General features: G+C 36.1%; 2 protein-coding genes across 2 annotated transcripts; both read left to right on the top strand.

Moving 5' to 3' along the window:
- The first annotated feature begins 27,826 nt into the window (after positions 1-27,826).
- Positions 27,827-37,432, top strand: LOC113078629 (phospholipase D3-like). Its single transcript, XM_026250949.1, has 12 exons — positions 27,827-27,969; positions 29,700-29,767; positions 29,943-29,993; positions 31,207-31,379; positions 31,547-31,727; positions 31,815-31,932; positions 32,007-32,134; positions 32,733-32,930; positions 33,120-33,259; positions 34,666-34,828; positions 35,142-35,241; positions 35,713-37,432. Exons 2-12 carry the CDS (start codon positions 29,741-29,743, stop codon positions 35,886-35,888), a joined length of 1,455 nt encoding a protein of 484 aa, XP_026106734.1. The 5' UTR covers positions 27,827-27,969; positions 29,700-29,740; the 3' UTR covers positions 35,889-37,432.
- A 9,401-nt stretch (positions 37,433-46,833) lies between these two features.
- LOC113078628 (neuroblast differentiation-associated protein AHNAK-like) lies at positions 46,834-70,136 on the top strand. Its single transcript, XM_026250948.1, is given in 15 exon segments — positions 46,834-46,885; positions 52,163-52,212; positions 52,315-52,422; positions 52,515-52,640; positions 55,076-55,241; positions 55,474-55,667; positions 55,800-61,604; positions 61,606-61,756; positions 62,125-62,490; positions 62,675-62,880; positions 62,882-63,433; positions 63,435-63,501; positions 64,020-65,937; positions 66,023-66,758; positions 66,760-70,136. Coding segments are annotated over 15 exon segments (12,924 nt in total). The 3' UTR covers positions 69,187-70,136.
- The last annotated feature ends 1,953 nt before the right edge of the window (positions 70,137-72,089 follow it).

Below are 72,089 nucleotides of genomic sequence, written 5' to 3'. Positions count from 1 at the left end.
AAATGACCTACAAAAAAATAGCTTATACATTTTTCATTATGCTCTTAAAAAATCTTTAACTCAAGTTTGGTGTTCCAGGTAAGAAAAATGACCAACCTTTTAAACATTGCTTGTACATGACTCCTTTTCCTATCACCAAATCTTAACTTGTTTTCTTTCAGATAGCACGTTTTGTATTTATTTTGATCGAGAGCTTCAGGGTTATGAGTGAACATTGCCAAAATGATTGACAAATAATGCCTTTTTTTCTTAAACCTGAAGTGTCATTAGCTCAGATCAATGAGGCCTATGATCATTCAGTTCAAAAAGAAATACAAATCCTGTGCAAACTGAAAGAAAACAATTTGGGAAAAAGCTGAATCCAAGATTTGGTAAAAACATAGCATATTTAGAGATTTACGAGCTATTTTAAATGTCAATTTTGACAGGGGACACAAATTAGGTAAAAGATTTGAAGAAATGCACATGGTGTATTGGTGAAGTGAGAAAACTTAACGGAGAGAAAGGCAATGAGGAAAACGTGGTCATCCCAAAAAGATGTGCTATGCAAATGAGGAGCGCAGCATCCTTAACTGGATCCTGTAGGAGGGGTGTGCTTTGTTGACTTTAGCGGGCGTTCTTTAAAGACGTGCTTTATGGGCCTCGTGGAGTAACAACCTGTTCAAGCCACAGGCGAATTGCTTAGGTGTCAGGTTTTTTTAAGGTGTGCCTTTCTTTTCCTTTTTTTTTTTCTTGAGTGCTGGCATTTGAGTCATTTATGATGATAAACAGGCAATTTGCATATTACTCAAGTATTTGCATATGTACTTTTTCTGAAATGAAAAGTAGAAAGTGACTTTATTAGAATAAATGTCTGGTAAATTATGTGGTTTTGAGTGAACTGCTGTCACATTTTTTTATCTAATCAAGAATGAAACCAAATAATCAAGGTTGGTGGTGTAAAACTTTTAGAGTCAGTCATTGAAAACCCCATTTTGATTACGCGTCTCAGTATTGCATGTGCTTTCAGTGTCTTTGCTCGTTTTGTCCTATTGCAGTTTTTCCAGGGTATTTTTACTTTCTAAACCATCCGTTAACTATTTTGAGCACAAGTTACTGTCACTTCCATTGGCTCTCTGTCTACAACAGGTTTCGGTGAAGAAACTGAGCCAGCAAAAGAGCACAAACAAGAGCGGGAAAGAGCGAGTGTGTGTCACAGGGAGCATTCATAGTGTGCAGGTTAGAGGCTGATAAAGGGCTGGACTTTGCTCTATGGCATGCTGTGGGTGAAGGTAAAATGGCTGTTGATTAGGCCAGACAGAGACAACGACAGCCCAACAGCATGATTAAATTTTCCTTTCAGAGGCAGATTGATCTTGGCTTGATCACTGTGTCAACACAACAGAGAGCTGCTGTTCTCGTCACTGTATAGGCCTCAGAGCCGCAGTCAAATGCAGTCTGTCAATGGAGTCAGTTACCTTCAGCGCACACATTAGAGCCAGTCCTAGCTACACTTAAACACTCAAAAATATTCTCTTCCTTTTTTTAGTTGAAATCAGAGGTGTAAAAGTACATAGACATTTACATAGGCAATAGGATTTGTCATTTTAAACAAAGTATCAAAACAAAAAAAACGTACTTTTTTTTTTCATGAAATCAATCAGATGCTAATAGGTCAGAGACTTTGATGTTGAGGTGAATGTAGAGAGGCTTCAATTTATGATTTTGTGGCTTAAAAAAAAAACGTTTATTTGAAATTAAACGTATTTGATTAAATTGTTAGCGCAGTTATATTTAAAGCTGCACTAAGGAATTGTCTCTCTATCGCCACCTGTGGTTGAAATTGACAACACAATGTATTTTGTAAAAATAATGAAGTGTCATCTTAAGCTTTAAGTGCTATCTGCTGTTGTGGAACTGACTCTGACGCTTTACCTACTTGTTAGGGATTCTTTTTAGAAATGTTAGTGTTAAATACTAGCTAGCTAACTAGTTTAAACAACACTATTTTTTGTAGCAACAAATTGCACCCTTATAGGCTATGCAATATATTATCCAGACCTTTGATCTGTGTTCACGTTCTGTGTAAACAAGCAAGAGCCAGTGACGTAGGCATGGGATTTCACACGGAATATGATCCGATGGCTCAGAATTTAAATTAATATAATAAGCCCATCCTAATATTTCAGGAAAAGCAAGAAAATAAATTCGAGTTTTTGTGTTGTTGTGAATTTTGTTAATTTTTGACTAAACAATCTAACGCTGCTATAATAGCATGCAAAGTGTACTTAGACGGTCTGAATTAAACTGTAAATGCATCTTTAAGAAGTATTCAAAAAATAAAATGATTCATGTTTATACAGTAAGTGAGTGCTTTTCACCCTTGCTTTTAATCAGGTCAGGCTAAGTGAGTACATTTCCTATGTGTGTGCTTGACTTTCTGCTTGTAAAACTGACCAAACTATGTTGAAACTACTCTTTTGTGTTGAAGAAAAAGGTTTATATGGGCTAAATGTCACAGGGGGAAGGCTGAGATACATGTGTGTGTGTGTGTGTGTGTGTGTGTGTGTGTATTAGCGCTTTGGTGATTTACGAATCCGTGAACGGTGCTTGTCAAGTCAGGCTGTGTTGTCTTTTGGTCTAGTCAAGACTGACACTTTCTTCTTGATATGTCCCCTTATGTCCACATGGACCCCAGATGTGCACAAACATTCCAGTTGAGTTCATTCCCATAGCGTCTTCAAATACACACACAAACCCTCAAACCTCACCTTTGACCTCTAAAGACACTTTCGGGATAAGATAACTTTACCGAATTGGTAAAAGACTTTGACTTATTCTACATGCTTAGGAATCTCCTTATTAGGATTGCTATTATTATTTTACATACAGCCGTATTTTATCTTCTTTCACGCCTCCATAAGTCACAAAACATTTCTCATCGTAGTGATAGTGTCTAGAGTACGCTGAGGTTAGTGGGTCTAAACAAAAAGCATTAGAGTGGAGTTTGACCAGAAGGCTACAGATGAGTGACTGTCGGCCATAACACAAATATAAAAAATGGCAGACTGATAACAAGCAGGTGCAGACATATTGTGTCCAATGATCTTCCTCTTCCCTGCTCACACGCCGTTCATCAAAGCAAACACTATTGGTCACAGTCCGCCATAGGCCCCGCCCCCTCATGTATGACCTCATCCAACATGAATACTCATCCTGGCATGTCAGAGATCTAATTAATTATTCATTGTGTAAATAGCTATACTTTACCTGTCCTCTGCATTCCTCAAGAAACATGTTTACTAAGCAGCAGCAATACCTTTACTTTTGTTCACTTAACAAACTACAAACTATTCTTATATATAGAATATTCTACCACTGATCCAAATTCTATTGTACAAATTGTCTAAAATAAATTTAAATGCACATGAAATATTTGTATTTTAATTTGAACATTTACCATTTATTTTACCTTAATAAAGAGGCCCCAGAGATATATATTCTCGATTAAACAATTTGCTGGATATTAGATGCAATATTTTGCTGCAGACAGTTTGCCTCAGAACAAGTCTTTCGTAATCTTCCTTGTCACAATATTACCAAGGCATTTTAAACAGAATAAGCAATGACAAGAAAAAGGAATGCATAATAGTAACAAATAAATAAACAATTAAAATATATATTTAAATAATATTATTTAAAAAAAATCTGTAAAATGTAAAAAAAAAAAATCATTTTAGTAATATTTAAGAAAATATTTTACAAGTATTACAATTAGCAAGTAAAGTATTAAAACAGTTTTAAATAAATAAATATATGTTTTATTTGCTTGCTCACTCTCTCTGTTTGCTCACTCTTTCTTTGTTAGAGCAAACGTCTTTGAAGCAGCTTCTGATTTGCATGCATCACCCGAGGGAAACATCTCAGTCTCTGTAGTGTCTCGGCCAATTGAGTGCTATGTTCAACTGAGAGGCTTTTTGCCTGTGGCCACAACTGTAACTCTTGACAATTATATTTGCAAGGCAGCGATGCCTCACACCTCACTGAAGACGGTCAGATAAACATCTCTGGTGAAAGTATCTCCCCCTCCTCCTGCCTCCCAGCCCTTGCCACTGTCCCGTTACTGGGGGGTGTTTTCGTGCCCTGCCAATCTCAGGTCCCCCTCGTTTGCACCAATTAGCTATGACAGGAATCCAGCTGTGCTAAATTAATGGTCCACCAGCACCCTCCTCTCCTTATAGCAGCGCAAGGGTCTAAAAACAACACCCGCGTGTGAGAAAGAGAGAATCACATCATTCACTAGCCGTGGCACTGGAATGTGTCGAAGACTTCCCTCGCTCTCACACACACACACACACATCCCTGCACGTGTGCATGACCAGTATATTTATCTAGCACAAACACACATTTTCTTTATGTTCAGCATGCAGAAACTGTAAAAGATCATTCTCTGAGATCAAATGTCTTAAAGCTTGACTGAGACATTCTGTCTCACACCGTTTCGACGCAATATTTAAAGAAGAGTAAAATCTGACTAAAAAGTAAAAGTAAAAAGTAGTCTTCCATCAAACATCCATCATTTGCTCTGTCATTCCAAACCTGTATGATTTCCTTGCTTCTTTCTGTCTTAAAAGAAGTTACTTTGAAGATTATTAGGGGCTAAACAACATTCAATATTTTATTTTGTGGGAAAAAAACTGAGATATTTCTCCAAATATCTTCTTTTATGTTTCACAGAACAAAGATTTTTGGAAAAACATCAGGAGGAGAAAATGGTCTTCGGTGAGCACTTTAACACTATAACACACTAAAAGGCTAGCCTTTAGAAAATGTCACAATAATAATATCACTGCTTTCAAATGTTTTTGTACATATTGTTCATAATATTCATATTATCCCAGTCTGTTGGCTGGGATAAAACAAACGTTAATGAAAATGGGATTCGTCTATTCATCCATCTATTCTCCAAACCGCTTATCCTCTGTAAGGTCACGGAAATGGCCAAAATATTACAATAAACAGCAGTGTACTCTGTTAACATTCTCACACATAAGCTCCTCAATTCATGATCAAGCTTTCTCCTGAATCTCTGAGTGAAGTCAACTGAATCTGAACTAGAATGTAAATAGCACAGTTATGCAACAGGTCGGTAAAATACCTGTTAATGTTTTAATGGGTGGAGGTTCCCCCCCAAACTGGAGCAGTTCATCCAGAACAGAACAGAGGTGTACCTTTTTTCCTCTCCTCCCTCGCTTTTTCCATCGATCTGTTTTTAGGCTGCTGGGGTCCATAAACAGCGGTGAGAGGGATGAATAGAGCTAATGTCCAGCAGCGCTCACGGCACACAAATGTCTTATTCCACAGTAAAACACTTCTGACGAGTTTTGTTTGAAAGTTTCTGAGCAAACTCTGAATAGTGTCTTACTTATCGTGATGCGAGGGCGTCTTGTTATGGTTCCTAAGGTGTTTTGGGTAAAGGCAAAATCATTATCTCCTGCGAGTGAGATTTTGATGGCATTGGCTAAATCAATCGCACGTCCCTATTTTGAGCTTTTAAGAAATCAACAATCTCACAACTATCTGTAACTAGTTTACAGTCTGGCAAATTGGTGGCTAATCCGTATGAATTCATTTACTTTAATTTGTATGTTTTTATACGATCTTAGGTTTAGGGGTGGACCTTCATGCTTACTTTTTTCTAAAAATCATAAATGTTTGCAAATTGAATTCATATGAAATCGGCAACCTTTTATAGTGTTACATTTTCCCGTCAAATCAGCTTTGATTCAAGTTCAGTTTTAATTTTAATTGTACTCTTCAAACAACTACAAAATCAGCACTATATGCACAAAAAAAATCCTTTTGACTTTCCTTCCATTTATGCTGGTTATTCACCACAAATCAGTTTTCTTGGTAGCTAATGTGTGTGTGTGTGTGTGTGTGTGTCATATCAGGACACAGCTCTGTATAATGACATGGGTATGACACAGGTATTACAAGGAGAGGGTGACTTATGAGGACATAACCCATGTCCCCATTTTTCAAAACACTTATAAATCATACAGAATGAGTTTTTTTGTGAAAGTAAAAATGCACAAAGTTTCCTGTGAGGGTTAGGTGTAGGGTTGGTGAAGGGCCATAGAATATACAGTTTGTACAGTATAAAAACCATTACACCTATGGGATGAACACCCACAAGTGTGTGTGTGTGTGTATGTGTAGGAAAAGGTATATCACAGCTTTATTGTTTTAGAAGTAGCTTTGGAGATGTTTGTATAATAAACAAACATTTGAGCAAATTACAGTTTATTGTTTGTAATTTGTCACACAATAAAAAAAAAATATATATATATATATATATATATATATATATATATATATATAGTTAATGATGTATAGTTCCAGAGTTGCTAACTAAACTAGCTACTTTTTCTCTTAAGGGTTGCTTTTGGCTTAGTTTAGATTAGAAATTTATGTGAAACCATTTTAATCAGAAAATGCTCTGAAGTTTCACAAATCATTATAAAGGACCTGCAAGTAACACACTGAGTTCAATGTAAGACTCGGTAGAAAGATTAAAATGATATCTTCATGTAATTTAGTTTCATTTTCAACTTGAAAAATCATTTACACCTAGTGCAGACTGGGACCAAGTTAGGTGCCAAAGTTTAATATTTAAAGTACAGGGGATTGAAAAATGAATCCTGACGTTTGTTATCATCTGCCAGGTACAAAATCAGTAGAAAAATAACAAAATGACTGGCCAGTGATTAATATGTACAGTTAGGGGTTGTTTACCTTCGCCAGCTGCACTTAAAATGATTTTCCCTAGTTATGTTTTTGAGTATTCATATCCTCACAGAAGCTGATTGTTCAAGTCGGTGCTGGTGTTATAATAGGAGGACACCTTATGAAATGACACTAGAGTGAGATTTCCGCAGCTCTCCAAACGTTTACCGTGTTCTCCTCGCCATCATCATCAATGGGGCCTTCTTCTCAATGAAGTCTGCTCCTAAAATACCTGTCCCGCTCTCGCCGGCCGCTGTCTAAACAAACAAGCCGAGAGTCTTTTTTGAACCTTCCCAACACGCTCATTTTAAGTCGGCCTGCTGCAGGCTTCACAGCTGATATTTATAAACATCTCAAAAGCTGCTTTTTTCTTGAAAGGTGGAAGGCATCTGACCGAACGAATCTGAGTCCGTCTGTCCCCCGCTCTTTCTCTCTTTTGCATTCATGCCAGATAGGACCAGACCACTGGGGTAACTTTCCTGGCTCCGCAGGGCCCCGGACAATCGCTTCTTTCATTGAGGGCAAAAAATTCGGCCCCTGGCTCCTTCCTAGCAGTTAGGCCACAGGGAGAATGTCTCTCGCTCTCGCTCTCTCTCCAGCGCCCGCCTTCACAAAGCTACCTTTTACAGGTTTATATTTAGCCTCCTTCTTCACCGCTGTCCATTTCGTAGGTGCGGGTAGTTGTGTAGAGTAAAATTAAAAACATTTCAAGGTTCGCAAAAACCATTTGGAAAGAGGTGGAGAGTTTGAGAGCGGAAAACAGGGGCCAGGAGTGATGGTTTTCCTCGGTAGTTCCCGTAAACGAGCTGTGTACTTTATTCAAATGAAGGAGAGGTGAAGGCCAGAAAAAGATGACAAACAGAGAAAGGGATGAGATTAAAAAATAGCCAGGTTAAAAAGGGAGTGGATACATCGTAGCTCTTTTAATCTTGAGCCGTCTTCAGGTGAATTAATGTGCGAGCGAGTGGAGGTTGAATAGAGCGGCGGGACAACAGTTTCTCTGTAGATTAACGCCAGAGCTGAATGTTAGCAGAAGCACAGCTGTGTTCTTCTCTGTTCTTTTTTCGGCTCTGTCTTGCATCCTGGTGTCACGCAGGACTTTTTTTTTTCCAAGAACTTGCGAGGATTTTCACTGAGCTAACAATGTGTGCTCATTCATGACTCATGGCTGCTTAAACTTCACCCAACCTTATAGTCTCCTCCTGTCTCCTTCTCTCCCTCATTTCTGTATCATTTGCTCTTTTTCTCTTATAATTATAAGCCGTCTCGTCATTTTATTTAGCCAAAGTCAGCCAGTAATTCAATTCAGTGCTTTTTCTTTGATTTTATGTAAATTTTTTTAAACATTTTTAAGTGAACAAACATTCCAGATGGATATTTTTTCAAATTTTTCCACTTTTCCAAACTATATATATGCACACACACACACATACCGGTATAAATAAATAAATATATATATATATATATATATATATATATATATATATATATATATATATATATATATATATATAAAATCGTCAATATAAAATCTTATTCTATAGTTGATTGAATTTATTATATGCACATATTTATATGAATATATGTGCATTTTTATAAAATGATTTACTTTTTTGTATATTGCTTTTATATTTTTACAAAAAAAAAAACAAATCAATAAATAATTTCGAAGGTTTTCAGTTTGAACTAATATATTGTTTAAAGTATACTCCAGAAATTAAATTAATTAATATTTAAATATTCAATTAATTTGCAGAAATTTTTATTTAAATATTTTAGTTATATTCTTTTAAATATATATATATATATATATATATATATATATATATGTGTGTGTGTGTGTGTGTGTGTGTGTGTGTGTGTCTGTGTGTGTGTGTGTACATGCATGCACACATACTTTTTTGATAATTTCATTTTATATATTTATTCTTCATTTAATAATTAGTGCTGTCAAACGATTAATCGTGATTAATCACATCCAAAATAAAAGTTTTTGTTTGCACAATATATGTGCGTATACTGTGTATATTTATTATGTACAGTATATATAGAAATACGCACACATTCATTATATATTTTGAAACTATTTACATGTATATACAGGTCTATATTTATATTCGTATCATTGATATTATAAATAAATGCATGTAATATATAAACAACCTATTTTTCTGAAATATATACATGCATGTGTGTGTCTTTATATATACACCTAATAAATATACACAGCACACACACACATATATTATGTAAACGAAAACTTTTATTTTAGATGCGATTAATCACGATTAATCATTTGACAGCACTGGAATAATTATACATGCATCATTCATTTTTCATTATCATTATTATTTATATTTATATGTATCAACTGTAGTTTAAGAATCATGTAATAATGAAATAATGGGGGAAAAGAGGGAACAAGTCACATGAATCAGTGTTTTTAAATCATAAAAGCACAAACAACAGTGTTTTGCTTCCATTGAATGGGTGCGGTGTGGTTGACACCTCTGCCCAAGTGTGAGTGTATGTGTGTGTGTGTGTGTGTGAGAGAGTGTGAGAGTGTGTGTGTGTGTGTGCGAGACAGAGAGCGAGTGTGTGACGGCGGCTGGATGCTGTACGTCCACTGTAGTCCGACACACACTGCTCTGGTCTGTTTGGCTCTCAGAGTGCTTTCATTCGTCCGCTGGCCGGGGGGAGACGGAATTAGTGATACGGCGGGTGATTTTTCACTGCTCCAAGCCAAATAAATAACACCGGCTCATTCACTGTTCTCTCCTTCTCTTGCTATCTGTCATACAGACATTCCAAGCTGAAAAAATCCTTCCCACTCAAAACATAAATAGGTGAACAAATAGGAAAGGATAAATAGCGTTTTAATGTGTGGGTCGGCTCAGTTTAACATCCATACTTCAGCTGTCCTGACGCTAACTTTCCAGCATCGCTCCTAGAGGAAGTATTCTTACCTGCCTCAAAAACACTAATGACCGGAAAAAGAACAGCCTCCTTTGCCAAGCTGCATTCTTGCCATTCGTTTTAACAGATGATGAATAGCACAGAAATATATTTTGGCCGTGCTGGTGTCAAGAAGTATTTGAATGTAACAATGTCTGATTGTCAACATCTGTGCTTTCTCTAAATGATTTTTATCATTATTTTGATCATCATATCTATTATTTTTATCATTTAAAACCTATAACAAACTGTATTTGAGGATTTATTCTGCTTGAAAAGTGTCTCTTTTTTTAATAAATGGCACTTGGGTTGATCTTTTTCTGACATTTGTGTAAAATAAGTACCATTTAGCTTATAAAAACTTTAAAAGAGTACTTATTATGGAAATAGTATACTTAAATGTGAACTGAATGCATAGTTTAACATTTACATCAACTAAAGGATACTTTAATGTAATTTAAAAAAAATCTAATCACATATTTGTGATGATAAAGTTGTAATTTAGTATATTTAGAATGTATTAACATTTAATATATTTAAATAAACACTGCAGTTCAATTATAATCAAGTTTTACAGTATGCTAGTCAATATGAGTGGAAATAAGGCTACTTCTTTAAGATGATTAAAAATGTCAAACTTTTAATTTGACACTATTATAAAGTGCACTTCTTAAAGTGTCTTGTAAGTGCACTTACAGTAGCTAGGTGCCTTTAATATTATACTATCAGCAAGTACAGTTTTTAAAAACATATACTTCTAATATTTGAAGTATTCTACAAAGGCATGTTCGATACAATTAAGCGCTCTTTTTTTCACAAGGCAATGCATTGATAAATGCATTTATATTCTTAGAATTAAGAGTCCCATAATTTTTGGGGCCATGCACACACACTTTTATTCACACCAACACCAGCGGGACAGGCATAGCAGCAAAGAGACGGAGGTTGGAAGGGCAGAGTCGGAGAGCGGGTCTACAGCGGCATCCTCAGACAGTTTCCTTCAAAACATCCGCTTCGTGAATTAGCCATCTTATAAACCTCTGCTCTCCAGATCCGCAGCTCGGCTTCTTTTGGAATAAAAAAACCTGGTGTGCTGCTGCGTCTCCCTCCCCCCAAACCTGCCGACTTCAACACACTGTCTTTTGTGCAGTGCACCTATGTAATGAAAGCAAATAAATAGACTGGAGCCTCATTTACATCAGTGAATGTTGGTTGGAATGAAGAGAAATGATGTTTGCAAATAGTTACTTAATTATAGTTCAAGACCAATCTTATTGTTCGGTTGTTGCTCTGTTATTTCTCTGGAAACTTTAATAAATCAGTTATGTATCATTTTGGATACACTTTACAATAAGCTTCTAAAAGTTAACATTAGTTTACCACACTAGATGACATTACCAACTAAATATTGACTAAATATTGACATTACTGGCTAGCTAGCAAAGACCAGTTGTTGTTGTTTTTTAAATCTAATATAACACTAATTGTTAATTTTAGTTAGAAGATAGCATCAAAATAATATGCAGTGTTATTTTACAGTTAATTTTAATTAATATTTTGAAATCAGTTGTAATTTTTCATTTTCTTTACTAATAAGTTTTTGAAGTTTTGAAGTTTATTTTTTTATTTGAAGTAAAAGCATGTTTATATGGTTTTAATTTTAGCTAACTAAAGTTATTGACACTGCTAAGGAGCCCATATTCACTGTACATTTCATTTAGTTAACTTTACCTGAAAAAATCCTGCAAATGTATTGCCCCATAAAAATGTTATTAAGGTTTCTTAGTATATTCCCCCCCAAAAAATTACTTCTGAGTAAACTTGAACATATTAAGCAAGCTTAATTATATTTTTCTGAGGCTACTTGATTTTTTAAGGTTAACAAAATTAAATTTACCAACGCTATCTCACGGCCAATTCATGCGTATTTTACGAGGTGGCTTATTCATACGAATTTGTACGACCTCACTCGTACGATTTTATACGATTTGTCTAAACCCCAGTGACGGTTAGGTTTAGGGGCGGGGTTAGGTGTAGGTCATTCATATAAATTCATACGAATTGTGCAACTCGTAAAATACGTACGATTTGGCAACAATTTGTACGCGTGTGGTCATACAAATTCGTACGAATAAGACACCTTGTGAAAAACGTATGAATTGCCGTGAGATCGGGTTGAATTTACACTATAGTTTCCATCAGCCCATTAAAATATAAACATGTTCAAAAAGGTCTTTAGAGAAATACAGTAAGACACAGTAAACATTTATAAAGGTATACAATAATAGTCTTGTTGATAGTTTTGGTCTTGGAAGATTTACACAGGAGTTTAATCTTAGATCTCAGCGTTTCGATTGGAGATTTAGATTTTATGGCAAATCTAAGCTGAGACACTACTGAGATTTTACAATGAGAGTCTTTTTTTTCAGGAGAAACAGATTTCAGTCTCTGGAAAAACCATTGAGAAATGAAATCTCATCTGTGATTTTTCCTGACTCTGAATGATTTGTAAAGACTGACGCGTTGCATCAGTGCTATTGTCTACTGTGTGTTTCTCTATATTTTTTTTCTCATCATCCAAAATGTATCTCTGTCTACTTCTCTAATAGGGAAATGTGTTTGTCCGCACCTCTCTCTCTGACTGTTGGCCGATACAGCACTTCTCTGTGTGGTTAATGGATAACTGCCGCAGTCGGGCGGCCATGATGAAACGTTGACATTTCCCTCCGATTATTCATCCGCCCCTTTGTTCCTGTGTTTGCTAATGGCCTGGGCTCTGGGCGGAGCGCGCTGGAGATGGAGAGACGAGAGACAGAGAGGGGTATCTGGGGCACACCCCGCTGTTTGTTCCTCGTGTTTGCTCAATATGGCGTGTGGGTGGAGGGTCTTTGGGACCAGAGTGACCTGCGCTGTGCCGTGACCCTGTATGTTATTATGTTATTATACATTTATGTCAGTCGAGAAACAATTTGGGTTTTACTGTAATTGGTTGACTCTCACAATAATGTGCAGCATCATATTTCATCCACAAAATCAAGTGGAAAACAAAATGAAAATGCTAATTTTTATAAATAAATAAAATGTTTGCATTTTGTTCCCATTATTGTAACACTGTGATACTCATTACATTCTCATTCTGTAAAAAATTATATTTTACTGCATTATAGAGTTTTTTTTTTTTTTTTGTCTTAGGCGCTTCTTCTAAATTGAAAAATGACATGCAAACTCTGAGAGATTATTGTCTTAAAACAGACTGTAAAAAGTTTTTAGGACAATTTTTGTGCATTTCATTTTTATGAAATTAAAACATCTGGACAATTGACTTTTGAGTTGTTTTTTTTTTTTTTTTTTTAGCAAATACTGATTCTCCTTGGGTTCTCACTACTTTAAAACAGTCACAGTGAAAGAAAATGCATTGTTTGTTAAATATATTTAATAATAGTAAACATAAAGGCAGTGTGTTCAATACTACTATGATGAATAAATACTTAATGGTAAATACAATGTAACATATACAAATTTTTTTACATTACAATAATAAGAGTGAGATTTTTTGCTTTGAAAAATGTGAGAATTTTTCAAGAGAACTAGGTAGGAAAGTGTTTAATTTATATCAGAAACATTAGTATTCAAGTATGTTTTGTTTTTCTGTATACAAATAGAAACATCTAATTTCTTATTTCCTTCTTTTGATCTTGTTCTTGACAAATCTTATGTTGCAACACCAAAGTAAGCAATCTTTCTTTGAACATTCAATACTTAAGATTGAGTAGCAGAAAAACAGTAAACAATGAAAGTATTTGTGCTACAAACCAGTGTGTTTTTAATTATAACAAAATAATGTGATAATAAACAGCAGTTTACATTATCAACGAGCTTAATGAGTTGTTTTGTTACAAATGGCCGCGCCACTCAAACATTAAAAATTAGTTGGCTAGAGAGTGAAAGATTGGGCTGTTATTGATTATATTTATTGACTTAATTGATTGCACTACTGCTTATTATCAATGATCAGGATTTCATGGAGGTTTTAGTGTCAGATTTCTTTTCTTCATATTGGTTTTAGAGCTCTAAAGTAAACAGTGAAGTGTTTATCAGCAGAAGGGTGGAGTCCTGCGAGGAATGAAGAAGGGATGTAGAGAGAGATCACTCGGGTAAATACAATGCCTGACCACTCCAAAGAAACAGAGGGGATTGAGAGAGCAGAGAAACGAGATTGGTGGGTCAGGCCACAGGTATTGTGCGGTTTATTTGCTCACCCAGCAGGCAGGCAGATGCACGGCTCTGTTCCCTGACACCTGAGTAGCTGATTACTGCTGCTGCCGGAGACTGTGATGCTGTGCTGCTCAATAAATGCTGTTAGATCCTAAAATGATTTGCTCTGGATAACTAATGAGTTCTCATTTATCACATGTCAGTTTCTCCTGACATTCAGAAAGGTTTTAGGCAGATTATGTGCTCTATTGGTTCATTATGATATTGGTAAGATTTTACAACAAGGTCTCGATAGTTAACATTGGTAAATGCATTAACTAAAAGTGTGCAAAATCTGATATAGAAAAACAATTTTCGCCCAAAAACAGCATCTTGCTGCATGCAATTATTTGTAAATACACTGACTTTATAAACCAGGTTGATACTAGAATCTTCAATAACTTGAATTGAGATTAAGAAAAAAACCATTTAAAATAATGGGGGAACATATCTTGCAGCGCCGCCGCTCCCACCACGCGCATCACGCACTGTGCGTAGAGCACCAGGTGCTGAGGGGGCACCAAAAATAGACTAATGAATTTTTTTTTTTAAATGCCAGTATTATATCATTAGCCTATAGAAATATGAACCACATTTTAGCCATGTATATGTAACAAAAAAGGGGGAACAAGAAAGATATTTAATAATTGCTCTAGTCTAGTCTAGAAAGTTCCGGTTGTTCGCGCTGGCGAATGTTTTTTTTTTTTTTCGGGGTCGGGGTGGGGGGCATTATAAAGGAATTATGCTTAGGGCTAGCAGCGGCACTAATATCTTGTCATGACTTATTGATCATAACACATTGAATTAAATGTAAAATTTTTAAGTAAAAATCTGAAATAATATATTGTAAAATGTAAACCAATAATCTGTTGGAAAAATACTTTAGTATTTCTTACTTTAATATTTGTTTTAAAAAAAATAAATTAAATTAAATACAGCTTTTCATTGTTAGTTTGTGTTTGCTTATTTCCATTCAATAAAACTAACAGGTACAACTTTGGATTTTATTAGTAAATGTTAGAATTAAATGTAATTTTATAAAAATCGTTAGTTTATGTAATGTAGTTATCTGATGGAATTTTATTGTGAAATGTTCCTGAGATGTTTTATGCAAAACATGCATGAGATTTCAAATGTGATTTGAAAGGAGAAAACTCTTAGAGGCATGAAACTTCTCCATTTGATCTCAGTGGAGTATAAAAAAATATACGTGCATTTTAAAGTTTTTCTTTCATATATGTAGTCTTTTCTAACTGTGGTGGGATTTTGATGAAGTCTCAGTGAATGTAAATGCACATGCATTCGTGTATCGGGCATCTTGTGTGTATAGTGTGTGCAGTATGTGAGTGCTTTAGAGATGTGAAGGGCCCGCACCTGGCCGGGGAGCCCGAGCGAGAGAGGAGGGCAGCTTTAAAGCTTTTACCACTGTGCAAACAGTAGGCTGATTGCTTTTAATGGGATCAGCTAGAGGCCTCTGTGAGAGTCAGCCCTGCCCTGACCAACGGCGGGATGTCGGGTAAGTGTAAGCTCACTTCTCATTACTGCTCTTGAAAGGGCCCGTGTAATCCAGCACACGTAAATGCAAACACACATGCACTCTCACAAGCACAGACACCTTTGTGATGGGACAGCTGAAGGACACGCTGACCAAAACGGCAAAACCAACAGATTTCAACTTTTTCTTGTTGGTATGTGAAGGTCACATCAGGGTTTTCATAGTTTACTGATACTAAAAATAAACGTAACACTTCAGTGTAGGAACCAATTCTCATTATTAATTTAGCATGCCTATTATTAACATATTGGATGTTTATTAGTACGTATAAAACACATGTTCTGCATGACCATATTCTACCTCCCTAATCCTACCCAGTGCATAAACTTAAAAATTGACTAATAATAAGCAGCACATTAGGGGTTTACTGTTTTTTAATGGCGAGAATTGGACTTTAAAATAACGAGTGGCCAAAACATAAAAAAAAAAAATAACTTTGACTTAATAACTAAAATAACTAAATAACTTCAACCTAAAATAAAATATAAAAACACTTATTTTATTTATGGAAATTAATCTGTTATAAAAACAGGAATTATTTCATGTTCAAAACTATGATCACACAAGCACAGAGTGAAGTTTATTATTTATTTTATCTACAATATTTAATATTTTCATGACTGTTCCTCAGTTTTAGCATAATTTTTACCATGCCAAACTTTTTCTAAAGTTTTTTCAAAGGATAAATTACTAGAAAAACAATGTAAAACTCACAGTATAAAATATTGCTTACAAACAGATAATTTTTATTGTGCATAATTTCTATCATGAGAAATTACAGTAGGTAAAAAGTTTTTTTAAATTTCATTTTATTATAGATATTTAGGATAATTAAAATGCTATGAAATTAGCCTTAAAGGGGGGGTGAAATGCTATTTCATGCATACTGAGTTTTTTACACTGTTAAAGAGTTGGATTCCCATGCTAAACATGGACAAAGTTTCAAAAATTAAGTTGTACGTTTGAAGGAGTATTTTTGTTCCCAAAATACTCCTTCCGGTTTGTCACAAGTCTCTGAAAGTTTTTTTCGAGTATGGGTCTGTGTGACGTTAGATGGAGCGGAGTTTCCTTATATGGGTCCTGAGGCACTTCTCCCGGAAGAGCGCGCGCTCCCGTATAGCAGCGCACTGAGAGCACAACAGACACTGATCAGAGCGAGAGTGATGCGAAATGTCACAAAAGGAGTGTGTTTTTGGTTGCCAGGGCAAGACAACCCTGCACAGATTACCAAAAAAAAAACAGCATTAAGGGACCAGTGGATGGAGTTTATTTTTACAGAGCATCAACGGAGTTGTGCAAGTGTTTGTGTTTGTTCCCTGCATTTCGAAGATGCTTGTTCACAAGGCCCAGTTTGAGGCTGGATTTGCTTATTGTTTATTTCTCAAGGATGATGCAATCCCAACGAAAAAGGGTCATGATCGTGTGTTGGAACTGCGGGCGGTGAGTAAAACTGCTTAAAATATCTCTGCCTCCTTGTTAGTGCGTCCCCTCCCATGCCGGAGACCCGGGTTCGAGCCCCGCTCGGAGCAAGTCATTGCTGATGCTGCTCTTGTTCAGTTTCAGCCTCTGGATCTGATTCTGGATCATAAATAAATGGCTGAATCTGACTGTTAGCCATGGTTTGTTTTGGATGATGGTTTTTCCCTTACGATAATGTAACAGCTTCCAAACGCTCTCAACGCAAAAGCCTACTGGCGCTCGTGATTCTTTAGCTCCGCCCACATGTCACGCCTCCAGGCGCTCGTGTTTTTCCGGGAAAAATCGGTACAGACTATCTTTCTCTTATGAATATAATAAAACTAAAGACTTTTTGGAGTTATGAAGGATGCAGTACTACTCTATAGGTACTCAAGATTAACAGGATATTGAGTGAAAACGAGCATTTCACCCCCCTTTAAGGACTCCTTATATTGCAAAAATGTAAATTCCATCATTGTCATTTCAGAATGAATTCTTTTTGTTGTTGTTGTTGTTGTTTTTACTAAGATATGACGGCAATGACACTGTGGTGGGAGATTTACGATTTATTCATTTATTTATACATTAACACACAGAATCCCTGGGACAGAATCTAAAGATCCAGATGGATGGTGTTAATGATGTTATCCAGGAAGGTCTCCAGACATCAGCATGACTAGAGGAGCAGAGGAAGTGTGGCCCACCAAGTTTTGTCAGTTTTGAGACAGAAGCCCGGCTCTTTCACAGCCTGTACAATCCCAGTTCTTCTCCTCTTCTCCCAGTGCTACACGAATGAAGGCCATCAGCTGAACCAGTCGTGATGTACTGCGTCTATGTTTGACAGTATGGCGAAACCAAAGAGAGAAGCGCTGAGCTAACACAGAGAGTTTGGTTGAGGATCAGTATGTGGTTATGACTCAAAGGATCTAAAAACCACCAAATCACTTATCATTGATCTGCGTTTACTCATACGTGACTAAGCTTATTGCAACAGACTTTGAAGTTTCAAATCAAACAACATAAGTTAATAGGTCATCACTTAAAGGGATAGTTCATCAAAAAGTGAAAATCCCTTCATCGTTTACTCTCTCTCTTGTCGTTCCAAAGCTGACATTCTTTGCTTCTTGAAAATACAGTATTTTCATATTGAAAGTCAAATACAGATTTACAATGAAGCTCCACAAAATAATTTTTTGCATTCCTGCACAGGTTTAAAATGGTATGGGGGGTGAGTAAATAATGACACGATTTTAATTTCTGGGTCAGCTATCTCGTTGAATTTTGAAGAGAGAGTGGATTTTACACATAAAAACTGGCTGTTCTTCTCTGAATGTTCTTCTTGATAATCTATTGATCGTTTGGTCCATTTAAATGTGACTCACCACATAGGCCACAGCAGAGCTGGAACTAATGCAAATGACACATTTTCGAGTTATTTCTGACGTGCAATGAACAAAGCATGCAAATAAGTGTTCGTAAACTAAATTTTATTGAGCGACCCCTGGTTGGGGTAAGTGCTTTCTTGAGCATTTATTGTGAATGTTGGAGAGGTTAAGAGGTGCTTGTGTCGTCCACTGTGGACAGATAACACTCTTTCAGTCCCCAATCACAGGCCTGGCCCGAAGCCAACTGATAACACAGTCACATACCATCTTTATTAATGATTGGTCAAGCACGAATCCCCCGGCAGGTAAAATGAAGGATCTTTCCGTAATGACCACATCTGAGCTCCAGCTAACAAAAGCAATCCGTTCTAACACTGCAATGCTAACATTCCTTCAGGAACTAAAGAAAGCAGACAGAAATAAGGAAGCTTGCATCACCAGACTCTCGCTTCTTGATAACATTAGTTAATTAGTTAACATGCGGCATGAAAACTATAAAACACAAATTCTGTGGAAAATTGGGATTTTTTTTAATGGGTCTATTGGGTTTATGTATTTAGGGTGACACTTATTTTTTTAGGATCAGTTCTCACTATTACCTAGCATGCTTATGATTATAAATGCAACCCCATAACTAACAACTACCTTACTAACTATTAAGCAGCAAATTAGAAGTTTATTGAGGAAAAAAATTAATAAATTCATAAGAAATTCCCATGTATTTATCCCAGTTGAGATCTCTTAAAAAGTGTCTGTGGCAAATAATGGTGCAAACCATATAGAAGCCAAACAAAGCACATAACATTAGACACAGGGGTGAGTTTGTGAGTTAAATTAACTAAATGAAACACTTTCCAATAAGGTTTAGTTAATGCGTTAGGTAGTGCGAACTAATTAAGTGCCTTTTTTATTTTTGTACCAAATTTAATCCAATTTTGAATTGCGGGATTTTTTCAATCATAAACAATATCTAAAAGAAAACAACTATTTTTCAACTAGAGTCATATGATGCGTAAAATTTACTTTTTTTACTAACACGATTCCAAAAAAGTTGGGACACTGTACAAATTGTGAATAAAAACAGAATGCAATTATGTGGAAGTTTCAAATTTCAATATTTTTTAAAGAATATAACATAGATGACATATCAAATGTTTAAACTGAGAAAACGTATAATTTTAAGAGAAAAATAAGTTGATTTTAATTTCATGGCATCAACACATCTCAATAAAGTTGGGCCATGTTTACCACTGTGTGGCATTCCCTCTTCTTTTTATAACAGTTTGCAAACGTCTGGGGACTGAGGAGACAAGTTGCTCAAGTTTAGGAACAGGAATGTTGTCCCATTCTTGTATAATACTGGCTTCTAGTTGCTCAACTGTCTTAGGTCTTCTTTGTCACATCTTCCTCTTTATGATGCACCAAATTTTTTCTATGGGTGAAAGATCTGGACTGCAGGGTACCAATTTCAGTAACCGGATCCTTCTTATACGCAGCCATGATGTTGTAATTTATGCTGTATTTGGTCTGGCATTGTCATATTGGAAAATGCAAGGTCTTCCCTGAAAGAGACGACATCTGGATGTGAGCATATGTTGTTCTAGAACTTGGATATACCTTTCAGCATTGATGGTGTCTTTCCAGATGTGTAAGCTGCCCATGCCACACACACTCATGCAACCCCATACCATCAGAGATGCAGACTTCTGAACTGACTACTGATTACAACTTGGTTTGTCCTTGTCCTCTTTAGTCCAGATGACATGGTGTCCCAGTTTTCCAAAAAGAACTTCAAGTTTTGATTCATCTGACCACAGAACAGTTTTCCACTTTACCACCGTCCATCTTAAATGAGCCTTGGCCCAGAGAAAACGCCTGCGATCTTTCTGGATCATGTTTAGATATGGCTTCTTTTTTGACCTAAAGAGTTTTAGCCAGCAACGGCGAATGTCACGGTGGATTGTGTTCACCAACAATGTTTTCTGGAAGTATTCCTGAGCCCATGTTGTGATTTCCATTACAGTATCATTCCTGTATGTGATGCAGTGCTGTCTAAGGTCCTGAAGATCACGGGCATCCAGTATGGTTTTCCAGCCTTGACCCTTACGCACAGAGAATGTTCCAGATTCTCTGAATCTTTGGATGATATTGTGCACTGTAGATAATGATAACTTCAAACTCTTTGCAACTTTTCTCTGAGAAACTCTTTTCTGATATTGCTCCACTATTTTTCGCTGCATACACTGCCACTCTGAGAGGCTCTTTTTATACCCAATCATGTTCCCAATTGAATTAATAAGTTGCAAATTGGTCCTTCAGCTGTTCGTTATATGTACATTTAACTTTTCCGGCCTCTTATTGCTACCTGTCCCAACTTTTTTGGAATGTGTAGCTCTCATGAAATCCAAAATGAGCCAATATTTGGCATAACATTTCAAAATGCCCCACTTTCAACATTAAATATATTATCTATGTTCTTTGTGAATTAAATATAAGTTTATGAGATTTGTAAATTATTCCATTCCTTTTCACTCACAATTTGTACAGTGTCCCAACTTTTTTGGAATCGGGTTTGTGTATATATATATATATATATATATATATATATATATATATATATATATATATAGAATATGTGTTTTTTTGTTTGTTTGTTTTGTTTTTGCATGAATCCCCACCTCTGAACATAACAGTCGGTGGAGCAAATACATACAAAATAACCACCAGTTCACTAAAACATAATATATTACGCATTTTCATGAGATTGTGTTGGTTTTGGCCGCTGCTCTCTGACCCAAAACTTTGTAACCACTGTACGGCCAAGGACCGGACTGATGGCCAAACTCAGCTGTGTCTGTTGTGCAGGAGGAAATGCTGGTTAATGAGTAGCATGTGCTGAGTTGTGGCCCTCTGTTACAGGTGTGGGTGCCAAGGACAGCAGCTGATAAGACTAGACATGACTAGAGAGAACAACCACAAAACAGAGGGAGGACTGGAGGAGGTGTTGCACAGATATCAATGACCTGCCGTTACCAAGAGACCAGCCTAGATTCATCAGCATATAACGTATCCGGACCACTTCTACGTGCCTTTTACGCTATAGAGCTGCTGGATTGGAGATTGGAGAAGTATTTTAACGCTGAAAAAAATTATACATCACTTTTAAGCAATCGGGTAGATAAGAGGGCTAAAGTGAAAAACATTAGGCCAGATGCAAAGCTGAGTGCCTGCAACCCACTGAGCCACGACTAGAGTCATCAGCATGAAAGAGTTACTGCATAACAAAAATATGAAGAACATGAAACATTAATTAAAGGGTGCTTCAGGGCACTTTTGGCCCTGTTAGTCTATATATATAGATATGATATTTCTTAAAACACACTTTCATAAAGTAAAAATAAAATCAGAAACTTATGTTTTGGAAATTTTCAACATTATTAATTCTATTTTATGATAAGACTGGAATCATCCCCCATGATCCTTAAAACAAACAAACAAAATGAATTACATTTTACATTTATTTAATTTTTTTTTTCATTGTACAGCAGTAAACATATATCAATCACAGAAAAAAATCTCATTATTTTTGTAATTTTTCTAAAATTATATACATAATTATATATTAATATATTTCTTTTTTTTCTTTTTCTTTTTATCTAACATTGTCCAACAGTGAAAATGCATGCTTCACACCAAAATCATTTAATTGTTTTTCTAAAACTTGAAAAAAGCTCCCACCACAACTCATGTATTGGAAATTACATTTTAAACATTTTAATTCTGTTTTTTAAAGGAATGTTTACGGAAGGTCAGGGAATGACTGGAGAGCAGTCAGTGGGATGTGATCAGGAGAGGACCGTGAGTATGTTAGCATGTTGGCGTCATGTATTTAGCACAACTGGAGCTGTTGATCAGTTTGATAATGCATGTGATGGCTGTGGTAGGTCTCTCTGACCTTTGAAATCTGACTTTAATTGTGTGTATTATGAGAATTGAACATAGATTCCACCTTCATTTTAATTGCACTCTGCAGGTTATTGAAGTCTGCACGGTTCTGTTGCTCAATCCTGGTTTATCACACTGTGTCATGGAGTGTGAGTGGGTCACACACTGAAGACTGGATCAATAAGCAGGTTCCACCTCTTCCCGCACACTGTCCTTGTTCGACCAGGTGGGCTAATGAGTTACTTATGCCACTCTGCACCTTCAATCCCCCACAGCCCTGCTCCCCTCCTCCACAGTGACCCACCTTGACCTCCGAGCCTTCACCCGAGTGAATCATCTGTTTAGATCCTCGTTCCCTCTCTTGCTTTCTAGCTCTCTGTTTCTTTCACCCACTAATCAGCAGGCCTACGCTGACCACCTCGCCAATATTCGGTTAGAAAACACAGTCAGGTCATACAGGACTGAACTCAACTCTTAATTATACAAACTGCAATTCATAATAAATCTGTGAGTCAAACTGATTTCAGTAATTCAGTATAATTACATTCAAATCAGTTCAATTAAATATATAATTTTGGTTAAGAGAAACAAAATTTAAATCAGTGATCATAGATTATTTGACATTAATGTTTAAATGTAATCATTTAGCAGATGCTTTTATCCAAAGAGACTTAGAAATGAAAACAACAATATAAACAATCAGACCAACAAGAGAGCGAGAGTAGTCTAGTCAGTCTAGCACAGAACACAATAGCAAGTTTTTTTTTATTTTAACAAATTAGAAAATTTAAGTTATAAACAATGTTCAATTCAGTTCCCTTTTTTGACAATGAACAGTTGTATTTTTACTAACTAATGTTAACAGAGATCAAAACATTAGGGTTTTTAAGCTACAAGTCTTTATAAACTTTTTAAGTTTCATAATAATAATGAGTTTATCTGCGAATGTATCAGTTTTTACTTTTATGTAATTAAATTCAAATTCAATAAAGCAATTATTTGTGAGACGATAAAAAGCTATGATTAATTAAATCATACAAATTCATCATTTAAGTAAATAAATAATTGACACTAATAAATAATAAAAAAATAATAAACACTGAACTATTTTATTGGTTTACCTGCAAGTCGTGTGACCATTAATCAGCACCAGAGAACAATGAGCATGTGAAAGTGTTTATTAATTATTATTATTATATTAAATTAATATCTCAGAAAATGTTAGGTCAAAGGGGTTTTGGCTGGCAAAAAAAAGTTTATGAATCTCTGGTATAGTGAGTGATTTATAATAGCTGTCTTCAGCTTTTCAATTAGTTCATTTCATTATAAATCAATTCAGTATACTAAGCATCCAGAGCTAATGGTTCATCAAAGCCTAAAAAAGGCTTGTGATTTGTTTGAAGAAGCAGATCATTCAGTATATCTGTGGTTGGAGTGATGCTGATGTTTGACCGTGAGAACTGTTCTGTAGGCCGGGATACATCTGTACTGGAAACAGGTGAGGTCTGTCAGAGGCGGGTGTGTACAGGCTGTGTCTTTTCTACGCTATGTGACTATGACAATGGCTCCGAGCCTCAGGATTACAAACCGCATCCTGGTCAGAGATGATGCAGGTGGCCGATACACCAACCTGACGTGCAGGTTATTTCACAGAGAGCTTCAGAACAAAACCACCGCATTGTTACTTTCACCACATGTATCAAAAGATGAGTAAAACGATGCTGACTCAGAAAATGAACAGTTCAGTTATATTATATGAATATTATCATATCAAATAAACCATTAATAAAAGTTATATTATGAACTATGAGAAGGTTTCTATGGCTAGTGTATCTAAAACAGTATTTAGGTCACCTAAAAGCTTTGATTACCATCCAGACAGTGTGTTTTACTATAGTAAACCATGTCAGATGGGGAGTAAACTTTATTACACATATCCACATCATTCTTTCTTCCACTGCTGTGTTTATTACTCCTTCCTTTTGTACTGTTGCTCATTTACCAGGAATTGTGCTTCAGGTATTGTTTCTCTATCTGGGTATGATCCAAAGGTTTGGCCCTTTGCCACAGTTTATGACTGCAGGTGTGTCCTGGTTACTTCCGTGTTTGGGTGGTCATAGCTGTATAGGTTTCTCTCTTTTCCCTGATCCTGGCAGAAATATATATATATATATATATATATATATATATATATAAATGACCGAAGACAAACAGGCAAAGGTGAAGAGTTTTCCCGAAGTGCACACGTTTGACAATACATGCCTCCAATCGCTCTCAGTCAACATTTACACCAGCTCATGTGTGTGTGTGTGTGTGCTTTTCGCATTCATTTCACCCGACCACACATATCCCAGTCTCTATTGTGGATGAATGAGAGCATACAGGTGACATTTATCAGACATACAGTGCCAGAGAGCAAATACTGGCCTGTTTTCATTCTCTCTCCACACGAGCTGTTTGAAGGAGATTCTAGTGGCTGGGTGGAGGGGGACTTATTTGCCAATAAAGTGTTTTTAAAGTCTCCTTTCATCTGGCAGGAAATTGCATATGTTTCGTGGGATTATGAGAGGCAGGTTTACAACACAGGTTTCATTTTAGAACAGGTAAAAGCAAATGGGCAGGTGGGAAATGACTAACCTGGGTTTATGATGTGTACAGGTGAGCGAGAGCTGAGGATAAAGGAGGACGCAGGCATTGTGACGTATACTGTGTTAAAAGAACAGCGCGTGGGATAAACAGTCATGACATGGTTAAAGGGAATTTAAATATCACAACTACTCACATTTTCATAAGAACAATTTAAAAAATGTTCAAATTTGTGTTTAAAATGCAGACATCAGACATAGCTTTTGTGGTGATGTTCTTTATCTTCAGTAAATCCGCCTCTGTGAGGCGACTGCTTGCATGCTAATGAAGAAACCTGTTGTAATGTACACACACCATTCGCTCTGATACAAACAGACGTGAGATGGTTACCTTACAACAACCTACATCCCTGTACAAAAGAGCCAATTATAAGACAGAGAATGATCATTTTAAAAATTATTATATGATAGAAAATAATATTTATATAATCATATGTATTTCTGTGAAAAAAAAAGAAGATTTTTTTTTTTATTCTCAATTCCTGGGACAAATTGCACAGGAACTAAATATAGAATTGCACAGGAATATATGTGGAGGTTGTGGGGTCATAAAAATTTATCAATATGTTGTTGGTGGTTGGTCATTATTGTGATCCAATACATGATTCATTTTCATTTTACAGGAAATCATTTGACAACATATTTTAGACAAAATACAACATTGTTTTGTTAAACATATATGCTTATTCTCTTTTAAGGAGCTAAGGAACAGGCACTGAAATAAAAACGCTACAGAAAAAGAAAAGGTACATCTCAGCTTGTTAAAAATATATTTTAATAACTTAAATATAATTACTAAATAATTATTAAAAATAATTTAAGAATTCTAGGTTCATACAGTTCAGAAAAGATTATTTTTGAATGTTCTAAGAATTTTTAAAATGGTTAAAAAACATGTTTTCGTGGTTATGTGAACGTTAAGGGAGAATTTTAAGGGAACTTTCATTTTATCATTTTGCAGACATTATAGAAACGTAACTTTGAACGTTTTCTAAACAAGTTTAGCTTAAAAAATTAAATTAAAATAATTAAAATAAATAAATAAAAAACCTTCCACGTATGTCCAAATTAAAAGGTTTCTGATCAAAATGTTCTGTGAACAATGTAGCGTATAAATAACATTTTTGTGCGAACGTTCTATTAATGTAACATCATGAAGAACGTTCTCCAATAGCTTTTCTGAGCGCGTTCTCTGTGAGCTGGAGGCTTACTTGTTAAACTCATCCGTTAATGTCAGTGCAGTAACGTGAGGGGTTTATTTTTTTAAGGAGAGACACCTGACTGTATCCTGGACAGGCGACCGGTTCCTGACGCTCCCATAACCGCCGCGCAGCCCGAGGGCGGGTTCACCGTCTGAGCGCGCCAAAAGGCCAAAACAGAGACAGAAGGAAACTTTTCTCGCTGGCATATTTGTCCAGTTTATGAATTATGCTAATTCTGTGCAGCCTGTAATATGTGCCTTCCTCCAAGGATATATTATTTAAAATTGGTGACTTAAAATATTGAGGAAAATGTATTTACCAGGCCAGCCTTACAGTTAATTCAGTCGTGAGTCTTTCAGATTGAGGGCTAACAAAAATAATATGATTGAGCTAAATGAGGTTTCTTCTGGAGTGCCCTACATAGCCTACATGTGGCACCATGGGTAGTTTTGTCTGTCACTATTATTATTATGAAGTATAATTTAAAGGAGCTGCCTCCACAGATTATCTTGAATAAATAATTAAACATTTGCCCTCACCTCACCGCATTATTTTGGCTTCATAAATTATATTCAGAGTTGTCACCATCACGCTGCGTGTGCAATGTCTTCAAATGAAACGTAGTCCCATATCGCCCTCTGCTGGAGAAATACACACATGACACTGAATACTCCACCTCGATGAGCAGGCTTTATTTTTTTATGGTCGAGAAGGCAAAAGTGTTTCTTTAAACGTAAATGAATATGATTAATTTACTTAAAACATTAATAATTTTAAATACAATATAGTCTTTTCAATTATTTTACATAGGCTACTTTTGCTGCTAACGTGACAAACAAATACACAAAACAAAGACATTTAATTGACAAAAAATGTGTTAAATGGATAGCCTAACTGAAGTTGTTGTGGGAGCTTTCTCAAGTTTCAGAAAAACAATTATATTTTGGTGCGAAGCATGCATTTTCACTGTTAGACAATGTTAGATAAAAAAAATAGATAGATAGATAGATAGATAGATAGATAGATAGATAGATAGATAGATAGATAGATAGATAGATAGATAGATAGATAGATAGATAGATAGATAAAAATAATAATATTGTCTATTTTTTGATAAATAGTATATTTATTTGATTGCTTTCATTTTATTTTAAAGACCGTCTAATCTAGATCTATCTATCTATCTATCTATCTATCTATCTATCTATCTATCTATCTATCTATCTAACAGGAGCGTATTTACTGATGAGATTGCGCATGAAAATCGCATTCGATTTTTTGCACAGCCCTAATTTAGATATAGTTGGTTTTGCTTTAATGTAGGTCTACTTACTGTAAATGTACTAAATAAAACCATGTGCTACATAAATAAATCAATAAATAAATAAAACAGCAGAACTAATCATGAATCAAACATTATCTGAGAGTGAAGTGTGAAATAACAATTAACCGATGTCCTATTGTTTCTAGTTCATTAGAAATGAAATGAGCCATAATAAAACAGTTTTCTTCAACATAACCTTGATCAAACTGAAGTGAAGTTTTACTGCCTACGTCACCATCACGGCTCTCACCCATAGGTTACTTAAAAGTGGTCACGTGACTCTTTCGAGCCCGATACAGTAGTGCACTCGCTAGGAGCTTGAGAGGACAAGTGTACTGCAAACATTGTTTACACGGATTTCAGCTCGTTAGTGTTAACAGAGAGCGCTTGTCTTCGTCCGTGAACAGAGCTCACTGACGGGTGATTGACTGCTGTGTGTCAGACGGGATGGTTTGCTTTGAGAGCTGGTAGATCACAGGTATGTCCTTCATTTCCTTTTCTTAACACTTTCTTAAACTTTTCAAAGGCTGTGTGTGTTGACAAAGGTTGTGTGTGTGTTCACGTTCAGTGTGCAGCAACGACAGATGTGTTCTTTACTTCATGTACACTACACTTACGGAAGCAAAAGTAGACCATGGCTGTGTGTCAAACACTAGTAAGCTGCCTATCTAGACGGCATTGTGGGGTATCATCTTTATAGGTTTCATCTCTGTAAACAACAGCTCACTAGGGTTAGAGATACAGTTTATCCGTAAGGATATATTATATGCAAGTCTACAATGTTGCAGTGCATTGTGTATTTTTTTTTTTTTTTCAAACCTGTTTTACTGCTTACTTTTTTTGTAGGACAAAGTATCCTTTTAATGTTCCACAGATAATATGGATTTTTATTTTATATGATAGAAGTATCTTCAGGACTTCTTCATGCACATGATTAGACTCATGCGAATAGAGTCATTTTGCACAAGAAACCATGTTCTCATCAACCCACAGTTACTGCATGGAAACAATTAAAAGAGTCTCTGAAAGAGTTAAACATAGGGTCTTTTGAATAAGTGTATTTTTTTAAAGCAACTTGTTAACAATTCAAAGTTTCAGACTTTGTTTCTTCTTCCTTATAAACCCTGTAAATCCTGACTTGTAAATAATGTAATATATATAAAATATAAAAGATAATCTTTAAGAAAAAGTTTATATATATATATATATATATATATATATATCATATTTGATAAATTAGGATTTTATGTCTCGTATAGTGTGATATAGTAAGAATATAGAGCTCAGTTTAGTGTAGTTGTTATTTATATGGTCAGAAAGTCAGATTAAATTCTGATAACATATAATATAAATCATTGAGATTTTTACATAAAATGGAAATGCATATCATTGTCACTCTTTATCTCCTAATAATGTGCCTTATTAAAATGATTGCTTAGTTTTATGATGAACTATCTGTAGTTTTTATTGTGGAGGCAAAATATAATGAAATGCAAAACATTGATGATTGAGCGATGGACAAATAAACATTCCTCAAAAAAAAAAAAAAAAAAAACGTAATTTTTCAAAAGAAAACAAAAACAAACTTGGATAAACAAATAAACCTGTTACTTTAGTCCAATAATTGTTCATCTTGAAATATTACTAGCAATTTAAAATCTGTTTATACCGAGCTGAAGGTGGATGTTTTTAGAAATATAAATAATTTTACTTTCTGAAAAGTGTGAACTATGTAGCAGAGGACAGAAGGCAGAAGTAGATTGTGTGCAACAAGTTTTCCAGCAAAAGTTTTCATCATGCTTGTAACTTAAGAGCCTTTTAAAGTCAAAGGTTTGTGGGGTTAACCATTATAATGGACTATGAAAATCGATTAGACACAATTAATCATTTCACACGTTGATTTGTACACTATGAGTGTGTTAGATGAAACTGCCTTTCCTCCTCCAGTCAGCAAGATTACGCAAAATATTACAGGAACCGCAGAACTAGATCATGTTACTATCAGGAAGCTCAATCATGTGACCCTGTGCTCATGACACTCATAACCTACACAGCATCAACATTTCTTCTTTTTCCTTTTGTCTTCAGAAACACTTCCACTTTTAAATCAGATGCATGGGAAAGTAATGAGCCGTGTCTATAGAAATGACTTGCAGACAGTTGACATGCTTACATGAACACAGATTCCCCTAATCTTTCATTTTTCAGGATTTGTATTTCCTCCTGGTGTGCTGGTGAACCCTGACACAATGAAGTCAGATATACCATATCAAAAGGTGTGTTATACTCGATTAGTGATTTCTTCAGTTTAGAGTTGATTGTAATTATTCTACGCTCTACAAGAAGAACATTTAAGAGTTATCTGGTGGTTTTAATTTTTAAAAGTATGTGTTAACTTAAGACGCTGTGTTTAAATAACCACAAACCTTTTATTTTTGTGTCTTGATCAAGATGGTTGATGTGGAGCTAAGCAGAGGAGAAACTCATCTTGGCTCACAAAAGGTATTACATCAGTCTATCCTGATCTGGTTTAAATGCTACAACTGAATTTAGGCCTCATGACTTGTACAATGTGGAAAAAATAGCTAAAGATTATACTTTTAGGTATTGCTGTTATTACTTTATTGGTGTTTAACTGTAGGTGAGAGCAAATGTGAATGTAATCTACATGTAAAAATAAGAAATAAGCATGCATAATTAACCCTAATGACAATTTCCTTTTTTATTTTTTTCTCTTGAAGTCAAATGTTGTTGTTTTTTCAAACATGTACAGTTTAAACAACAAATTAAGCTTAATTGGACGAGTGTAAGTGGTTATAAAAAAAGGTCATACATTGACTGTTCGTAGTTGAAATTTATCAAGTATTTTGTTCTGATGTATCTGGAATAAAATGTATGCATCAGCCACAATGTTGAACAAACACACTGAATCAAATCTATGATACATGATCATATTTTCTTTGATTTAACTTATATGAATTATACTAAAAAATGTATAGATTTTTATAAAATTTGCTCATGGTGGAATATATCAGTTTACACTCAAAATAATATAATAAATAAGATCTAAATGATCTAAAATCCCAAAAGATTTAGCTACATAATTGTATTGTTAGTACTATAAGGTAATACGTTTTATTGGATTTTATTAAAAAAGTTACTGAAATTAATAGCCAATGTGTGACTCCCATTAGTAAATCTTAGGACACTTAAATATTTATTATCAGCTGGTGTATGTCCAGTACTGATACTGATAAATCAAAAGAAATCTCTAATATCAACCAGTAACAGATTTGGTACTAACTACTGTTAGTTACACGTTATGTCATCTTTCACTCTATAGTCTTTTCCTTCTGACGTAATAAGATAATTTAAGTTCAAATCATTTAACATGTCTAATTATTTTTTATTAAAGGGATAGTTCCGGTCCTTGATTCTGATTGGTTGAGCCATGTTCATTTGTCTGTTGCTCGGCAAACACTTTGTTACAACCACAAGTAATTCTGAGAAAATATATGGTGGAAAATTACTGTTTTTATTAATATCATTTATTTTTCTCCGTTTTATTTTGCGAAACCATATACGTATATGGAATAACCATTTTATAAAAGCAATAAGCCATGTGAAGCCATGGATTACATAGAATTTATAACAGCTTTATATTTATTCATAATCGCTTCGCATCATGCCTAATAACGCTAATCTCTGTGTTTAGCATTACAGGTGTCTGATCATCCTCACCTGTTTAACCACAATACTGCTGATCCTCCTGTCAATCCAAACCTTGCTTGTTCCCATGGCAACATCCTCCTCCTCCTCCTCCTCCTCCTCCTCATCTGGAGAGCAGGAGCATCTTCTAATCAGAGAAACCTGTACTGATCCCTGCAGGTAGACGCCCACCTAGGGAACTTTATTTGGGTCACTTCTCTTTCTCACACTTTTCTTTGTGTTTTGGAGTGTTTTAGTGGTCTAGATGAGGTTAACCACAGCACACAGTTTCACATCTGCATGAAGTCTGCATTTATAGCTCTGTTGCCCACATGTGTCCCTTACAGGATTGTTCTAGTGGAGAGTATTCCTGAGGGACTGGTGTTTAACTCCTCGACCACTCATCAGTCCATTTATGAAGCCTGGCTCAACCTTATATCTGGTGCTCAGACCAGTCTGGACATCGCCTCCTTCTACTGGACTCTCACCAATAACGACACGCAGACACACGAGGCCACAGCCAATCAGGTTTGGATGTGACGTTTACTAAATTCTCAGTGAATAATAGGCTAATAGTGTTAGTGATGTCTTACCCAAGTGATCTGTCTATTTTAGGGTGAGCAGATTCTGGAGGAGCTAGGGCAGCTCTCGGGGAGAGTCTCTGTCCGAATTGCAATCGATAAACCATCAGAGAAAAAACCTATGGAAGACATCAAGTTCCTGACTGATTCTGGTTAGTCAGCTTGACAGCTTAATAATAACGATGTATACACGTAACAACATTGAATAACGCCTTACTTCCTGCAGGAGCTGACGTGCGGATGGTGAATATGCGAGAGCTGACGACAGGTGTGCTGCACACTAAATTCTGGATCGTGGATAAGAAGCACATCTACATAGGAAGCGCCAATATGGACTGGAGGTCACTAACACAGGTCAGTTGTATTTTTTTAGGATTATGGCCTATAACCTTTAAATGCCATATGGTTTGATATCAGTGTTTGGGAATTTTTGCTTCCTTACGTACTCTCATATAGTAGAATTCATGTAGACTACAATTCAAAAGTGTATGTTTTTTAAAGAAATTACTGACTTTTGATCCATTTAAGGCGTCCTTGCTGAATAAAAGCTTTCAAAATATTTATAATGGAATGTCATTTCAAATGAATGCTGTAAAAAAAAAAAATAATTATTCATCACAAATCCTGAAAAAAATTAAGCAGTACAAAAGTGTTTGTGGTAATAAAAGTTTCTTGAGCAGCACATTAGAATGATTTCTGAAGGATCATGTGACACTGAAGACTGGAGCAAAGTGAAAGTGAAAGTGACATGTGGCCAAGTGTGGTAACCCATACTCAGGATTTGTGCTTTTTGCATTAAATGATGAATAAATTACATTTTAAAATATGTTGTAATAATATTTCATAAATGCAGAAAAGAAAAACATGAAAAAGAAATAGCACCAACCAATACTCCATATATCTCAGTAGTATTGTGAATGTTGTATTTGTCTGACGTGTTGATTCTGCTCAGGTGAAGGAGTTGGGTGCCGTTGTGTATGACTGCAGCTGTCTTGCTGAGGATCTTGGCAAGATCTTCGAGGCTTATTGGTACCTGAATCAGACCACGACCGTTCCTGCACACTGGCCCAAAAATTACTCCACAGTGTACAATAAGGACACACCCATGCAGCTGTCACTCAATGGGACCGATGCCAGCGTCTATCTATCAGTAAGAGAGATTCGGCGGACACTGAATAACCTGAGCTCAGTCATGAAAGACAAAACTGAATGTAATCCGTGCGTTTCTATCAGTGCCTGTGGACGTTTTGTGGCTTTTGTTGTTCCTTGTTCATGTGGTGTTTGCTGAGCTGATTGGCGTTTCGTTTGGCATCATTGAGGAAGTTTCTCTCTCACACAGAGCTCTCCTCCTTCACTGTGCGCCGAGGGCCGGACTCCAGACCTGCAGTCTATCCTCAGCGTGATCGCTGATGCCCAGCAGTTCATCTACATCGCTGTGATGGACTATCTCCCCACTATGGAGTACTCCAGCCACAAAAGGTCTGCGGTATATTCCCTGCCTTGTCCTTCATACATAAAGACATCTGTCTTCATTATGAAATCTGCTTATCGTAGGCATTTTGAACCATTTCTTTTAATAAGCATATCATGAACCTCAAAGGTCCCTTTCCATTGCCTAAAAGGTTTCTTGCATCTAAAAATAATATTTTTAGCAAACACATATACACTGCAACACATTTTTTACTGCTATTGATATACTGTTATAGGTAATGTTGTTGATATTTTGAATTTAATTTCATTTGAAGTTTAGTTCTAGTATAGTATTTTTGTGTATGTGTTTGTGTAGTTTTTATTAAGTAACATTTTTATTTTAATACTTCAACTTTAACTATTGGTTACACTTTATTTTAAGATGTCCTTGTTACAGTGTAATTAAACATTTAAGTACTGAGTAATATTAATTAACATGTATTTACTATAGGTTTTGGTTTAGGGTTATTGGATGTGATTATGAATAGTTTTGTGCGAATACTATAGTAATTACACGTAATGTGCAACGAGGACACATTAAAATAAAGTGTTGCAATGTTCTTTTTCGGTTGTTATTCTAGTACTTCAATTTAAACTAAAAGAAAATTAAAACTTTGGCTTTGCTGAAATAAATGTTTTGTTTAATTTTATTTCAGTTAATGTTTATTTTAATTGATGAAAAAAAATGGTTTAATTTTAGCTGTAGTTAATGAAAATAACCCTCCTGTTTAGCCACCAGTCAAGTCACCTTTATTTATATAGCGCTTGGAACAAAAAAGACCAACTGAACAAGATTAATTAGGAAAACAGTGTGTCAATGCAAAAGGACAGTTTTGCGTGGCAGTTCATCATCTCTGTCCAGTTTAAATAGTATCTCTGCAATCATTTGAAGTCAAGTCAGTGATATCACTGTAGATGAAGTGACCCCAACTAAGCAAGCCAGAGGCGACTGCGGCAAGGAACCGAAACTCCATCGGTGACAGAATGGAGAAAAAAACCTTGGGAGAAACCAGGCTCAGTTGGGGACCAGTTCTCCTCTGACCAGACGAAACCAGTAGTTCAATTCCAGGCTGCAGCAAAGTCAGATTGTGCAGAAGAATCATCTGTTTCCTGTGGTCTTGTCCTGGTGCTCCTCTGAGACAAGGTCTTTACAGGGGATCTGTATCTGGGCTCTAGTTGTCCTGGTCTCCGCTGTCTTTCAGGGATGTAGAGGTCCTCTCTAGGTGCTGATCCACCATCTGGTCTGGATACGTACTGGATCCGGGTGACTGCAGTGACCCTCTGATAAAGGACCAAACAGATCACTTAGAAGTTCACAGGAGCAAAGAATTCTGTCTACATTGAGCTGTCTGAACATTGCACATTTTGAACCTTTAAAGTTGAACTCTGTAATTGCTTTCCCTGATTCCCGGCAGGTACTGGGCAGATATCGACACCCAGCTGCGGAGCGCGGCTTATGAGCGTAATGTTCGTGTGCGTCTGCTGATCAGTTGTTGGGAAAATACCAACCCCATCATGTTCCCTTTCCTCCGTTCACTAGCATCCTTACAGGACAAGAGCACACTGGATATTCAAGTGGTGAGTGCCACCAGAGGAACTCTTTAAGTGTTTGACAGGCTGTGTGATATATTACCTCAGAGACCATGATAAGGTTGCCTTGCTTTAATGCACATTGCATACAAAGAGGTTTGGGGATGATAAGATTTTTCACATGTTTTTGAAAGAAGCCACCAAGTCTGCATTTATTTGATTAAAAAAATACAGTACAATTGTAAAATGTTGTAAAAACAGCATTTATTTGTTTTAACTAATCAATTTAATATGTCCTTGCTAAAAAAAAAAGCTTAATATATCTGCAATAAATTAAAACGAACCATTTTTTCTTTCACAGAGAATTTTTACTGTGCCTGCCAACCCTCGACAGAAACACATTCCCTACGCCAGAGTCAACCACAACAAGTACATGGTCACAGATAAAGTTGCTTACATAGGTACTACTTTTACATTTTGCTCTTCTTATTGCATTTCTAAAACATCTGAACTAGTGCTGTGATTAATCACATCCAAAATAAAAGTTTTTGTTTACATAATATATGTATGTGTACTGTGTATATTTGTTATGTGTATATAAATACACACACACACACATACAGTATATATTTTGGAAATATTTACATTTGTATAAATGTATATTTTATTTAATATATAAACAAAACATATTTTAATATATGCATATTAAATATATGCATGCATGTGTTTGTATTTATCTAAATATACACGCATATATTATGTAAACAAATGTTTATCTGTTTTATGTTTTATTATGTTTATTTTAGATGCGATTTAATTGTTTGACAGCACTGATCTCTGAACCCTTCACAACTTACCTTCTAAAGACATGAATGATCAAAAATAGTTTAATATTATCCTGTTGCTATAATCACTGCCTTCGTACTTTCCAGGCACGTCTAACTGGTCCGGAGACTACTTTGTGAACACCGCTGGATCTGCGTTAGTGGTGAACCAGACCACAAGCCCCACAGTCCAGGAGCAGCTGCAGGCAGTGTTCGAGAGAGACTGGGACTCTCCGTACAGCACTGACATCAACCACAGAACCAACCGCAAAGACGTGTGCTAGACCTTCTCACCAGAGAGAGCACAACACTGTTAAAAGGCATTTGCTGGGGGATGTATAGCATAGAGTATACTCTAAAGTATCAGCTTCCCTGGCCGTCTTTCCATGAGCTACTTTTGCACTCAGTAATGATGATGTCACTCTCATCTCTGACCAGTTGCATATATTTTGCACAAAATGTCTTTTAAATGACAATGCAATGCAATACCTCCAGAAATACTTTCCTGTTGATTCTTTCTAACATGGTTTTTCAGGAGAATTGATTTAGTGTCTTGTTCATAGCTGCTTCCTCTTTTTAAAGTGATTTCAAAGGCTGCATTTAAAAATCATCTCAACAGTATTATTCATGTTTTAAAAAATCAGATCTGACTCGTCGAAGAAGCGGGTTTTAATAACCAGTCTGTTGCGATGAACGTCTGCGAAGGCATTTGTGCATGTTTGAACACATTTGTTGTGGTGTCACCGCTATTGGTCAGCAGCTCTTGAATGTTTTAATTCACTCACTTTACTTCAAAGACTTGCAAGGTGAGAAATTATGAAGTACGTGGTTTTTTTTTATTATGTCTTTTAATCTGGAAGTGAAAATGTCTTGGTATTCGTGTAAAAGAGTCATTGCCAGACATGTTCATCATTATAAAGAGGAACAGTGAGTAGTGATGAGGGATGTGTGAGTCGGTTTTTAAGATTTTTTTTTTTTAAATACGCACACTCCATTGGCTGTGAACTTTAAAGCATTTTCAAGGAAGTTTCTTTTCAAATTAAGTTCATTTTACATTTGAAATTTCTATGTTTTGAGAGCTGCTTGTTTCATGAAAGTGTAAACTGTTACAAGCACTTGGGCAACTTTTTCTAGTCATCTCGAAGTCATTTTACATTAATGACTGATGATTAGTAGTGCAACATTTTTGTCGTAGCATAGAATTTGCATGTGATTCTGAAAAAACAATGCATGTATAAAAGGCACATGTTATTTCAGATTGTTTAGGAGGGACATGTTTAACACATGTTATGAAAACCACTCAATTACACCCTTTCACCACACTCACTCTTTTCTTAATTAATTTTCTCTAAGTTTGATAACATTTCTCAGTTGCAATGTAAAAGGTCATTTCATGTTCATTCTTCTGTTTGATTAATTCTATTCATATCACATACACTTACATTTAGTCATTTATCAAACGCTTTTATCCAAAGCAACTTACAAGTGAAGACATTGGAAGCAATCAGATTCAACAAAAGAGCCATAATTTTTTTGTTAAGTATATAATAGATAAAAATAAAACAAATAGATAGAATAGAGAAAGATAGTGTTATGTCTTTTTTTTATTTTACTTTTACAGAAAACAAGCATTTAGAAAACATAAGAGTTCAAGTCTTAAAAGAACCTTTTTTAATGATAACGAAACATAGATAAAATAGAACAAGAATAGATTGCTACAGTTATGGTCAAATAGAGATGGAAGATATGTTTTTTATCTGTTTCATGAAGATGGCTAAGGACTCAGATTGTAAATGAATAAAAATAAATAAATGTGGTTGATTTCTTATGTTAGCGTTCACTTCACCTTAAATTCTGTTTCAACATCTCTTTAAATCTTCGTTATGTACAAAAACGTAGGTACTATTAATTTGTCTACAAAAACATTAATTTCAATCATTTCAATTGATTAATTATTTTATCTATTTTTAACCTTAATCTCTTATATGGACATTGTTATCACTCGTATTAAAGCAGACCACGCCTCCCTGTGTACAATTGGCTAATAAATGTTATGTAGTCTGTGATTGGACAGTTAAAATTCGTTCATAGAGCTTTACCAATCAAAGCAACCCGTGATGAGGCGAGGGCGGGATTTGTTGGAACACTGCTGTGGAGGTGCAGTGCTGAAGAGAGCTGTGGAGATGACGGAGAGTGTCGCTCAATATTACAATAAGATATCATTATTCATATATCCGTTTTTTTTTCAATCGTGCGTTGAGTATGAACGACTCCGAGGTCATTCATAATTCATAACAATCATATATCCTGCGAGAAAATTTAAAGTTGAGATTTTACTGAAGAGTCAACAATCATGGAAAATAATGTCATGTATGATTTGAGTGTTATGGCTCACCTCATTTAATCAGGCAGCAGTGCTGGGATGCACTCACAATGAACACTGAACGTAAAGTCAGGCTTGTATTAACATCATGATATGTGAGATGTGTAATTTTACACTGACGCTGAAATGAATGACTGGAGTTTGTCAATTAGACACTTCTTGTATTCACTCTAAAATTTAATTTCAGTAAAAAAAAAAAAAAAAAAAAACGGCTATTTTTTTTTTTTTTTTTTTTTTGTGGTCATTAAGCTAAATATTTCTGCTTCTACCAATTTTAAAAAATATGTGTAGTTCATTTTGTCCAGCATATAACTTTACACCAGAGGGCAGTATGTAAACCACAAATCTGACACCTACATGTCTGTTACAGATGAACTATTTTAGCACTTGATAATTGGTAGCTTACTAACTGTATAGATTTTTTTAAACTTTTTTTGACGGCAACATTTTATTATTCTACATACCGTTTAATTGCGACAAAACTCTTTGCAGAGTAGGCTACCTCTGTGGAAAAAAGTGCACTTGAATGTGCACTTGTATACTTCACATCCTTTTGTAATATTTTAATAATCTTTTCGATGGGTTGACTAACACAATAAAGCACATGTAAAGTACTTGATAATAATTTAAACTGTAGTGTGTTTTTCTTGTAAAGTTCATATATTTAAAATTAACAAAATTGTGATTTGATCATGACAAATGTGTAAATTACTCATATATACTGAAAACATGACATACAATTTTCAGTGAAACCAAAACAATTATAATAACAATATTTCAAAGAAAACATAAATAATTATTAAATCACAGACAAGGATGTACTGAAGTCATACTTCGTCCCAAAAGAAAAAAACACTTTAAAATCTCTTTATTTAATCCCAGTCTAGCTTGTACTTATTTGAACAATGCCTGAAACTTGGTATTACGAACACTTCCTGTGTCTGTTTGCCTTTTTAAGATGTATCGCTTGATGTATTCCCCAAATTGGATAAAAGCTTCTGCGAAATGTGAAATTAAACTATAAACCATTGTTAATTGCAATTAACATTACATTCAGTTCATGCTTAAGTGTATTCTTTTATATTATACAATACTCTTTAAAAAGTATTTTAAGGTGCATTTCTTTTTCCCAGGAAATGATAACCTATAAATAATCATTTGAGTATTGCATTATAAGCTCAGAGAGGTTTTTCATCATATCTTATCAGTCAAGTTTGAACTGGTTGAAAGGGTGCATGTGGATGATTGTGTGAGCTGGATGTGGTCAGTCAGGGTGTGTCTGTGAGGCTGAGGGTCACTGCAAGGACGTCCCGTGTTTATACACAAGATCAGCACGTTACCCTCCTCTTTGAATTGGCTGTAACATCTAAAAATAGAGATTTTTGGACCTCCACAAGATCACAGGATTAACTAATTTCCTGTAATTTCAGTTAAAGATTCATCAGCGTCTGCTTCAAGAAAGCACTAGTACTACTATGAGACTTTTTATTTTCAAAGATTTTTAGATGTTTTTGAAAGAAGTCTCTTCACCGGTTCACCAAGGCTGCATTTATTTAATGGAAAATACTGTAAAAACAGTAATGTTTTGAAATATTATTACAGTATAAAATAACAGTTTTCTGTGTGACTATATTTTAACATGTCCTTTGTTCCTGTGATGTTTATGTTGAATTTTCAGCATCATTCCTCCAGTGTCACGTGATCCTTAAGAAATCATTCAATGCTGATTGGCTTCTCAAGGAAAATTCATTATTATTATTATTATTATTATTATTATTATCAATGTTGGAAACAGTTGTTGTCTGAAAATTCAGCTTTGGATCACAGGAATAATTTACATTTTAAAATATATTCAAATGGAGAACAGTTATTTTCTATTGTAATAATATTTCAGAATTTTTTCTGTTTTTAATGTGTTTGTTATCAAATAAATGCAGCCTTGGTAAACATTTTAAACCTGAGGTGTACTTCATTACTTATTAATATTCATAATTAACCAGTAATATATATATATATATGATCTTTCATTTCAGGATGCCCAATGAGAATAGCCCAGATGTCAGCTTTTATGAAGACATGGAAGAAGCTGTTTTTGCATAAACATTTGATTATTTTAAAAAACATTTACTGGAAGAACCATTCTGATTTATACATTTTTTTTTGCCATATTGTAATACAAAACAATTGTTAATAAGGTTTTTTAGAGAACATTTTACTTTTTGTATGTTTCTATGCCATTGCTACTATAAATAAATTGTCCTGTTAAATAAATGCTTTTGCTGTATTTAGTCCTGGTGCTGCTGAAATGTTTGGGTCTTTTGTTATTGAGTGAGCTTCAGTTTGAAGGCTATAAAGACAGTCCACTGATTGACTTGCTTTCATCAGAGTGGAGCAATGCTATAAATAACCCTTTGATTCAGATCCTGTTCATGAATAATCTTGATTTGAACAGTCAAACAGCTTTCTGGTCAAAAGATATCATGTGTTTGTGGTCTGCTCAGCAGATGAAGTATTTTTAGTATAGTTAAGAGGCTTTGAGTCCAACACAGTAGAAATTATTACGTTTTATGGCATTTATTAATTAGGCTGATGTATACAGCTCTTACTGAGGCCTTTACTCCATAAAAAGATAAAGTTGTTGTACGATGTAGTCATGCATTTTAAAGACAGCATTATTCACTGAGCATGAATTATAAATATGTTTACAAACACCATAGCTCAAATGAAATATCATGAGCCTGTGGTTCTTATGTGTGAAAAAAATTATGATTATTCAAGCAGCTTCATCCAGAAAATGGTTTAAGTAAGAGGCTGTTGGATCATAATCTGAAAACAAACTAAACAAAATTCCTTTAGTTTTGCCTTGGATGAAAAACCCCACAAAATATTGCTCCAGTTATAAACATCAAAAACTACATTTTCATAAATGGGCAATAATGTAAAAGAATCCATTTACATTGTGAAAAAAGTAAATATTGTGCTTAACTGCATTGAATGTGCACCTGTAGTGGTTTCAGACCTTAAATATATATATATATTAAAAACAAACTGTACATACATATAATATAATATTAATGAAATAAAAGAGCACTACAGAGCAGATTTCTTAATACACATAAGTACACTTTTAAAATACATTTTGTAATATTAACTGGATATGATTTACATTTCAAGTTAATATATCGTAAATGTAATAAACTGCAATGTCATCATTAAAAATATTTAATTCCTTATGCATTATGTATGACATATTTTGTACAGTGCACGAGAAATGCTTGTACAACTTAACCATATTTCAAAGACAATATAGTAAATGTGAAAATACATACAAAGATGTACTGCACTTAAATCCAGCTTAAATGCAAATATATATAAATTTTTGAAACATTACAATTTAAAATAACTATTTTATATTTGAATATATTTTTAAATTAAATGTATTTCTGTGATGAAATGCTGAATTTTCAGCATTATTAGACTGAAGTAGTGATGCTGAGAATTCAGCTTTGATTTAGATTTTAAATACAAAGATGTACATTCATTTTCACTTAAACTATATTTCCATAATCATCTTTTCAAACCTAACATGCTGCCTTTAAAAAAAAAAGAAAAGAAAAAAAATCAATTACTGCATATGTAGTGTGTCAAACTTCTAGATCAAGTCCTTGACATGTAAACTAATGTTGGTCTTTGTTGTATATTGCATAACTGCGATGCTGTTTTCACCAATCAGGACCGGATCTATGCGTTTCAGAATAACCCCAATCATGCATATTGTACTGTATATCTTTTGACAGCTCCTGTTTCATGGATGTAGGCTTTTGCCTCTTCAATCTGAGAATCAGTGGCAGTGAAGGAAGTGCAGAGGTGTGCTGGCATTGATGCCTGTTTGTGACTGTGAGTGAGGGAACGTGTTTTTCTTTTAATTATATTGTGGGAGCTGTTGAGCTCTGTCTGACAGAAGCCCTGATAACTGTTTCTCACTAAGCCTGATAACAAGGCCCTGTTGGGCCGGGACTAAAGCCACGGCACTGATGAACAAAAGACAGGAGCTTTAGTCAGGGGGCTGCAAACTGCTGACTCTCAGTGCCAGCTAATGCAGCATTCTGTCCTGTCTCCCTATCGCCGGCCTCTGTCCACATCCTTCTCTTTTTTTTCTCTCCAACGCATTCTCGTTCACTTTTGGCACCAACATGCCCCCCAACAAAGAAACCCGAAATCACACTCTCTGTGTCTACCTCCGACCCCCTCCTGTATCGGTTTGCCCTCACTTCCGCTTCATGCTCGCTGGAAGTGATCTGCTCACAGCACCCGGCCCGAGGTCTGAGCCGTATCAGAGGTGTGTGGGATGCGTGAGCGTGCATCTTGTCTTCTGCCATGTGTGAGTGTCTGCGAGGGATCTTCCGTGTCTCCTGGACACCCTCTTCAGACGCAGGTGGGTTTGCTGACATAACACCGGTGCTGAATGTGCACTTGTAGTGTGTTTCGAATCTTACTACAATGTACTTGTAGACACTATAATATTAATGAAATAAAAGCCCACTTAAGTACACTTTTAAATAGTGCACTTTGCAATACTGTCAAAATAAAAGCTTTAGTTTAAGTTATATTTTAAATCCCTATTTTAATAACCTTTAAAGAAGTTTTTTAAGGTAAGTGGTTGCAAACAATATATTTTAGCTACATGAAAAATAAAAGAAAGTTAGCCAGCTAAATGTTTTAAATTAAAATTAATTGTTTGCAATCCCTTAAAAAAAATCAATTCAAAAAGCTCAATGAATCATTTTTTTTTTCAGTGTAGTTAGTTATTTGATATTACATTAAAAGTTAATATTTTTAAATGCACTAGTGTACCTGATCATTACAAATGTTTAATTAAATATATTTTTAAATACATGACATACAAGTTTCAATGGAAATTACATTTAAGTATGTTTTAGTTTACTATGAACACTTGTCAGTACATTTGGAAGTACACTTTAACCATATTTCAAAGACAATAGAAATAATATAATGAAATTACATATAAAGTTTTACTTAAGTCATACTTTTAAAAAGTAAAAAAGCACTCCTAATTGCATTTAATATAAATTTAAACTATAATACACTTTAATTGTAAATAACATTCAATTAAGTGTCAAAAACTTTGCATTCAATACACAGTATTTAAAGGTTATTATTTCTGTAATAATTCCTGATTTTAAAAGTATACTAAAATCACAAGGGACTGCATGTCATATATTCATCATGATAACAATAGTCCATTCAGTTGCTGTATAAAGGATCATAAGTTAGTGTTATTTTGTTGCTGTTTAACCTGAATAACATTATGCTCCTGTAAATGAAGATTTGGACACTTATTTTTGGACAACTCATTATCAGCACAATAATGTCTAACTGGTTACAGAAGTGTGTGGCTAGTGCATTGTCCTCAATGTACTTTTATACACTGGAAGCCGAAGATAGTGGTTAAGTTTGTTATAAGCTCATTTTAGTGGATCCAGTCATATGTATTGTTGGAGCCAGATCAGAAGTTGCTTTGGTGCCATTCTCAAACTAGTTCCTCTTTTAACATGTTTTCATTTAACATGCAAACAAGTGTGTGAAAATATTACATGCAGGTCACACTTAAGCACGATATCTGCATAATAAGTATTATTTTTAAAGTGTGCTAAAGTGCATTTCTATTTGAAGGGTGGTCAAGCTCAGACACCTTAATGTTACTAATACACAATGACAAGAAAATCAACCGAAAATGAAGAGCTAAAGATGCGATGGAAGTTAGCTAATTAGTTAAGCTAAAGTTAACTTCATTTTTGCAATCATCGCTTGAAATAGGTTATCATCACAATTCTGTTATAATATCAAATGTTTTTGTAAATGGCATAAACCAGTAATATCACAAAACATCAGCTTTTTACAAGCTAACACTTATTGATGTTTATGTTGTTTTTTTCCTTCTGAAAATGATGTCACTTCCTAGTGGATGATGTCATTGAGGATCTGGCTTTTTTAGTCCAGGTGATATTTAAAATGACTAAGATGAAAAGTGGAACAGATGATACGGACGATATAATAATTCATAATCATCTATTATTTATCAATTGTCGATTTGTAGTATTAGAGGAGCACAGCAAAAATGGCAACAAAAGCTCAAAACAGAGCTCTGAAATGATTCCGTTAAGTTACTTTAAATGTAAAAGACTTTAATTCATGTCATTCATTTGCCCTCCAGCTTGTCAGTTTTCTTTTTCTTTCAGATATTTATAATGGCTTATAACTGCTTATCTGAGAAAGAAAAGAAGAATGTCAGATTTATATTTGCTTTTCCTGAACAGGATTTCAGTGATGAGTCAATGTCGAAACATATTGAAGAAAATTGATGAAAAACACATTTTTTCTCCCTCTCTTTTGCTTTGTCATGTGATTGTGTCTGTTAGTCTATCAGCGTCACATGACATGAAGCCAGCTGTCTGCTCTAGATTCTTGGCTGTCTGTTCTGCTGATAGCTGCATTCACTAATAAACTAGACACCTCACCTTGTGCCAGGGAAGCCGCCCCTAGCTCGTTCAAATGCCTATCCATCACATTATGTTGCTTATCCTACTTTTATGTATTGAAACAATGCAGGCATCACAACAATGTGAACCCCCGACTGCCGGGTGCCCGGCTACAGGCTTTAAGTGCTATTCTGACCCTGTGGATCCACCTGCATGTCACGCTGTGGGGATAATGAATTTTGGCAGTGTCTTGTGACCTGTTAGAGTTGTGTGGGCACCACCCCGGCTGGGTTTCAACACAGGCGGGTTGCCCAAAAACAAGCAGACACACCTCAATGCTGGATAGAAAGCTACTTGTGCAAGCACTATCCTTGAGTGTTAAGCCTGACACAACAACTACCAGACCTCAAGAAAGGGAAACTTTCTAATTTTTTTTTTTCACTTTTCCAGATGTTTGGATTTTGCTTGTTTGAGTAGAGTTTAGTTTGTTTCTGTTTCACTGTAAATCTGCCTTGAGTCCTCTGGGGAAGTATTTATGAGTTGGGAAGTCACAGTTACACTATTAGGGTCGTGATGGTGACTGGCAATGTACCTTTTCTACAAAAAAAAATCTACATTTCTTTTTTTTTAACTGCTTCTACAAATTATACTTCTGCTGATGAATAAAGAATACGCATCAGGTGTGGTTTGGCTTTTTTATGCCTTTATTTCTTTTATGAAGGTGTTGAATGTCAGGATTTCTGTGATTTTTATGGAGGTAATTGTAGGACTTTTAAAAGACCCTTTAAGACCAATAAAAGACAATTTAAAGAATAAATAATTAAAACGAAAACAATTCAGCAATATGAAAATGTTTGAAAACACAATAGCCTAATTAGGTTTTATTTATTTAAAAAAAATTTTTTACATTTTAGTTAAAGTTTTAGTAATTTTATTGTGTTATTTTGTTTTAGTTTCAGTCATTTTAGTGCATCAAGTTAAACTAATTGTAAATGAGAAATGTTGCTTTGGTAATTGACAACTAGCTGATATATTTATGATTATTTTATTTCAGTTCAAATTAATTTTACATGAAACTTTATTCAAAACTTAAACTTTTACCTTTATTGATTAATTTGTGGGTGGGTGGGTTACCTATAAGACTTAATACCTAAATCTATTCATCATATATTCGTAATTGTCCAATATTGTTTGGTGTATAGAACCTTGCTAGTCTTATTGTAAATGAAATAAATGTATGTAATTTCATTATTTTCAACAAAAGTAACATCAGTCAGTAAACGCTGTGTCTATGATGCTTTTTCACTGACACGCCCACAATTTGGAAATCAGGCCAAAAATGTTGCTTTCCTGGTTGTAATTACGACTTTTTGGTGACGTTAATGTCCAATCAACCTGTAAAATATGATCTTTCAGACATGACTTGTGCTTACCATCAGGCCAGAGTCATATTCTTGTGTGTTATGATGGTAAACTGTCCGTGTCAGTATAAGACGCCCTCCCACCCTCTGTATTTGGGGCATCCCACTGGCTTCATCCAATTGGATTGCTGACCGCCTCCCCTAACAGAGACCATAATAATTCTGCAAATATCCCTCGTCAGTCAGAGAATAAACTGGCAGAGAGTTGGGGGGAGAAAGAGAGAGTTTGTTACTGAGGGAATAATTGATTCTGCACAAGGAAACACTCAATAAAGGTAGGGGATAATGACTTGTGTTGGGTTACATTGTGTGACATTGCTGTGTGGCTCAATAACTACATGACAAGACTCTCAGACCGACATGGAAACTTTAGTACAGATGTAATGTAATCTGCTGAACAGATGTAGTTTACCTGAGCATCTTAATGTTTTTCCTTGCACTGTCAGTCATACTTGCTGAAGGCACTGAAACGTTGAGTGGCACTGAAGAGGTGTGTGTGTGTATGTGTGTGAGTGTGTGTGTTTTCTATATTAGTCTTACACAGTTGCAACAGCTGTGGCCCTGGTCATAAGATCAGTCTCACGTTACTGTGTGGAGTTCATGGCCCAGCATGCCATAGTTAAGATGGCAGCATGTGATGAAAAATAGTGAGAGTTAAAGGGACAGTTCACCCAAAAATGAAAATTCTGCCAACATTTACACACCCCACAACCTGTATGAATGTCTTTCTTCTGCTGAACACAAAAGAAGATATTTGAAAGAATATTGGTATCCAAACGGCCAATGGGGAACAGCACTTAATCAGATTAATCAAGATTGTATAACTCCAAGACTTTATGCTTTATTATTTCCCATTAAATAGTTGATTGTCTTGCAGACTCTGTCAGCGATGTTTGATATGTTTTGATAAACACTGCAGGTGTACATGACGTGCTTCATTGGAAGTGATATCCCTCAGCCAGCTCCTCCCAACATGAGTATGGGAATAATGTGTGTGTGTGTGTGTGTGTGTGTGTGATTCTAGTGCCATTCCTGCCACGTTTCAGGAGTCAGATGTTAATGGGACACCATTGCAGGTCAGGGGTACGGGGGGCTCGGAGTTGAGACTTGTCGATGTCACTATAGATAGTCTGTGATGCTGCTGAATTATGCAGACTCTCACACACTAATCAGGTTCTGTTTGGAGGAAGAGGAACTCGCTGTTTTTCAGACTGATGCTGCTGTTGTGGATGAGATTGTTATTTATTTAACTAATCTAGTCAATTATTGTAGCATCTCCAAAAAGTGTATGCAATGTGACTGCAGAAAGTATCTAACTACATTTTATATGTTAATTTGAATCTATATAATAATAATAATTATTATTATTATTATTATTTTCTGAAATGCTTTGCTTTAAAGGTAGTTTGATATTTTGTTATCCAATGCATTGCAATTACATTTTGAGCTGTTGCTTATATGTCCTAATACCTTTTGGGACAGTGCATCTTAATACAGACAATTACATGAAATGCAATATATACAAATATTGCACAATTTGGTAACAAACTGCAGTGGATGAATGATATTGTGCTTTACAAACTGTAAAAAGAGTTTCTGGGAGGTTTTCCAAAATAATCACAAAAGCATAGGCCACTTATCAATCAAAAAAAAAAAGAAGAAAATTATTGTATTAAATAAATAATGCTTACAAGTAGCAAAATTACATATATGTATCATTTACAATATATTTTATTATATATTACTGATTGATGATTTATAAAAAGTGGAAACTTTTTCTCATTTTTTTATTATTATTATAAGTTGAAAATGAAATGTCAAACAGAAAAGATAATCATGCATTCCTTTAACAGAGCTGATGCATGTTAAGTCATTCTGGTTGACTGGACTTACTATCAACTAACTTGTTTTCTCTCTCAGATCTGGTGTTGGTTGTTATTTTATCTCAGTAAATATCCAAGTTTCCTGTTTAAAGGGAGGCATTTCCTCCTTGGCTTTACACTTTCCATCATGTGTTCCTCCCCTGAGGATAGACGTACGTGCTGAGTAAAAATACTCAATTCTGACAAACCAAGAATGATATATATATATATATATATATATATATATATATATATATATATATGTTTTCCCTGTAGAAGCTACTTTTATCCATACAGATAACAATGGCTAATAAATATATCTGTTTCTCATTTCCCTAAAGACAAGAATCTGGACAAAATCTATAGTGCAGGATGAGTCACCAATACTTTTGCTGTATTTTGACGGAGACTGTATATTGTCAGTGAGAACACAGAAGTGAATTTGATTAACATCTAGGAACATTTAGGACATAATAATGACCTCAAAACAACCTAACAAACGCGAGAATTGAGAGTCTCAAAACTAATTTTGATTTAATGGGGTTTGTGTCTGCATTAGGAACAAATAACTTTGTAATACTCTGATGTTTTAGAATGGGCTCTCAGTTTTACAAAACACCAAATTAAACATTCACCAAAAAAGGTATTTTAGAGATAAAGACTTCAGCGAAATTAATTAAAGCCAAAACTTGTCTTCTTAGCATCCAAATGAAACCTCCAGACAGTCTTGGACCTTTTCTGAGAATGTCAGTAATGCTTCCCCTTATTGTCCTCTTATAAACAGAGAATTGACAGCCATCGGTGACCTTAACTGAACATTTGACATAGGTTTGTTTTCCTGTAGATTGCAAAATTTGAGTATGTTTTTCTTTTTTTAGTAGTTTATTTTGGACCATTGTATCTAATGACACACACTTGTTTGGATTAGGGATGCACAAATCCCCATGTGGGTCACCATTGGGCTCAGGCACTGGTTCAGTTGTAACTCTTGTGCTATTATCAAGTGCCTATTCTCATACGAAATGATCTTGTGACTGTATTGAATCAACAGCAATAGAATTACTTCTCTATCCTCTGTTGTTCTTGTAAGTGGCTGGCTTGTGTGTTCAATAGGACATAATTGAACAGTGGAGGTTGAGGAGGCTAGTTTGAGTCGCAGCTAACTCAGTTTGTAAGAATTCTGTTGCTACATATATTATCGGTTAAAAGATTGAACCTGCTCATTGTTTTTTTTATGTTTCCAAAGCCATGTAAAGTAATGGGAATTATTGACCAGAAAATATAGAAATATATGAAAAAATACAATAAACAATAAAATAAAATGTATGCATTTTATGCGAAACATTTTATGTTTACAGTATATAAAAGACAGTTCATATTAAATGTAGGTCTTTAAATCTAAACATTTTTCATGATCATAAGTAACAAATTTAGTAAGGAACTGGAAAATTACATCTTAATTTCCCTCTCTATCACTGTTCTCTAAGTCACGCATCAGTACCCATGAATCAGTTAGACCCATTCATCTCCTGAACTTCTGTTCTAAATTGCATAAATTAGCTTCTTAATTCCAGACAAACTTTTTGGTCTCTCAACTTCTTTCTCAAATATGCATTATATAATTCAAGAGTGTTTACTGGCGCTGAGTTTGGCTGATGTGTACTCAGCTTGCCTATTGCTTGGCAGCATTTGTAGGAGCTCTAGTGTGAACAGTTCTGTCATTACACAAGCACATGTCTATATAAAGATCAGATATGTGCAGCACCATTCCAGTCTTCGGTCCCCTCCTCAGGACACCCATAGCATCACTAGGGAACAGCTGCCTCTTTCACTCACAAACACACACACACACACACACATACACACAGATATACACACTATACTCCACAGACTCGTAGGTATGCTGGAGTCTCTCCCAGTATTTCTGGCCGTAGGCAGGAAAGGACCCTGAAAGGATGGCCAGTCGATCGTAAACCAGTGTTATTTTTGTTAACTAAAACTAAAACTATTATAAATAATTTGTTTTTATTATTGTTTAAATAATATCTAAATATTACAGACAAAAATTACAAAACTTAAATAAGTACTTAAATAAAATAAAAAAGTAAAAAACTATGTGTACACTATGTGTATAATGACATAAGTGCATATAAAAACTACTGAAAATTAAACCAATTCAAATAAAAACCTGTAATAGTGAATAAATAATACAAACATAACACTGTCATAGACAAACACACATTCATATACAAATATTGTTTCATGTATGAAAGAAAACAAAAGTTAGTTTTTTCCACCCACAGTGTCAAAAGTTTTTATTTTATAGTGTTTTTTCTTTCTTTTTTTTAAGTGACTGTAGTAATACATATAAAAATCATGCTGAAAATATGCAATATAATGTAAGTTACACAGTAGAGGTGTGGTGCTAAATAAGACAAAAAATGTTGGGAAACACTGTCTTAGACAGCTGGCACAGGATGATAAAAGAGCACCTGCTAGTGTTATTTGTGCCTGTCTTGTGTAACAGGTTATCCAGTGTGAGTGTCTGAGCCCATTAGAAATTACCTGCTCGCCAGTCTACAGATCTCTTAATGTTGGTTACACACTCTTACAACAGACAGAGATACCAGACACCACTGCCGAAAGAGGAATGAGAAGCATGCAGAGAAAGACACTGTTTGCAGGCCTATATTTGATGGCAACATGATCTTTGGTGGGACAGGATTTTTTAGTCTCATAGATAACAGCAGGGCTGATATAGTATGGTAGGTTTACACTATAAACCAAAGTTGGAGGACTTGTAATATCACAGAATGAGTTTGGAAGGTTTCAAGAGGACAGAGAATCATGTGAAGCTTTTATCACAAATATGCAGCAACACACAGCAAGTGATTTATAGTCAGTCATGAAAAAAGTCCCCCATCCCATGAAATTCAATCACATTTGGTCATACGAGACACATTTACATGTGTATTTACAACCAGATGTTGGTTGATGTGTGGTAAACTGTGATTGGATCACATAAAATGCTTATTAATATCCTTGTGCTTGATTGTATTGAATGTGCTCATTCTTCAAATCAAAAAAAGGATATTTTTTTAAAAATTACTTGCGGATAAGTGTATTAAAGAGAGACACTTTTATTACTGTTTCCTAACACAATTAAGTATACTTTTAAATATATATATTTTTAATAGTGCTGTTAACACAGTACACATACATAATGTAAACACAAACCTTTATTTTGGATGCAATTAATCGCGTTTATTTGTTTTACAGTACAAATTTTTTGCAATTCCAAATTAAAAGCTTTAAGGAAGTACACTTATTTTGATGTGTCGACTTACAAAAGCACCTGTAAAGTGCTTGATAATAACTTATACAGTTAGAGTTAATAAATAATTGTCAGTACATTCAGAAGTACACAATAACTATGTTTCAAAGATAGTAGAATTAATTATGAAATTACATTTAGATATACTTACATCCTACTTAAGTGGGTCAAAAATTCTACTAATTTAATACATTAAACAATAATTAAGTTAAACAATAATTACACTACAATTTAATTGTAAATAACATGCAATTACTGTAAGTGTCCGAAAACACTCTTAAGTATATTATTGTTTTAAAGTATAGACGGTTTCAACGGCATCAACATAAACAAACGTTACTGCGCATGCGCACTTTTGTGGACCTAACTTAACTTCAGTTAGACTCCAAATAGAATCAATAACAACAGCCAAGTCCCCCTAGAGTAGATATTTTTTGATAACAAACAAAATATGTTTGCTGCATGGATCAGGCGGACTTAATGAATATGCAAATTCATTCTTTGCCAGAGGGAGATGTTTTTAAGCATAGACATAAAGAGCGAGAAATAGAGGTTTCCCCAGTAACAGCTGTAAACAAAGCAGAGCTGGTACGCTCACATGCTGCTTTATCAGGCATATTAAATGCAAGTCCTCCTTCAGAAATACAGCGATATAAAAACACCCGTGCCTTGTTTTGATATTTACACATATAAATGTAAGGAATTATTATTAATAAAAGTGCAGTACGTAACGTTACGTTACTCGTGTTTATTCAACGAAGCCTTTTTGCACAACCATCTGAGCCCAACTTCAGTCTACTCATCACATTGACTTTAACTGTGTTTGTAGATGGCACCGCAGCCAGACCTATATACACAACAGACCAGAAGTTAACTTAGGTCCAGGCGTGTGCGCCCCATGAAACCGTCTATATAATTTCCATGATAATTATTAAAATGTCTGTTAAAGTGTACTTATTTGTAAATAGTGTACCTGGTCTAAATGGGCCTAAATGCATTATTACAGTCAAGTCATTTTGACTGATGGCTCCTGACATTGTAAACCTGCTTAATTTCAGACTCTGACCAAGAGGACAGTCATGGGAGTCCCGGAGCCAGAGATTCACCTGTAGGTTTTCACTTGTCAAACCATTACTTCTTTAAAGCCAATAAAAATGGCTGTTTTATTTTATTGATCTCATGTCTGCCTTGTTTGCCTCTTTACACACAGGTAAACAACAAAAGACAATCTCCCCCCTCAGACAGGCCTCCCTTTGGCGCTCATCTAAGTACACACCTCAGCATCTCTGCTGATGAACAGGACAGCCCAGAGCGAATTGTGAGTACTACAAATGTAATCTTTGACCCCAGCCATGTGGAGATGTGGATTCTAGACCTCTCAAGATTCTTACTTCCAAATTTGTTTCTAAGGTTCAGAAGGAAAAACTCCATGCAGAACTAAAACAAGTTTTGAGTAAAAAGAGAAGCCAGCTTAGAGAAACCCAAACCACCCACACAGACATGGAGGAACCCCCCAAGACAGACAATAAGAATGAGGTACGGGGAAGAAATGGGATTTAAGTGACTTTGAATGTGGAATGGTTGTTGGTGACAGTAAATCAAGTAAGCACTCATTACAAACAAGGTACACAGAATAGCATCTCCGAATGCACAACACGTCAAACCCTAAACCAGATGGGCTGCAGCAGCAGAAGAACACAGTGTGCTGCTCCTGTCAGCTAGAAACAGGAAGTGGAGGCTACAATTCACACAGACTCACCAAAATTGGACAATAGAAGATTGGGAAAACGTTGCCTGGTCTGATAAGTCTTGATTTCTGCTGCGACATTCAGATGGTAGAGTCAGAATTTAGCGCAAAGAACATGAAAGCATGGATCCATCCTGCCTTGTCTCAACGATTCAGGCTGCTGCTGGTGGTGTAATGGTGTGGGGGATATTTTCTTGGCACACTTTAGCCCCCTCAGTACCAATTGAGCATTGTTTAAATGTCACAGCCTCAGATCATCTCAGAATGGTTTCTTGAACATGACAATGAGTTCACTTTACTCAAATGGCCTCCACAGTCACCAGATCTCAATCCAATAGAGCAGCTTTGGGATGTGGTGGAACAGGAGATTTGCATCATAGATGTGCAGCCGACAAATCTGCAGCAACTGCATGATGCTATCATGTCAATATGGACCAAAGTATCTGATGAATGTTTCCATCACCTTGTTGAATCTATGCCATGAAGAATTAAGGCAGTTCTGAAGACAACACGGGTCCTACCCGGTACTAGCAAGGTGTACTAATAAATAAAGTGGCCAGTGAGTGTATATATACTTACAATCAATTAGGGATGCACCGAAATGAAAATTCTTGGCCGATACCGAAAACCGAAAAAGAGAAAACCAAGGCCAAAAACCGAAACCGAAACACCGAAAGAAATTATGCCAATTATTAGTACCATTGCATTTATTGCTATGACCGTGTACTAACTTTACTAAAATTAAGACATTGCAATTGCATAAATTAATATTAAAGTTTCAAAGATAATTACAATTACATAACTTATTTAAAAAAAACATAAAAAAACATAATTACAAATGATGCAAATATTTATTAAGCACATTGCAACAATGCACAGTATAAAATAAAATTCGAACCAAAAATGTATCCCACTCATGTGTATATTTAATAATAATGTACAGGCCCACATGGCCTGCAGAAAGGTTTTAAAATGAACAGTTCTCTCATAAAAACAAAGTGCATTTAGGTGAAGTGCATTTGAAATTGTTCTCTGTAGGACTAGAAAGTGCATCACTTCTCCAGTATAGGCAAGACTGTTATCACTTCTGGGGATGGGGACTTCAGACAGATAACCATCTAGCTGTTGAGCAGTTGAGCTTGTCATCTGCCTGACATTTGAGAAATATTTGAGAGAGTGTATTTAAATAGGGCCAGGGCATAAATAAACATTTTTATCAAATTAAAGCAGAAATCTAGCAGAAAATCTAGCATAAATATGGCTACAATTTGATATCATGTATGTACATATGTTTGTGTGTGTGTGTGTGTGTGTGTGTGTATATATATATATATATATATATATATATATATATATATATATATATATAGTAGCCTAAGAACAAAATAGCCAACGTATTATTATTATTTGAGGCACTTTCTTGCAGAATTCCACTGAACATATCAGACAACGATGGTGCATGGCACTCATCTGGTGCAGAGACAAGTCTTTTTTTTCTGCGCTCTGATCTGTCTCCTGCGCTTGGCGCTTCTCCGTCTCCACGAGGGTTCTCCGCATCCAGCGCGGCCTGGATCATTTCTCGTGCGCGCTGCCTTATTTCCGCATCCAAGTAATGGTCTTTATAATGCGGATAAAGCACATTCGCGATGAAGTGCAGAGGATCCGAAAAGATCTCAGTGAGACGTGTGCTAACAGACTCTATAAGACTGTACTTTTCTTTGTTTTTACTTCGTGGTCCGTCTTAATCTCTTTGTTAGGAGACGCTTTAGTGCTGCGAATAAAGGAATACGAAGAGAGAGAATGTTCTCACTGGTGTTAAGTGAATGTCACGTGGAGCTCGTGGTCTGCGCTATGCAGGTGCACGTGCAGGTCGCGGTTTGCGTCCTCACAACATTTCGGCCGTGTTGTTTCGGTGATAAAAGTCTATCGGCCGAAAACCGAAAAGGTCATTTTCGGCCGAAAATTTTCGGTGGCCGAAATTTCGGTGCATCCCTACAATCAATCATATCCTACTACTGTTACATTTTATGTACATATTACCTACTTATCTAATTGTCTTTTACCTACTTACCAAACTGTCTAACTGTTTTGTTGTCTGTGTAGTGTCTTTATTTATTGTCCATATTTGCTGCTGTGTTTTAGTCCTTGAGCTGTCTACTACATAATCACTGTGTGGACAGTATTTAATTTTAATAAAAGTTGATTTGGTACATTTTATGAACAGATGGAGAAGGACAACCAGTTGTCGGAGCTTGTGGAAATGGTTGTTGAAACACATGCTGAGGTTGGAGCTAGTGGGTACAGTGTTGTGGGTGGAGGGGAGCAAGGTATCTTCATCAAAGAGGTCTTGAAAGACTCCCCAGCAGCAAAGCACCTCAGTCTACAGAAAGGTACCAAGGGACTGCATTTTACAATACAGAGTGCAATGTCAAATACTGTAAATTGTAAAGACTTGAGACAATGTCATTGATAAGACAAGCAGGAGAAACTACTTTAACCATAAAATCATTAATGGACAGGTGTTGAGTGCAGGAATTTAGTGAATTTAGTTTCCTTATGTACTAAGAATACCAAGACAAATCATGTAAGTCATAAATATTTTTTGATGGTGTGTTATTGCAGGAGATCAACTGCTAAGTGCCAGGGTGTATTTTGATAACGTCAAATATGAGGACGCATTAAAAATTCTTCAGTGTGCAGAACCCTACAAGGTGTCCTTCTTTTTGAAGAGGACTGTGCCAGGAAGTGAAGTCAGCATACGTCCAGGGGCACAAAATCTTGAGCTCAGAGGACCTAAGGCCAAGATGCAAAAAATGGTACTTGCTGAAATGTTGCTATACAATAGAAATATTTTCTGAATATCCGCAGTATTTCTTAAAGTGATTTAATTTTAACAATAGTACTTACAACAGTAGAAGCTAGAAGGAATGATCACCTTTCTCTTGCAGAGCGTCAAAAGTGTGAAACCATTCAAAACCAAGAAAAGGAGAGGAGGAAGATTTGGATTGAAACGACTGAAAGAGAACAAAAAAGCAAGAGCACAAGCAGAGATGGAGGTTGATGGATCACCTGGTAGATCAGACATCAGTTCTGTTGATGTTGAGTTTGTATTCCCAAAGTTCAAGATAAGGAAAGGTGGAAAGGCCACTGCAGATGAATCAGAACATCTGGAGGGTGTTATCACTAGTACTAAGAAAAAGAGGAAGATCAGATTTCCAAAGATGAAGGCTATGGATGCTGCTGTTGGTGAAGGGAAGATCAGTGTAGATGTTTCAACACATGAGGGAGAGGCCTCTGGATCCAAGCTGAAGGCCAAGACAAAAGGTCCAAAATTTGGAATGAATTTCCCAAAAATTAAAAAGTCGAAGTTAGATTTACAATCTTCAAATGACAGCTTTGAGGTGAAAGAACTAGAAAGCAAATTTAAGCTTCCATCAGTAGAGCGTGATCTCAACATGCCTCAGGGCGAGACTGAAACTAATGTTTCTAATTTTGAGGTTAGTGTTAAAGAAAAAGGAGAGGGTGCTGAGATAAAAATACCAAAGATAAATCTGGATGTCTGTGATACAAAGTTGACTGTCCCAAAGTTCAAACTATCAAATGTAAGACATTCTTGTCATTCAGATGAATATGATGGAGAGGCAAGGAAAGAAACTGATACATCTGAAAATAAACTGAAAATGCCCAAGATTGACATCAAAGCACCAAATGTGGATTTGGACTTGCATCTCCAAAAGACTAAGGGCAAAGCTGAATTCAAAGATGTTAAAGTTCCCGACTGCACTGTAAAAGCAACAAAAATCAACACCACCAAGCCTGACACATCATTACCAGAGCTAAACCTTTATGCAAAACAAAAATTTGGAGATGACATTGATGGATCAATGGAAAAAGAGCATAAGATTTCCCTCCCCAAACTTGACATTGCAGGGCCCAAGATAGAGATGTCAGATGCGGACATTGGTCTTCCCACATTAGATGTGTCCTTACCAAAGATGGCTGCAAAAAGCATTGACACTAAGGGACATGCAAGTACTGGAGTAAAGTTTGAAATGACAAAATTAGACATCTCTCTTCCAAAAATAGCATCCTCTGAGAGTGAGGTCATATTTGAAGAACCTGGAGCAATATGTGGAACAATTCACAAGCCAAATATCAGTATTCCATTGCCAAAAGGTAAAGGAAGCAAAGTTCACACACCTTCCCTTGACATTTCATTGCCTAAAGATAAAACAGAGACAAACATTGATATAGAAGGCCATTCTGGAACAGGTATAAAGTATGAAATGCCTAAATTTGATGTTTCTTTGCCTAAATTAAAACCATCAGAAGGTGAAATCGACAGTGAAAGTCCTGATGTCAAGGGTGGAAAGATTTACATGCCTTCTATTGATATCTCTCTCCCAGGAGGAGGAGCAGGAGGAGATGTATATGTTGAAGGAATTGCAGGAAAAGGAAGGAAATTTGAAATGCCTAAATTAGATGTTTCTTTGCCTAAATTAAAATCATCAGGAGGTGAAATGGACATTGAAGGTCCCGATATCAAGGGTGGAAAGTTTCACATGCCCACTATTGATATCTCTCTGCCAGGAGGAGGAGCAGAAGGAGATGTAGATGTTGAAGGACATGCAGGAAAAGGAAAAAAAATTGAAATGCCTAAATTAGATGTTTCTTTGCCTAAATTAAAATCATCAGGAGGTGAGATGGACATTGAAGGTCCCGATATCAAGGGTGGAAAGTTTCACGTGCCCACTATTGATATATCTCTGCCAGGAGGAGGAGCAGGAGGAAATGTAGATGTCGAAGGGCATGCGGGAAAAGGAAGAAAATTCAAAATGCCAAAATTAGATGTTTCTTTGCAAAAATTAAAATCAACAGGTGTAGTTGACATTGAAGGTACTGATGTCAAGGATGGAAAGATTCACATGCCCACTATTGATATCTCTCTGCCAGGAGGAGGAGCAGAAGGAGATGTAGATGTTGAAGGACATGCAGGAAAAGGAAAAAAAATTGAAATGCCTAAATTAGATGTTTCTTTGCCTAAATTAAAATCATCAGGAGGTGAAATGGACATTGAAGGTCCCGATATCAAGGGTGGAAAGTTTCACATGCCCACTATTGATATCTCTCTGCCAGGAGGAGGAGCAGGAGGAAATGTAGATGTCGAAGGGCATGCGGGAAAAGGAAGAAAATTCAAAATGCCAAAATTAGATGTTTCTTTGCCAAAATTAAAATCATCAGGTGTAGTTGACATTGAAGGTCCTGATGTCAAGGATGGAAAGATTCACATGCCCACTATTGATATCTCTCTGCCAGGAGGAGGAGCAGGAGGAGATGTAGATATTGAAGGACCTGCAGGAAAAGGAATAAAATTTGAAATGCCTAAATTTGATGTTTCCTTGCCTAAATTAAAACCATCAGAAGGTGAAATCAATGTTGAAGGTCCTGATATGAAGGGTGGAAATTTTAATTTGCCCTCTATTGATATCTCTCTGCCAGGAGGAGGAGCAGGAGGAGATGTAGATATTGAAGGACCTTCAGGAAAAGGAAGAAAAATTAAAATGCCTAAATTAGATGTTTCTTTGCCTAAATTAAAATCATCAGGTGTTGACATTAAAGATCCTGATGTCAAGGATGGAAAGATTCACATGCCCACTATTGATATCTCTCTGCCAGGAGGAGGAGCAGCAGGAGATGTAGATGTTGAAGGACATACAGGAAAAGGAAGAACATTTGAAAGGCCTAAATTAGATGTTTCTTTGCCTAAATTAAAATCATCAGGTGTAGTTGGCATTGAAGGTCCTGATGTCAAGAGTGGAAAGGTTCACGTGCCCTCTACAGATATCTCTCTGCCTGGAGGAGTAGTAGTGGGAGATGTAGATGTCGAAGGGCATGTGGGAAAAGGAAGAAAATTCAAAATGCCAAAATTAGATGTTTCTTTGCCAAAATTAAAATCATCAGGTGTAGTTGACATTGAAGCTCCTGATGTCAAGGGTGGAAATTTAGACATGCCCTCTATTGATATTTCTCTGCCAGGAGGAGGAGCAGGAGGATATGTAGATGTTAAAGGACATGCAGGAAAAGGAAGAAAATTTGAAATGCCTAAATTAGATGTTTCTTTGCCTAAATTAAAACCATCAGGTGTAGTTGGCATTGAAGGTCCTGATGTCAAGGGTGGAAAGATTCACATGCCCACTATTGATATCTCTCTGCCAGGAGGAGGAGCAGGAGGAGATGTAGATGTTGAAAAACCTTCGGGAAAAGGAGGAAAATTTGAAATGCCTAAATTAGATGTTTCTTTGCCAAAATTCAAAGTGTCTTCTGGAGAAATCGATGTTAAAGGTCCCGATATCAAGGGTGAAATGTTTCACATGCCCTCTATTGATATCTCCCTGCCAGGAGGAAGAGCAGAAGGAGATATAGATGTTGAAGGACATGCAGAAAAAGGAAGAAAATTTGAAATGCCTAAATTAGATGTTTCCTTGCCTAAATTGAAGCCATCAGGAGGTGAAATCAACATTGAAGATCCCGATATCAAGGGTGGAAAGTTTCACATGCCCTCTATTGATATCTCTCTGCCAGGAGGAGGAGCAGAAGGAGATGTAGATGTTGAAGGACATGCAGGAAAAGGAAGGAAATTTGAAATGCCAAAATTAGATATTTCCTTGCCAAAATTAAAAACGTCTGCTAGAGAAATCAACGTTGAAGGTCCCGATATCAAGGGTGAAACGGTTCACATGCCCTCTATAGATATCTCTCTGCCTGAAGGAGAAACAGGAGGATATGTAGATGTTAAAGGACATGCAGGAAAAGGAAGAACATTTGAAATGCCTAAATTAGATGTATCATTACCTAAATTAAAACCATCAGGAGGTGAAATCAATGATGAAGGCCCCAATATCAAGGGTGGAAAGTTTCACATGCCCTCTATTGATATCTCTCTGCCAGGAGGAGGAGCAGGAGGAGATGTAGATGTTGAAAAACCTTCAGGAAAAGGAAGTAAATTTGAAATCCCTAAACTAGACGTTTCTTTGCCAAAATTCAAACTGTCTTCTGGAGAAATCGATGTTAAAGGTCCCGATATCAAGGGTGAAATGTTTCATATGCCCTCTTTAGATATCTCTCTGCCAGGAGGAGGAGCAGGAGGAGATGTAGATGTTAAAGGACATGCAGGAAAAGGAAGAAAATTTGAAATGCCAAAATTTGACGTTTCATTGCCTAAATTAAAACCATCAGAAGGTGAAATCAACATTGAAGGTCCCGATATCAAAGGAGGAAAGTTTCACATGCCCTCTATTGATATCTCCCTGCCAGGAGGAAGAGCAGAAGGAGATATAGATGTTGAAGGACATGCAGAAAAAGGAAGAAAATTTGAAATGCCTAAATTAGATGTTTCCTTGCCTAAATTGAAGCCATCAGGAGGTGAAATCAACATTGAAGATCCCGATATCAAGGGTGGAAAGTTTCACATGCCCTCTATTGATATCTCCCTGCCAGGAGGAAGAGCAGAAGGAAATATAGATGTTGAAGGACATGCAGGAAAAGGAAGAAAATTTGAAATGCCTAAATTAGATGTTTCCTTGCCAAAATTAAAGCCATCAGGAGGTGAAATCAACATTGAAGATCCCAATATCAAGGGTAGAAAGTTTCACATGCCCTCTATTGATATCTCTCTGCCAGGAGGAGGAGCAGAAGGCGATGTAGATGTTGAAGGACATGCAGGAAAAGGAAGGAAATTTGAAATGCCAAAATTAGATATTTCCTTGCCAAAATTAAAAACGTCTGCTAGAGAAATCAACGTTGAAGGTCCCGATATCAAGGGTGAAACGGTTCACATGCCCTCTATAGATATCTCTCTGCCTGAAGGAGAAACAGGAGGATATGTAGATGTTAAAGGACATGCAGGAAAAGGAAGAACATTTGAAATGCCTAAATTTGATGTATCATTACCTAAATTAAAACCATCAGGAGGTGAAATCAATGATGAAGGCCCCAATATCAAGGGTGGAAAGTTTCACATGCCCTCTATTGATATCTCTCTGCCAGGAGGAGGAGCAGGAGGAGATGTAGATGTTGAAAAACCTTCAGGAAAAGGAAGTAAATTTGAAATCCCTAAACTAGACGTTTCTTTGCCAAAATTCAAACTGTCTTCTGGAGAAATCGATGTTAAAGGTCCCGATATCAAGGGTGAAATGTTTCATATGCCCTCTATAGATATCTCTCTGCCTGGAGGAGAAGCAGGAGGAGATGTAGATGTTAAAGGACATGCAGGAAAAGGAAGAAAATTTGAAATGCCAAAATTTGATGTTTCATTGCCTAAATTAAAACCATCAGGAGGTGAAATCAACATTGAAGGTCCCGATATCAAAGGTGGAAAGTTACACATGCCCACTATTGATATCTCTCTGCCAGGAGGAGGAGGAGCAGGAAATGTAGATGTTGAAGGACATGCAGGAAAAGGAAGAAAATTTGAAATGCCAAAATTAGATGTTTCTTTGCCTAAATTAAAACCATCAGGAGGTGAAATCAACATTGAAGGTCCCGATATCAAAGGTGGAAAGTTACACATGCCCACTATTGATATCTCTCTGCCAGGAGGAGGAGGAGCAGGAGCTGTAGATGTCGAAGGACCTGCAGGAAAAGGAAGAAAATTTGAAATGCCTAAATTTGATGTTCCCTTGTCTAAATTAAAACCACCAGGAGGTGAAATCAACATTGAAGGTCCCGATATCAAGGGTGGAAAGTTTAACATGCCCCACTATTGATATCTCTCTGCCAGGAGGAGGAGCAGGAGGAGATGTAGATGTTGAAGGACATGCAGGGAAAGGAAGGAAATTTGAAATGCCAAAATTAGATATTTCCTTGCCAAAATTAAAAACGTCTGCTAGAGAAATCAACGTTGAAGGTCCCGATATCAAGGGTGAAACGGTTCACATGCCCTCTATAGATATCTCTCTACCTGGAGGAGAAACAGGAGGAGATGTAGATGTTAAAGGACATGCAGGAAAAGGAAGAACATTTGAAATGCCTAAATTAGATGTATCATTACCTAAATTAAAACCATCAGTAGGTGAAATCAATGTTGAAGGCCCCCAATATCAAGGGTGGAAAGTTTCACATGCCCTCTTTTGATATCTCTCTGCCAGGAGGAGGAGCAGGAGGAGATGTAGATGTTGAAAAACCTTCGGGAAAAGGAAGTAAATTTGAAATGCCTAAATTAGATGTTTCTTTGCCAAAATTCAAAACTGTCTTCTGGAGAAATCGATGTTGAAGGTCCCGACATCAAGGGTGAAATGTTTCATATGCCCTCTATAGATATCTCTCTGCCTGGAGGAGACGCAGGAGGAGATGTAGATGTTAAAGGACATGTAGGAAAAGGAAGAAAATTTGAAATGCCAAAATTAGATGTTTCTTTGCCTAAATTAAAACCATCAGGAGGTGAAATCAACATTGAAGGTCCCGATATCAAAGGTGGAAAGTTACACATGCCCACTATTGATATCTCTCTGCCAGGAGGAGGAGCAGGAGGAGATGTAGATGTAGAAGGACATGCAGGAAAAGGAAGGAAATTTGAAATGCCAAAATTAGATATTTCCTTGCCAAAATTAAAAATGTCTGCTAGAGAAATCAACGTTGAAGGTCCCGATATCAAGGGTGAAACGGTTCACATGCCCTCTATAGATATCTCTCTACCTGGAGGAGAAACAGGAGGAGATGTAGATGTTAAAGGACATGCAGGAAAAGGAAGAACATTTGAAATGCCTAAATTAGATGTATCATTACCTAAATTAAAAACCATCAGTAGGTGAAATCAATGTTGAAGGCCCCAATATCAAGGGTGGAAAGTTTCACATGCCCTCTATTGATATCTCTCTGCCAGGAGGGGGAGCAGTAGGAGATGTAGATGTTGAAAAACCTTCGGGAAAAGGAAGAAAATTTGAAATGCCTAAATTAGACGTTTCTTTGCCAAAATTCAAACTGTCTTCTGGAGAAATCGATGTTGAAGGTCCCGACATCAAGGGTGAAATGTTTTCATATGCCCTCTATAGATATCTCTCTGCCTGGAGGAGAAGCAGGAGGAGATGTAGATGTTAAAGGACATGCAGGAAAAGGAAGAAAATTTGAAATGCCAAAATTTGACGTTTCATTGCCTAAATTAAAACCATCAGGAGGTGAAATCAACATTGAAGGTCCCGATATCAAAGGTGTAAAGTTACACATGCCCACTATTGATATCTCTCTGCCAGGAGGAGCAGGAGATGTAGATGTTGAAGGACATGCAGGAAAAGGAAGAAAATTTGAAATGCCAAAATTAGATGTTTCTTTGCCTAAATTAAAACCATCAGGAGGTGAAATCAATGTTGAAGGTCACGATATGAAGGGTGGAAAGTTACGCATGCCCTCTGTTGATACCTCTCTGCCAGGAGGAGGAGCAGGAGGAGATGTAGATGTTGAAGGACCTGCAGGAAAAGGAAGAAAATTTGAAATGCCTAAATTTGATGTTCCCTTGCCTAAATTAAAACCACCAGGAGGTGAAATCAACATTGAAGGTCCCGATATCAAGGGTGGAAAGTTTAACATGCCCCACTATTGATATCTCTCTGCCAGGAGGAGGAGCAGGAGGAGATGTAGATGTTGAAGGACATGCAGGAAAAGGAAGGAAATTTGAAATGCCAAAATTAGATATTTCCTTGCCAAAATTAAAAACGTCTGCTGGAGAAATCAACGTTGAAGGTCCCGATATCAAGGGTGAAATGGTTCACATGCCCTCTATAGATATCTCTCTGCCTGGAGGAGAAACAGGAGGAGATGTAGATGTTAAAGGACATGCAGGAAAAGGAAGAACATTTGAAATGCCTAAATTAGATGTATCATTACCTAAATTAAAACCATCAGGAGGTGAAATCAATGTTGAAGGCCCCATATCAAGTGTGGAAAGTTTCACATGCCCACTATTGATATCTCTCTGCCAGGAGGAAAAGCAGGAGGAGATGTAGATGTTGAAAAACCTTCGGGAAAAGGAGGAAAATTTGAAATGCCTAAATTAGATGTTTCTTTGCCAAAATTCAAAGTGTCTTCTGGAGAAATCGATGTTAAAGGTCCCAATATCAAGGGTGAAATGTATCATATGCCCTCTATAGATGTTGAAGGACATGCAGGAAAAGGAAGAAAATTTGAAATGCCAAAATTTGACGTTTCATTGCCTAAATTAAAACCATCAGGAGGTGAAATCAACATGGAAGGTCCCGATATCAAAGGTGGAAAGTTTCACATGCCCACTATTGATATCTCTCTGCCAGGAGGAGGAGCAGGAGAAGATGTAGATGTTGAAGGACATGCAGGAAAAGGAAGAAAATTTGAAATGCCTAAATTAGATATTTCTTTGCCAAAATTAAAAGCATCTGCAGGAGAAATCAATGTTGAAGGTCCCGATATCAAGGCTGAAACATTTCATATGCCCTCTTTAGATATCTCTCTGCCTGGAGGAGGAGCAGGAGGAGATGTAGATATTGAAGGACATGCAGGAAAAGGAAGAAAATTTGAAATGCCTAAATTAGATGTTTCCTTGCCTAAATTAAAACCATCAGGAGGTAAAATCAACATTGAAGGTCCCGATATCAAAGGTGGAAAGTTACACATGCCCACTATTGATATCTCTCTGCCAGGAGGAGGAGGAGCAGGAGATGTAGATGTTAAAGGACATGCAGGAAAAGGAAGAACATTTGAAATGCCTAAATTAGATGTATCATTACCTAAATTAAAACCATCAGGAGGTGAAATCAATGTTGAAGGCCCCAATATCAAGGGTGGAAAGTTTCACATGCCCTCTATTGATATCTCTCTGCCAGGAGGAGGAGCAGGAGGAGATGTAGATGTTGAAAAACCTTCGGGAAAAGGAAAAAAATTTGAAATGCCTAAATTAGACGTTTCTTTGCCAAAATTCAAACTGTCTTCTAGAGAAATCGATGTTAAAGGTCCCGACATCAGGGGTGAAATGTTTCATATGCCCTCTATAGATATCTCTCTGCCTGGAGGAGAAGCAGGAGGAGATGTAGATGTTAAAGGACATGCAGGAAAAGGAAGAAAATTTGAAATGCCAAAATTTGACGTTTCATTGCCTAAATTAAAACCATCAGGAGGTGAAATCAACATTGAAGGTCCCGATATCAAAGGTGGAAAGTTACACATGCCCACTATTGATATCTCTCTGCCAGGAGGAGGAGCAGCAGGAGATGTAGATGTTGAAGGACATACAGGAAAAGGAAGAACATTTGAAATGCCAAAATTAGATGTTTCTTTGCCAAAATTTAAATCATCAGGTGAAGTTGACATTCAAGGTCCTGATATGAAGGGAGGAAAGTTTCATATGCCCTCTATAGATATCTCTATGCTAGGAGGAGGAGCAGGAGGAGATTTAGATGTTGAAAAACCTTCAGGAAAAGGAAGAAAATTTGAAATGCCTAAATTAGATGTTTCTTTGCCAAAACTAAAAACGTCTGCTGGAGAAATCAATGTTGAAGGTCCTGATGTCGAGGGTGGAAATTTAGACATGCCCTCTATAGATATCTCTTTAACTGGAGGAGAAGCAGGAGGAGATGTAGATTTTAAAGGACATGCAGGAAAAGGAAGAAAATTTGAAATGCCAAACTTAGATATTTCATTGCCTAAATTAAAACCATCAGGAGGTGAATTTAACGTTGAAAGTCCCAATATGAAGGGTGGAAAGTTTCACATGCCCTCTATTGATATCTTTCTGCCAGGAGGAGGAGCAGAACGAGATGTAAATGTTGAAGGACATGCAGGAAAAGGAGGAAAAATTGAAATGCCAAAATTAGATGTTGCTTTGCCAAAATTTAAAGCATCTGCTGGAGAAATCAATGTTGAAGGCCAAGATATCAAGGGTGGAAAGTTTCACATGCCCTCTATAAATATCTCTCTGCCTGGAGGAGGATTAGGAGGAGATGTAGATGTTGAAGGACCTTCAGGAAAAGGAAGAAAATTTGAAATACCAGAATTAGATGTTTCTTTGCCAAAATTAAAACCTTCAGGAGGTCAAATTGACTTTGAAGGCCCGGGATATCAAGGGTGGAAGTTTCACGTGCCCTCTATAGATATCTCTCTGCCGGGAACCACAGAGGGAGGGCTTAAACTGGGAGATGACACTAAAAAGGTATAAGATTCACATGCCCACTATTGATATCTCTATCCCTAAAATGAATCTAACAGATCGTGAACTAAAAGTTCGGTCAGATAATAAAGACATAGACTTTAACTTGACCCATGATTCTGATATAGAGACCAAAGCCTCTGGTGCCAAAATTAGTGATTTCAATGTCCCTGAAGTAACTTTAGGTGGGAACATCAAGCTGCCAAGTGTGAAAATACCAACTGTTGACATATCTGCTCCTAAAGTTGACCTGGACTTTAGTCTTCCCAAGGGAAAGGGCAGTGATAGAGAAAATATTGAACTTCTTAAGGCAGAGGGTGGAAGGCCGTCATCTGAGGCAAGTTTTGATGTTCCAGACGTCTCTGTAAAAATGCCCAAAATTTCACTTCCTAAATTTGGCAGAAAATCGAAAAGTGGAGACAAACTAGAACTGGAGAGTCCTGACTTATCTATAGATTTGGAAATGAAAAGAACATCACCATCTAAAAAGGATACTGAAATAATTGTTCCTGACACTGAACTGAAGATCAAAGCAGGTGCTGAAGAAATTACAAAACCAGAATTCAGAGTAGAGGGTCCTGAAGATAAGGTCAAATCCAAGTTCAAATTCCCCAAATTCAAGACACCTACTCCTAAAGCAAAGCTTAAAGATGTAGAAATACATATGCCTGGATATGTGGACAACAAAGGAAAAGTCAGAATGCCAGCAGTTGAGATATCATTGCCAAAAGCAAATATTTCCAGAATGTGAGGCATTGCTTCCTAAACCTGAGGTTGATGTATCTGAGGCAGATATCAGAGGTTATGAGGGCAGTTTAAAAATCCCTAAGATGCCAACAATTGATATATCAGTTCCAAAAGTTGATTTAGATGTTTCTTTGCCTAGGGTGAAACTTCATGAACCCATGGACTCTTCTGACTTAAACATTGATGGTAGTAGGGGTACAGTTAATTTACCCCATGTCAAGATCCCTAAAGTTGACATTTCACTCCCTCGTGCCAAAATGGGTGGCATAGATAACCATGAGGTGGAGGTTGGAAGGAAGGGTAAATTAAGAATTCCAAAAGTGGAAATATCATTACCACATGCAAAACACGACACATTTTACACTGGCACCGAAATTAAAGGTGAAAAGCTAAAAATACCAAAAATGTCAGTGCCTAGTGTTGATTTATCATTGCCTCATGGAAAGGAAAATGATGATCCTGATGTAGAATTCGGAGCGAAAGGGAGTAAATTAAAAATGCCAGACATTATAGTGCCTAAGATAGATTTATCACTACCTCGTGGAAGGAAAGAAGATAATCACAAACTTGATTCAGAACTAGAAGGTGCGAAATTAAAGATGCCAAACATTGATATACCCATTCCTCAAATAAAATCTAAAGATGTTGTTTCAGAACTTCAACCTGATGTAGGAAAAGGTGAAGTCATGATCCCTGGGATAAGGGGATCTGTGGAAGTAAAAGGTGGACAATGTAAGATACCTGATATTAAGATACCACAGGTAGACATATCATTACCAGAAAGTAGAACTGGAGAGTTTGATACCAAAGAGGGAGAATCTGGAGGAGTGGGTGGAAAATTGACAATGCCGAATGTTAAAATCCCAAAACTAGATATAGGAATCTCTAGAGATGCAAACATATTAGATCCTTCTATTGATGCAAGCCTTAAGGATTCACATAAAGAGGGTAAAAAGATGATGATGCCTAATGTGCCTCTAGAGCTGGATCTTGGCATATCAAAAGATGGAAACCAGGATAAAAAGAAATCTGAACTTCAAGATACTGATCTGGAACCCACACCGAAAGAAAAAATAAAAGGGCCAAAAGTTAAAGGTACAAAATTTAATATTGGAATGCCAAAAGTAAAAGTTTCTGTATTAGAAACTGACATAAACAAGTCTGGAAAAATGGAAGCTAAATTTCTAAAAGGAGGAACTGATGCAAACTTGGAAGCTGGTTTACAAGCACCAAAGATTCCTGAACTTGACTTTGACATTGAGACTGCCCAAGCTGACACTAATAATTCTGATGAAGATAAAAAGCAGACTGGTAAAGTTAAAATTCCAAAGTTTGGGATTCCTCTGCCCTCTTTAAGTTCACCTGAAATCAACATCAAATCTTCTCAGGGAAAAGGTCACTCTATAAACATAGACTCCAAGGTAGAGTATGAAAGTCCACGTCTGCCAAAAGTAACAAAAGCTGTATTTGTTATGGTGGATCCACAAACTGAGAGCTCAGCTAGTGTAGGTGGTGAAGCAAGTGCAGAAACTATAGATGTGAAGATTAAACAGCCAAAGATCAAAATGAAGCCGAGTTTTGGGAAGTCTCAATCAAATGAAAAGGGGAAAGCAATATATTGCGAAGATGAGGTGGAAACTGAGGGAAAGTCCAAAACTGCTAAGCTTAAATTTCCCAAAGTCACATTCTCATCTGGGCAGAGAGGATCATTTGATGTAACGCCAAGTGGGTCTGATGATGGAACAAGTCCAAGTCTAAATGGTAACAAAGATGAAAAAACAATGTTTGGAAAGCTTAAATTGCCTAAAGTGGACTTTTCCTCACCATACTCAAAAAATGAAAGTGAGGGAGAGGAAATGGAAACAAGCATGAAACTCAGGATGGACAGCTCAGGAGAAAGCAAAGATAGCAAGGAGTCAAAGACAATATCAGGCACAATGTCTTTCCCAGGTCTAAAGAAGAAAACAGAGAAGGATGAGGAGATGAGAAAGATTAGTACTATAGTATCCTCGAAAGCAAGGACTGAAATGTTGGCAGAACGGGAGGGATCAGAGTCTCCAGTACCCACAGTATCATCTGGATTTGTCTCTGTAATGAAGTGTGAAGAAAGAGAGGAGACAACATGGTTCAAAGTACCCAAGGTCACCCTTAGACCCCATTCTACAGACATCCTTCATATCACACCAGAAAGCTCTCCAAAAGGAAGCAAGTCCTCTCTTCCTTGTTCTAGTGAGGGAGCTTCTGGAGGTTTCTATGTGAAGATCCCAAGCGTAGAATTTTTGACCCATGAAATGCCCTCAGAGCATCTGATTACTAAAACAGAGGGAACTCTTACTATAGTGACTAAGACGTCAAAGTATACAGAAACAAAAGGTACCAGTTTCGAAACAGTAAGAATCTCACAGAACTGTGAGATCTAATCAGTAGTGGAATAATAATTAGGCCCACTTATTTGCATGTGACAACTGTTTCAATCTTACTGGTTTCATTATATTTAAAGTAAAGAAAGCAAACATACTTTCTCCAGCTTTTGCAGGAAAAACCTAACTTATATATGATCAAAATGTTGCTACAGAAATAATATTATTTATTTTAAACATTATTTTCATGTTTTGTAACTTCCCACTTTAAATTGATAAATTTGTAAAAGATCACATATATTTACACAGAAATATATAGTTGTAGATAAAAATAAATAAAAAACATCATAGGCACAAATATGTAGAACATGGACAGATGCAAAGACATTGCATTTTACATTTTCTTATGTTTTTTTTTTTTTGTGTGCAGCCTTGCATGACATTTATGCTGTAGAATTACACCATTTTGGTAACATTGCTTTGGTTTTTCGATGCCTGGTTTGTCTCTGTAGTTTTTGGTTGTTGTTATGGAATTTTGTTTATTTTAGATACTATTAGAAATATGTGTACATATTTATATGCATGATCTGTACAGCTAAGAACCTGTAACGTAGAGTATTTTTGTGATACATATTTTTGTGAATTTTAAGATAAATTGAAACAACATGAAGTTTTTTTTTTTTTTTTTCAATCACATTTTCTAAGGATTGTGACATGCTGTACCAGAAAGAATTTTTCTGTTCAGGAGAAATGCTCTGAATTCTAATGAATTGAAAACACTGAGTGTGACATGTTTTTCTTTTCTTTTCTTTTTTTAATTAGCTCTTGTGTTGGTGATGGAATTGGCCTACATGCGAGCAATATCATTGTATATATAATATTTAAGGCAGGTTTAATTACAGAACTGCATGTTTGTAATGTGTTGTTGTTGTTTAAAATAATTTAGATGATGCTTATCTCCATCTAGTGCAAAAATAGAACCGTCAAATAAAATATTACCATACTAAATAGTTGTACATAATTATTTCCAGATGTTTTCCACTGATTTGTCTAATGTGGCAGCACTAATGAAAATTCTAAAACTGACATGGCAAGAAAAATTTACAAACAGCAGCAGACAGCCTTCACCAAGATTGCAATATACTGTACAGTATTGAACATATCTAAAATCTGATGATTGATGAATCCAGATGAAACTACATTGACATTGTACAAACATAAAAAATAAATGTTATCATAATTTACTCATCCACATTTTACTCCAAATCTTTCTTTACTTCTCACATGAAAACAGACATCTTGAAGAATGCATTGGTTGTATTTGTCCAAGTAATTACAGTAACAGAAGGCTGGGGCATTCAAGTTTACAACAAAACACAAAATCAACATAAATGCGTCATTAAAGTGTCATAAAAGGGTCCATTCCTTGTCCGTGTATTATACACAAATGTCTTCTGAAAATAAAGATAATTTCCCTTTTTATTTTCCACTGAGGAAATAAAGTCATATGCAGATTTGGAGCAACACAAGGGTGATTAAATGATGATCATTTTATTTCTGCGAACTGTGTGTGGGCTATTGGACAAAAATGAAACTAAAATATTTTGCACATGAATGATTCCGCTTAGAATTAAAGTGCTTAGTGTATGAACATAGATCACCAGATTATTAACACAAAAGTAGGCTTTTGTATCCTTATATTGAGTTTCTATAGACTACCAGTTATGGCTAAACGAAGTCGAGCAAAAGAGGCAGTGCAAGAAGGTTTCAAAAATAGCATATACTCACCAGAACTGGCTGAAAGAACTAAATGAAAAAAGCTGTAATGAAGTAATGTGTTCCCGCCTGTGCGTGTCCTCGTGCGTAAGCGTAAAAGCACCGACAGCGTGCTGCACGCTCCGCTATTGGTCGGCTGAGCGCACGCACTAGATTGCGGAGGCTCTGCGTTGCATTGCCAGTGAAAGCAGCTGCGCTATGAGGAGACACTTCAGCGGAGCACATGAGACCTACATGGGATATTATAGGTTATAGTATATCTACGGTGGTCTGTATTCGCGGATATGCTGTCTTTAAACGAAGTGTTGTGATGGATAGACGGTCCAAAATCCTCATGAAGGTTAAAGCCAAATCCTTCAGCCCAGCAGCATCTTCTCAGCGTACGAAAGCAGCGATTGTGTGATTCGTGACATCGCATCCGTATGAAGAAAATGACTGGCGCACTGAAAAGGTAAGAGGATACAAAGAAAGAAAAGAAGGGTTATTTATGATATCCCGAATGAGATGGATATTGTCTGGTCAAAGCATGAAAAGAATGGATGCAAATAATTCCCCCTCCCGAGGTTACCTCATAAGATACATCTGTGTGGGCAAGTCCTATTAGTTAATGATAGACCCCCGATTTGGTGCAAGTGATTTGATCACGTAATGTGTGTGTGGAGACTACGTAACGCAGCGTCCTCTGATCATCACCACACAGTTTATGACATGCGAAAACCATGAGAATGTGTTTTTATACATCTATCTATGATACATTATACAGTAACTTAAGTGTCAAATACACTAGCTCTTAATAAAATACACATTATCGAATAAAACAATCATTTACTGAATAATCGTATTAAGTAGCCAAGAAATAGAACGAAAAAATCTTTTCGTGGTTTGACATGACAATATCCATTTTTATATAGTATAAAAATACAATTGCGTTATAAATACTGAATATTTATTTAATATTAATTACTTTTCAGTTATTATATATTGTAATATACATTAAACTACATAAAAATAAACTACAAATTATAGAATATACAGTACACATATATACAATTATATATAATATATATAATTACAGTTACCAGATTAATTTACTAGATAAATAGATATTTTGTCTGAAGTTTTATTTGAAGACAATTTGCAAAAAAATAACTAAAATTTGAGCCTGCACTTGAGCGTCATGTATTGAA

The sequence above is a fragment of the Carassius auratus genome, unplaced genomic scaffold, assembly GCF_003368295.1.
Source record: "Carassius auratus strain Wakin unplaced genomic scaffold, ASM336829v1 scaf_tig00026157, whole genome shotgun sequence".
Lineage (NCBI taxonomy): Eukaryota > Metazoa > Chordata > Actinopteri > Cypriniformes > Cyprinidae > Carassius > Carassius auratus.
The sequence above is the reverse complement of the archived record's forward strand: the minus strand, read 5'-3'. Positions and strand labels throughout refer to the sequence as shown.

Excerpts from the sequence above, each read along its gene's own strand:
- LOC113078629 (XM_026250949.1), top strand. The coding sequence starts at position 29,741 with ATGAAGTCAGATATACCATATCAAAAG. Across the intron at positions 31,728-31,814 it reads ACGAGGCCACAGCCAATCAG|GGTGAGCAGATTCTGGAGGA; the intron begins GTTTGGATGTGA and ends TGTCTATTTTAG. Across the intron at positions 35,242-35,712 it reads AGATAAAGTTGCTTACATAG|GCACGTCTAACTGGTCCGGA; the intron begins GTACTACTTTTA and ends CGTACTTTCCAG.